The sequence below is a fragment of the Epinephelus lanceolatus genome, chromosome 1 (assembly GCF_041903045.1).
Source record: "Epinephelus lanceolatus isolate andai-2023 chromosome 1, ASM4190304v1, whole genome shotgun sequence".
NCBI classification, from domain to species: domain Eukaryota; kingdom Metazoa; phylum Chordata; class Actinopteri; order Perciformes; family Serranidae; genus Epinephelus; species Epinephelus lanceolatus.
Genome location: NC_135734.1, coordinates 48,657,698 through 48,727,238, shown reverse-complemented (window position 1 = coordinate 48,727,238; position 69,541 = coordinate 48,657,698). Strand labels below are relative to the sequence as shown.

The following is a 69,541-nucleotide window of genomic DNA, read 5'->3' as shown; positions in this document are numbered from 1 at the left end:
CAGACATCCAGGGAAAGGTTTAACTGCATGTGTAGACCGTTGAAGAGAGAGGCCAGGTTTATTTCCTCACTTTAAACAAATGTAATCAGAGCTCATTAGGTTCCACCTCACGATGTACCATCCACACAGATTACTGGACATTTCGCTTGTTGCTGTTCAACCTCATTTAAAATATGGTTCTCTTGCTGCTGTGTGTATCCTCCACCACCTGGAGCAGCCTCTATTCACCTCATCAGTCGTCAACCACCACCTCCACCAGTGCTGAGACACCATGGGGGGATTTATCTTGCTGCTGCTCAGATTAACGATCACAAAAATCTCCCTCTGGTGTCTTAGCACCAAGGCTTTTGTTAGATCTTATCAGCACAAATCATCTGTTAATCTGAATCCGAGCTGTTGTGATTCATACACACACGTCATACGTCACTCCCCATATGTCATCTACAAACACACCCTGCAAATTTGGCGGTCCATTTAAGCTGCAAAATCTTCCCAGCTCTCCCTTTGCATTATCCATGCCGCTGCTGCCCTTCATCAGTGCTGCTGTTCACTCTTTCAGGCCTACCTCTACCCCAGCATACACCTGCAGGCTCCAGCTAGGGGGCCAAACTCTAACTATGTTCTGATGCTGAAATAAACATTTAAACATGAGTTGTCTGTCTGAACTGTAAATTGGACAATTTTGGAATTTGAACTGCTGAATGGGCAAAACATGATGTTCATGATGATAATGGGTTGCAGTCTGGGAGCTGTTTATGCCTTACCTCCTCATTAGTGGAGGAGATGGCCTCCAGGATGACTCCCTGCACCTCCTTACACCCTCCCAGACTGCCACTCTTCCCCACCTCCCCCAAACACAACAGAGCCAGGACTCGAGCAGACTCTGGAGAACCAGGATTCTTCACCTGAGGAGAGGAGAGGAGAGGAGATCTAGTGAGGCTGATACAGGAGGTGTTGTACTTTACCATCGTACAAACTCCGACGCACCTCCTGCAGGAGGCTGGCTACAGTGGCTGGTGTTTCTTTGGGGCAGGCGGAGGACAGAGCGGCCACACAGCAGGCGACAGAATGGTACGACTGTCTGTGCATGATGGTGGAGTCTGCTGAGGAGCTGTGGAACGGATCTGTGAGAGACTTCAACAACTGACTGAGGAGAGGAGTAGAGAGGAGAGGAGAGGAGAGGAGAGGAGAAGAAGGTGTCAGAATATTTCATATAGTAATACTGTAATAAACTTAATCTATATTGCACATTTCATACAAAGTATTTTACACAACTAAAGAAAGAGAAGTTAGTTTAGACAATATCTGATTTAACACATATCACGACACACTCGTCATCACGATACGACAGCTGAAAGTCAATAAAAAAATTGTTTATTAGTGCATTATTGTCCAGCTCATCTCCAAATTAAATCAAGTTTGTCCTGTTGAACGACACCGTTGATGAAAGTGCGGCTTTGATTTGGTGACAAACCTTTTGAGGGCAACTTACAATATGTGCATTCAACTCAAAAGTTTGAAGTGCATCCTTCCAAATCAACAGCTAAATAACACGTTCCTTACACCTGACTCCGATCCAATGCCGTACACTGTCCTTTGCCTCTCTGCTGGCCCGACGGCCCATGCCCAGTGGCTGAGGGACATTATGTCCTGCCTTAATCTTGGAAAGATACACTAATCAATTTGTAACTCAGATAGAAATACTTCCAGAGCTGTGAGTTAAACTGAAGATTTTGTGTTCTTGGTGCTTTCTGTCAGTGTATACTCTGATGACGCCCCCCATCATTCTGAACCTGCCTTTTACACAAGCATCTCTCCCGCTCTCTTTTAATAATGAGCCTGACTTTGAGCTCGTCTGTCATTTTTGTACTATTCAGGAGATGTTAGACCGTCCTATTGATGATATTCCAGCTGTTTTTAGTGGGTTAGAGAAATGGGGAGGACTATGATTGGATTTCATGCTTTGTTCCCGTCATGTATATGCTTTCAGTTTGATACCTGTTGTAAATATATGCATTGTGTAATCCTGTTAAAATCAAATAAAAATATTCCTGATTAAGATAAATATCAGATATTCTGCAGTCATGACAAAATGGACGTTCACTCTCACATAAATTGAGAGATTAGTATCATGTATCATATGCACCTTGGACATGGAACAATCTCCAAAAAGATCTAACACTTAAATCCATCAATGAATTTAAGGGCGTCATAAAGGATGTGGTGACAGAGACGTGTGCTTGTTTTACTTTAGAGGCCACTATGTTTGATTCGTTGTTGTTTTAACATGGATTTTTGTATTACATGTTGTATTTGTTGCATTTCAGATGTGTTTTGATTGGCTGCTACCTCGGTCGGGTCGCTCTCATAAAAGGGATTTTCAATCTCAGTGAGACTTGCTGGTTAAATAAAGGTTAAACAAATACATTTTTTAAAAAGTGCACTAATTCAAAAGTGCACTTCAGTGACTAAAAATAACACAAAGTTAAAGAAGACAAAGGCTGAGAGATTCGATCTCCAGTGGGGGTCAAACTCCAAAAGTCTGGTGCCCCTCATGAAAGGCCTTGTCTTTCAAACTCCCCGCCCGCACTTTGTAACACAGACTTTCTGCTCTAAACTTGTCGTCTCTGAGCTCAAGCTGAGAAAACCTTCGATGGGATAATGAGGGTTATTTCCTCAGACCTGACAAAGCTCCTCCTGAGCTACAGAAGACGTAATATAACTGACCTTTATGTGTAAAATTGATAGAATTCGCTTTAGGGATCATTTTGTAATCAGCTGGACATTGACTCCACACACTTGAGACTTAATTATAACGGCATGTCAAAGGTTAAACATGCTGTAATATGTCTACATTGTCTTTTAATGGGCTTCTAATCACCTAAAATAATTTCAGCATTGTGAGTTTTGGAAAGTTTTCATGTCACTTGATAAGATAAGTGCTGTTTACAGGCCTGAGGGAAACACTGGATTTATGCAATCTTGCTTTTTTCGAACTTCAACAAAATGAAAATGGTCGTCTTCAAATACCGGCGAGAAGAACATGATATCTTAAATCCAAAAATATCAGATTCATATCAGCATTTAAGAAAGAAAAACAACCCATTAGCAATTATCCTCAACATTAAACAGCTTTCCCAGAAAACTGTTGACTTGGGTAAAAACTTTTCCTACTTTTCTATTGTTGTAAGGACATTTGGGCCCAAACTGATACAGCACCTACTGTAGCTCATCCACACACACACACCATCTCACCTGTAGCCCAGATTACTGGTTTTGGACAGCACCAGTGCGTGTAAGAAGTCCAGTATGGCTGTCAGCGCTCCACCCTGCAGCAGTGGAGAGTGGACGAGTCTGAAGATCCCCGGCAGCACGGAGGAGCTGATCTTCGCCAGAGAGGAGGGGCAAGCTTTGGCCATGCAGGTCAGCAAGGTGACGGATACCTGAGCAGAGACATGTAAACTTCAACATGTATCATGTGTCATGTAACAATATCTTTACACAGCACTTTGTGTTATGGAAAGCTGAATCAAGCAGCATCAAACATTTTTTGTTTGTCTGTTAATTTGCAGGATATCTAAAAAAAACTACTTAAAAGAGAACTCCACAGATTAAACATCATGCTGCTATAAAATCAAGGCTGATGCTGCAGAATTAGAGATATTCTCTATTTAATTTCACACATTCTTCTTCCATTTAATGTAAAAAACTGCTGCCTACATTACCCACAATGCAACTCAACTGCAGACAGATCTCAGCTGAGAATATTTATCAGACTTCAAACAGCTCCCTCTGGAGACACTAAACACTTTATACTATTTTTTTTCATAAAGTTGTGCTCCCCAACACCTCGAGTCACAGTTCGACATGTTGAAAGAAAAGTAAAGTCACAGTGAAACAGAAATTAAAGCATCTTCATCTTCTATAAGGTGACATATTTAAAAGTAAGAGGGAATATGTGGCTGGAGTTTAATTGTTGAAGGGATTAAAATTAAATCCTTTAGATTTTATTGTAGATTTAGGCTTTCTGTGAAAGTCCAGAACCATTAAAGGGTAACTTCGGTATTTTTCAACCTGGAACCTGTTCTCCCATGTTTTGTGCCTTTTTTTTGTGCCAACTAAAGCCGAATTTCCACCAAACAATATAGTATTACGGTATAGTATATAGTATTTTTTCGGTATGGTACCCATAGAGCTGTATCCCTTACAGACATGTATCTACAGATGGAACAGTTCTTTTGGTACAATACACAACTGTTGATGATAAAAACGCAAAAATAACCCTTCTAATGTGTAACGAACTGAAGTGAACTTAACTTAACTGAAGTGGACTGCTTATAAACAAATCTTACTGGGAACAACAATTTTGGAAATTGGTCCAATATTGAAGGCTACAGCTGGCAACCACAGGCTATGGTGATTTTGAGTCTGTTTCAGGTTAAACAAATAAAAAATCATACTCTATAACAAAAGCTCTATCTCTGTAGGGATCTTTTCCATAATGTTGTCAAACAGAATAATCTGAGCCTGTCACGGGCAAAAACAAGCACTTCTAGTGGATGCACATTGATGGTGCACAATTGTCAGAGGTGGGTAGTAACTAGTTACATTTACTCAGTTACATTTACTTGAGTAACTTTTTGGATAAATTGTACTTTTCAGAGTAGTTTTAATGCAGAATACTTTTTACTTTTACTTGAGTTATATTGTTTTACAGCAACAATACTCTTACTTGAGTACAATATATGGCTACTCTGCCCACCTCTGAGTACATAATTACATGTATATATATATATATATATATATACAGTACAGGCCAAAAGTTTGGACACACCTTCTCATTCAATGCGTTTTCTTTATTTTCATGACTATTTACATTGTAGATTCTCACTGAAGGCATCAAAACTATGAATGAACACATGTGGAGTTATGTACTTAACAAAAAAAGGTGAAATAACTGAAAACATGTTTTATATTCTAGTTTCTTCAAAATAGCCACCCTTTGCTCTGATTACTGCTTTGCACACTCTTGGCATTCTCTCCATGAGCTTCAAGAGGTAGTCACCTGAAATGGTTTCCACTTCACAGGTGTGCCTTATCAGGGTTAATTAGTGGAATTTCTTGCTTTATCAATGGGGTTGGGACCATCAGTTGTGTTGTGCAGAAGTCAGGTTAATACACAGCCGACAGCCCTATTGGACAACTGTTAAAATTCATATTATGGCAAGAACCAATCAGCTAACTAAAGAAAAACCAGTGGCCATCATTACTTTAAGAAATGAAGGTCAGTCAGTCCGGAAAATTGCAAAAACTTTAAATGTGTCCCCAAGTGGAGTCGCAAAAACCATCAAGCGCTACAACGAAACTGGCACACATGAGGACCGACCCAGGAAAGGAAGACCAAGAGTCACCTCTGCTTCTGAGGATAAGTTCATCCGAGTCACCAGCCTCAGAAATGGCAAGTTAACAGCAGCTCAGATCAGAGACCAGATGAATGCCACACAGAGTTCTAGCAGCAGACCCATCTCTAGAACAACTGTTAAGAGGAGACTGCGCCAATCAGGCCTTCATGGTCAAATAGCTGCTAGGAAACCACTGCTAAGGAGAGGCAACAAGCAGAAGAGATTTGTTTGGGCCAAGAAACACAAGGAATGGACATTAGACCAGTGGAAATCTGTGCTTTGGTCTGATGAGTCCAAATTTGAGATCTTTGGTTCCAACCGCCGTGTCTTTGTGAGACGCAGAAAAGGTGAACGGATGGATTCCACATGCCTGGTTCCCACTGTGAAGCATGGAGGAGGAGGTGTGATGGTGTGGGGGTGTTTTGCTGGTGACACTGTTGGGGATTTATTCAAAATTGAAGGCACACTGAACCAGCATGGCTACCACAGCATCCTGCAGCGACATGCCATCCCATCCGGTTTGCGTTTAGTTGGACGATCATTTATTTTTCAACAGGACAATGACCCCAAACACACCTCCAGGCTGTGTAAGGGCTATTTGACCAAGAAGGAGAGTGATGGAGTGCTGCGGCAGATGACCTGGCCTCCACAGTCACCGGACCTGAACCCAATCCAGATGGTTTGGGGTGAGCTGGACCGCAGAGTGAAGGCAAAGGGGCCAACAAGTGCTAAACACCTCTGGGAACTCCTTCAAGACTGTTGGAAAACCATTTCAGGTGACTACCTCTTGAAGCTCATGGAGAGAATGCCAAGAGTGTGCAAAGCAGTAATCAGAGCAAAGGGTGGCTATTTTGAAGAAACTAGAATATAAAACATGTTTTCAGTTATTTCACCTTTTTTTGTTAAGTACATAACTCCACATGTGTTCATTCATAGTTTTGATGCCTTCAGTGAGAATCTACAATGTAAATAGTGGTGAAAATAAAGAAAACGCATTGAATGAGAAGGTGTGTCCAAACTTTTGGCCTGTACTGTATATGTACAGTATATATATATAAGAATATATTTGTGTGTCTTGTGCCTTGATTTATGTTATGTTTGTAAAGATTTAATTTATTTTTGTTTTAGTTAAAGGGGTACCATTTAAAATACATGAATTTGCAGATTATTATTTTTGATTGATTGATTACGTTCATGTTCTTATTTTACAAATAAATCAGACGTTACTCAACAGTTACTCAGTACTTGAGTAGTTTTTTCACCAAATACTTTTTTACTCTTACTCAAGTAATTATTTGGATGACTACTTTTTACTTTTACGTGAGTAATATTGTTCTAAAGTATCAGTACTCTTACTTGAGTACAATATTTGGCTACTCTACCCACCTCTGACAATTGTCCATTAGTGATACCCCGCAGCCTGTTTTGCCACATCCGGCTGCAGTGTTCTCGCTCAATACTGGACTAATTTTAAATATTGTTGTCTCCATAAGTCACTTAGACACAAAAATGTGGGAAAATAGGGTCTAGGTTAAAAAATGCTGAAGTTGGGGCGTCGGTAGTGTAGTGGATAGTGCTGGCGCCCCATGTACAGAGGCGATGCCTCGCTGCAGTGGTTGCAGGTTCGACTCCAGCTTGCAACCCTTTGCTGCATGTCAACCCCCACTCTCTCTCTCTCTCACCCCATTTCAATCTGTCCTAACCATTAAAGGCAAAAAGCACAAAAAAATAATCTTAAAAAAAAAAAAAATGCTGAAGTTACACTAAAAGTATAAAAGCAAAATTAACCATTACTTGGATTACTTGGATCAAAACTAATCTTTAATTACAGACTTGGCTTTGTGCGCCTCAACTATTTTTAACACTGAATCATTACCATATTTGATACACAGCCCCTAATCTTTTTTATTTATCATAGGTATTCAGATTCTTCCTGGCTTTCTTCTTCTTCTTCTTCTTCATGCCTATTTGACATCAACGTACAAAACTCTTAAACACATAGTGTAATCTAGACAACAGCTGCTCATATCCACTCCAAGCAACCCTGCAAAGTTCGATGGCATACTATTCAGTTCAAGTCAATTTTGTTAATAAAGCCCGATATCACAGATCACAATTTGCCTCAGAGGGCTTTACAGCATACACTTCCCTCTGTCCTTTGGACCCTCACAGCGGATAAGGAAACACTACTACTATAGGTAGTGCTATAAAAATATGATCAATACAAATGGCTATAAGTCGTCATGATTTTAAGCCATTCGACATTTTGTACAATTTATCATTGAAAAAAAAAAAAACAGCTTCTCCCAAACCATAATTGTCATCACTGTCCATATTTCAATGCAGATCTAAACCCAAACACAGATGAACATTTGTGGTGGAAGTACATTAATGTGTGTGTGTGTTCAGTTCAGTGCAGTACCTGTGATACGTGCATGTCGCTCTCGTCCACCAGGGCAGGAAGCTCACTCAGAACGGGCTCCAGTGCTGCAGGTTTGATGTTGGCACCGTGATGCGTGACCAACGCAGTCAGACACGCCAGCGTGCCGAGCTTCAGAGCGCGCTGGTTCTTCCGCAGGAAAGATCCCAACACAGACAGAGTCTCTGAAAGGATGGACGACAGGTTGATCTGGACAAGATGGAGGAAAGAAAGACTTTTAACTTTTTAGTCACGGCTTCTTCTTTGTAAATCTTTTTGTAAGTGCATAAAAAATAAAAGTCAAATAAAGATTGTGTTGCACTGAACCTTTAACGGTGACGCAGCGATGAGGGTGATGGTCCTGACCGCTGTCAGTCTTGTGATCTCATTCTTCAACCTCTCCAGGAAGATCGCCAAAACGCCCTGCAGCTCCGCCCCCAGGTGGTCACCAAGGTGACACACCATGTGGCCCATACAGGAGATAGCCCTCTCTTTCACTTCCTGGTCAATGTCTGTTGCTTTCAGCCTCTTCAGGGTTACAGAAAACACCTTGGAGAAATAAAATATTGTGATTTTTTACAAATCTCTTCAAACAGTAAACACTGCCAACAGCTTGCTGAACGTGTTTAATTCGGCCTTCCTGCACAGCCACCTGCGACACTCAGTTAATTACCTATCTACAAACATGGAGCTAACATTTAACAAAGCACAGAGCCCCCAGAATATTATGTCCAGAGAGAATTTCAATTAGGTTTATGAGAGGACGGCTGCGTCTTCAAACACACACACCAGACCGCTGATTCAGATTTTCAAACTTTCCCCATTAGCTAAACCACCACATGGCACATTTTACAGTGTATCTGACAGAATAATGGATTTATCTGGCAAATTAATGGATTTTTGTCTGCTCATTATGTTGTAACTGGTTTGTTTCTATCTGTATACGACATGGTAAATACAGCCAGAGAAAAAAACCCCAATATTTCTATTTAATTTCCTGTTAATTCCCAGAAATTCATGTTATTTCCCATGAAAAGTTTCAACCTTGACTTTACTGGGAATTCTGTAACCCTAGTTATGACCCCTCAAACTGCACGTCAAACAACAATCAATCTGGCAGAATTCGGGGGCTAAAATCAGGCGGCATTCGTACAGTGTCTGGCCGGCTGACCTGTGTTCAGGGTGTTAAGAATGACAACAGGATATAACAACTCTACTGTGATATTACAGCCACAGGTGAAATTAACAGTCAGGAAAGGACAGAGCAGAGCAAAACAATAAGCATCACAGATCAGAGGAGAGAAAAACCCCATCAAACCCGACCCTTCACCTCTCTGACAAACGGTTTGGGGTCGAATCCTCCTGCTGTGGCGGTCTGTCCCTGTGGCCTCATCACTCTAACCAGCTGCTGGGTGACCAGCAGAGCCTCCGAGGTGATCTTATAGAAAGTGTCTTCTACACACGCCACCACCGGAGGAAGCAGCACCTGCAGGGACCACAGCACAGGGAGAGAAAATAAATCTTTATTAGCTCATCTTAAGATACTTTTTCAGTTAGTAAGGTCAATGATCTTTTAAACAATATGTATATTTTACGTATATTTCATGAGGCAAAGCTTGAGAGGATGATTAAAGAACCTGCATATGTGGCTGAAAGGCTTGAGGAGGGTGGGAGAGGAGGAGGACATGGAAGAAGGAGAGAGCATCGATCCTCATGGTGGAGGAGGTGGACTTGTCTGTCAGGGAGAAGATGATGCCTGGGGGAGGGAGGATGAGGAGGAGGAAGGAGGGAAAGAAAAAGAAAGAAGCAAAGAGAGGGAGAAGGTGGAAGAAAAGGAGAGAGCAGGGGGAGGAGAACACAAAGCAGTTAAACGAAAAGATGTAGCTGTTAGGAGGGATGAGCAAAGAACGAAAGCAAGAAAAAGGCAGTGTAAAATGAAGTGTGTGTGTGTGTGTGTGTGTGTGTACCAGGTATTAGCGCAGGTATGTGCTGCTCCAGAGCTCCAGGTACAGTGTGAGCCAGTTCAGTGAGCAGACAGAAGCAGCCCTGTCGAGACTTCAAGCTCTTCTCCTTCAGCTGTCTGTGGAGAGCCTTCACTATCACCGGCACCTGGACAGACCACACACACACACACACACACACACACACACACACACACACACACACAAGGTTACTGTGTCATTAAGTGTGTTCTGTTTGACCTGTCTGAGAGAATCGTGTTGCTGCTGATGACCAAAACAGGAGTGACAATACAGATTTACCAATCTTTGTTTGCCATAGATGTTAATTTCTGACATGTGGTGTGTAGGTGTCGTCTAAACTCAATCTTATCACCAGTTCATATTGGACAATACTGCAAAACCCCTGACTATGTCCAGTGGCTAAATCATATGAATCCAGTACAGTGTTTGAATTACTGGTGAGTCAGGGTGTCTTAGTTCACCCAGAAGAGACAAAATCTGGCAACACTCAATAAATAACCAGCAGCGTTTTAAAGCTAATTTAAAACATGTGTGCTGCTCTGATCAGATCTGCAGTTCTCATTGTGCACCTCCTAAGTAAAAGCTTTGTCCATCAGCATGCAGTCAAACCTTTCCTGTCCTTCCTGAACACACATCTGTGAATTCAGACCAGACTTGACCGGCTCTATCCACTGATAAATAACTCAGCTAATTATTTTCTGTAAGTCTTCAGGGGATGTTTCGGTAACTCAAACTGGGCTGACGCCACCTTCATGTCCTCCCCTTGAAAAAGAACGTTCCATTTTTTACATGCTGCAAATCATTGCTTCTGTACTTGAAGTAAAATCACTCTGTACCTGTTTCTTCAGCATGGTGACAGCTGGCTCCTCCTCCCTGCTCACCGCTGAGTCTGACCCGGCCGTGATGAGGCCGCGGTGACTCGATCCCACCCGTGTTTGTCTCAGCAGCGTTGAAAAGGCAGCGAAGACGTCCGCCCTCACGTTCTCCTCACGCTCCTTGAATCGGGTCAGCAGAGCGGGGCAGATGGAGGAGTAGAAGGAGAGGAGGAGGTCCCGACGAGTGTTGATCAACGCCTCCAGACACTTGATGGAGGAGCGCCGCACCTTCCAGCTCATATCGTCATCGTCACTGTACTCATCGTCTGACTCTGGGTCATGAGAAGAGATCAGAGGAAGAAGGAATGTAGGTAAGTACATTCAAAGAAAACATTTGAAGTATGTGATCGACATACCAGTTATTTCAAATTTCAGCCATGTAGTTTTTCAGCATTTAATCAGTATGCATTTTAATATTTTGTAATAAAGTGTTATCCATTTGTGTCTCTGCAGAGCATCAGTGGTCCATTAGCTGCTCTCGCTGTGGGACTGTTTTTGTTGTTTGGTTTTGTTTGCTTTGGTCGTTTTCTTTGTCTAGTCCGCCCAGGCATGTGAGCTGGTAACAGGCAAAAAGATGTGGGTGTTGACCTTGGGGCGGACTAGTTTTCTTTCTTTAACTTGTAACTTTGTTTTTGTTGTTGTCTGCCTGCTTTTCCCCCACTAATTGCTCGGGTTAAACTGAGTCAGACAGTCACGGCAGGCGTAAGGTGTGCTGTGGGTGACTGTTTGCAGTGACGATAATCACATGTGGAAACTTTGGAATTGTGTTAGCACCTCGAGTGCAAGTCGCAGTGACTGCAGTATGCTCTGGTGTGATGTTGGAACTTAAACCCTGCCTAGTAAGTGATAGCTGCGGGGCCAATCCTGAGGAGGATGAGGTGGGAGAATATAGATTGTATGTCGAACCTCTGTAATAAAAACACTCGTAATTGCAAGGGAAGAACATGAGCACAAAACATACTGATGAACCAAAAGAAGATGAAAACTGAAAACAAATAATACTGTAAAACAAACACAAACCTTCCTCTATCCCGTCTTCTATGTCCATGCTATCTTCTTCCTCCTCCTCTTCGTGATCATAGTTGTAGTTAGGGTCAAAGGTCATGAACTTAAGACAAAGCTGTGTTACAGTGGCAACATGGGGGGACATCTCCTTTGGACACCTGTCAGTAACAGGACAAAGCATGAGCAGTACAGAGAGGGGGAGAGACAGAGAGTGAGTGTGTGTGTCTGAATCAATAACTGTACATAAAGATGGACGACAGGTCTCCACTTCCTCCCAGGAAGTGCGCCAGGCATTGAAGCCAATTTTCATAGTCTCCGACTAGTGGAATTTCATCTTCTGGGTCCATCACGTGATGCCCTGCAGTCCAAAAAGACTTTGTTCCATTGACTTACATGCCGAAATACACATCTGTAAATCAGTGGATCCATTTTTTTGAGCGTCACAACAACCCGTGCAAAATGACTCATGTTACTGTCAAGATTTAATCCATTCAGTTTGATAACATTTGCAAAGTCCAGAGGAGCCGCATGATTTAATCATTTTATCCCCATTCAAGTTAATCGAGCGCTAGTCTCCATATACAGACTCTACATTCAGAGAATGACGGAGCGCTAACCAGGAAGCAGCCTGCTCAGCCGTTGGAAGTCTGTAGTGTGTCTGCTCTGTGGAGCGCACAGTGCACAAGCAGCACCAATAATCCAGGTAAAGTCATTCACAGCTTGAACCATTTTGGCTTCATGCGCCACTGAGCTACTTTCACAGGAATGAACGAGGCCGCGCCTCCAACGCTGTCAACAGGTCTCTTTATACATCCATGCTCCCACTGTATATAAAAGAAGTCAACATATTCAGGATACTCCCACTGCCGTTTTGCACTGATGACATAATATTTTAGAGCCAGAGCCTGCCCAGTAGTGATCTCTGCGGTCTTGAGTTCCTGCCCATACACCGGCCCAAACAATCACAAGCAGCACTGATCGCGAGCGCTCCGATCAGCACACACAGCTGTCAATCATGATGTCAACTCCCCTTTTCATAGCATCAGATAACTAATTAAAGCCAGACTTACCACTTAAACAAACATCAGTCTGATAAGAACTACATAAAATGGGAAAAATGTATTTGACCTGTACTTTGATCTTTTAGTGTGGCCCATGTCCCATCTGCTAACATAGAGGGCACAGGGTTTAGGAACAACACTGCAGCCAGCCACCAGGGGGCGATCGTGGTGTTTTGACTTCAGTTTTGAGCCGTCATGTCGTCCGTCTCTACTGTACAGTTTATGCTTTATGGTGTGTACCTGCGTATAAAAGCTTCAAAGGCTTGGAAACAATACTCTCTGAGCTCATCGTCCTCCACGCTGGTGAACTTCACCACCATCGGGATCAGCTTCTCTAAATGTTCACCTACAGACCACACACACACACACACACACACACACACAATGAAGAGACAAAATGAATGTACATTTATGAGTTTGTACCTAAACCTGAGCTGTCCTGGTGTGAATAAAACATTAAAACATCAACAAGCCACTGAGAGGGTGAATCAAAGTATGTGATGAGTAGCAGGTTGATAAAAACTACTTAAGGTGACTGACAAGTTTCTAATAATACAGTAGAAATTAAAAGAGTACAACAAAAACAAACTCATGAACACAAACAGACGCTTATTTCCACATTCAGCAGTTACAGCGCAACGTAGTGATTCGTTACTCATCTTTGTGTTTGTGTCACCTGATGAATGTCAGTCCAATACTGACTCTTCTTTAGCTTTGTTTTTGGTCTCCTGAGGGAACATCTGTCACTTTAGAGAGATCATAAGAACTAAAATCCACCTCACCAAAAGTCCTGAAATAAAAGACTTGAGGACCTGACTAGCTGTCCTGATTCATACACTGTGAGCATGTCAGACAAACACACTGGTGGAAGACTATGACGTGGTTCAAAAATAAATAAAAGTATATAAAAATCAACATGACAGCTGTCGGGGAACCAAAGTAACGTAGCAGCAGATCTCACCGACTCGATGGCCACCCTGCCGGCTGATGGTTGCTAGGCACTGGATGTACGTCCTCGTCATGGAAGTGGGCGGGCCCTTGGTCAGCTCCGTCAACAGGTGCTCAGTCAGCTGGGAGAAGAGGGTGGGGCTGCAGCAGGGTACCAGGTGACCCAGAGCCAAGATGGAGCGCTTCCTGACCGCCATCCTGGAGCTGGTTAACTGACAGAGCATCAGGGTGAAGAGTGAATGAATGAATACATATGTCAGTGAATGAATGACTGAATGAAAAGACAGACAGATGAGAGATGGATAAAAGAAAACATAGATGGATGAATAGAAAATGACCAAAATAAAAAAAAAAGCTGCAAGCTGCAAAATAGAAGCACATGCCACAGAAAACAATAAAAATAGTTCACTTCACACTCATTTTGAATTAGTGTTCTCATTTATTCACAAACATACAGTATATTTTATTACTTATAATATACTGTATATTAGCTATCATTGTGTATTGATAATAGATGACAATATTCCCATGCTATGAGTCTTTAAACAGTGACAGAGGTTACAAACATTTAACTTACAAATACAACGTTAATTATGTTTGTGACGTCAATACATCATTTAACAACTATAATATAATGAGACTTTCACCATTAAGTGTTACAGTTAATCAATATCTAATAGTTGCTTACAATGTTAAATATTTCTGTTTGTAAAAAATACAGATAAAAATAATTTGAATTTACTATTAGCACTGAAAAAAGTATGAATACTACTACTGTGCACCACTACTACCACAGCGAGAGGAGATAAAATATACCACACACTCACACTTGTCTTTGGTCATTTGGCGCCACAGTCTGACTGATTGTTTCTTACCTGAGGGAGCAGACTGGAGAGCAGCGAGCTGTGAAAACTGACCAGAGCGCCACTCAGCCTGGAGGATGAAAAATAAAATATAAAAAACCCCATAAAATTAAATAAAAACCTTAATTGATATTTGAACTGTTTTATGTTTGAGTGTCCAAAATTCTTAATCATATGAATCATCAATCAATCAAGAATCTATTCTGGTCTGTGCTTTCAGCTCTGTGAGGCTGTGCTGTTTGCTACATGCTAACATGTATCATCAATGACTAACATGCTAGTGTTTAACGGGTACACTGTTTACCATGTTCACAGTCTGATTTTTGCATGTCAGCATGCTAACATTTACTAATTAGCAGTAAACACAAAGTGCAGCTGAGGCTGAGGGGAACGTCATTAGCTCTGCAGGTATTTGGTCATAAACAATAAAATGTTGACATTATGATGGCACCAGGTGAAAAAGTCAAGGGATCATCAGTGTTTATCTTGAAGGGAATGTTTGTAAAACATGTCATTACAATTCATCCAGTAGAGATATTTCATTGTGAACTTCATGGTGACATTAGACACAATGTTGAGGGATCACCAGAGTCAGAGGGATTTCTCAGTACAACTTAAAGCTCGACTCGGGAGACTGCTAAATATCTGCTCTAAGATTGTAGGTCAAACACTTGAGCCAATCTTTAAAGCCGCATATACTAGAAGAATGTTGTCCTTGGCAGGCAATATTTTGTCTGACCCAACGCATATTCTATTTGAAGAGTATCAGCTGTTGCCATCCAACAGGAGATATAGAGTCCCCCAAGTTAGATTAAACAGACTGAGGGACACTTTTATTCCTCAGTCTGTTAAAATGTTGAATAGTTGTTAGTGCAGCGACTTGGAGGCACCACAGCCACCTTGATGTTGGACATAGCACATGTCACATATCTGATGGTATATTTTGTCTGATGGATGTTTAATGTTATATTTTTGTAATTTGTAATGAATTCTGTGATGAGAAACAAGTGTCTTGGATGCAAGACAAATTTCAGAATGAATTCTGATAATAAAAGTAATCAGTCAATCAATTCTCTGATGAATGTCTGTAGAAAATTTCATGTCAGTCCATTCAAAAGTTTTTGAGATATTTCAGTCCGGACCAAAGAGCACAGCTAAAACTGTTTTGTAACGTTTAGTTGTCACCTTCCCAACATGTCCGACAGGATGTCCAGAGCCTCCAACTGAACTGAGACATCTTCTTGTTTCCCCATGGCACCAATCAGCTGAGAGGTAATCTTCTTACACACACTGACTGTCAGGGTCAAACCTGGCAGCCCACAAAAAAATACAAGAACCCAGAAGGAAATTTAAAACAGCAACAGATCCGACAACTAAAAGATAAAAATATAGGAAAAGTTGGTGTCAGAAACTGGTTGTCACCATGTTTAAATTAAGGGTAAAGCGCCACTAATGAGGATATCTCAGCCCTCACCTGATGAAGACAGCGGCAGCTCAGCGATCACAGTCTTCAGTCCCATGCTGGAAATGTCTCTCAGCTGCTCTTTGTCTGACACCATGTTTGAACACAGCGTGTCCACCATTGTCTCCACCTGAGGCTCCTTCACCTTACTCACCAGAGGGGCCAGGCTGCAAAGCAAACATAACTGCAATCATTCTCTGTATCAGTTTCCATCAGTGCACTACAGACACTGTCACAGTTTACTCACTGTATAAACATTTCAAGAGTAAATACACCCTAAATTACATCACTAAACACTTTCTTACAGAGTTTTGAGTGTCTTTCGTACGGTTTCTTTGCCAGAACAGAAAGACTGATGTTCACCTAAAATATGTTGAAACTGAGAATGACAGTAATGCAACATTTACTGACTGTGCAGCATCTGAGGACACAGAAATGCAACAAAGACTGATTTTCTTGCATCAGAAAAATACGTTTAGAACGATCAACATGTCCTTCAAAAGTCTGTGGTTACTTCTGGTTTGATTTGTGTGTTGAGAATAATTTCAAACCACAACAGTTAGAGAGGGAGAACATAGAGGACACAGCACCCTGAGATGATGCACATGTATTTAAGTACTATTATTTAAGTATTGTTACAGGTGATGCAGGTATTGTGGCTTTAGTTTTACTTTTTTTTAAACTGCTTCTATGTGTTTTGTATGTCTGACCAGTGAATTTAACATTTATTTTGATTTGCACTCTGCAAAGTAATGTCAATAACATTAAATGCAAAATGCAGCATAGTCCTTGATTAACCGCCTCAAATCACCCTGAACAGAAATGAGGAGGTAAATCTCCATCTCCACAGACTGAGCAGCTTGAACATCCTCTGTGTTTTTACCATTTCACAGCCAGGTTCTGCACCTCCCCGTTCTTGTCCTCCAGCAGTTTGAGCAGCATGGTCACCACCTTCCTCTCACTGTCCTCGTCCAGTTTGATGCTGTCCTTCTGGAGCTCCAGCATCAAATCATTGGTCGCCATGAACCTGGTGTCACACACACACAAACACACCAAATACACACATCAATGGAGAAAAAGAATCAAGAAGAGTTGAACAAATTAAAATGCCTGATTTTATGTTATGACATTAAATGTCCACCCAGGAACAGGAAACAGAAGACCCAATCATAAATGAATCAATCAGTTGTGTAAAACCTGTTTTAAAATGTTGTTGACTTAATGACACTCTTATCTCCAGTGATGCAAAGTAACCAAGTACATTTACTCAAGAACTAGACTGAGGTACAAATACTAACGTTAGGTACTATACATCTACTCCACAAATATTGTGCTTTTCACTTTACATTTATTTGAACTTTAGTTGCAGATTAAGATTAACATTACAAAATATAATCAATGAATCAATTCTGATGGATTAATACAGATAAATAAAAGTGTATTGATACGATGGTGAAATTCACAGGCTGCTCAGCAGTATAGTAAGTAATTAAAATTAGCTCCATCTTTACCAGCTGCAACATTAAACTGATAAACATATTAATGCATCAATAATTAGAATCCAGTGACATTATACTGTATGTATTATTCTGTAATAGGATATTCTGCATAATGAGCACTTTAACTGTTTGTACTTTGAGTATAGGTTGCAAACTTTTGTACTTTACTTGAGTAAAGTTTTGAATGCAGGAACTTTACTTGTCACACAGTATGTTTACACTGTGGCCTTTTACTCAAAGGGATAGTTCTGATTTTTTTAAATGCGGCTGCGTGGGGCACTTATTCAGAGTCAGTGTACAATTTATATTAGGCCTACAATTTAGTTGACAGTTTGGAGACGCAGACTGGAGTACAACACAGCAGCTAAGAAATGTACTGCTGAGGATGTAGGCAGCAGTGAAATGTACTAAAAAAAAATAATATAATTTTAAGTGTATGCTAGTAGTATTTTCACTGCTTCACCTTCCAGTCAGTGTGCCCATTCTCCATCTATGCTTTCGTCTACTTCACCAGACTCCATTGACAAAAACAGTAATTTTAGCTCACTGAACACAGGAGCTGCTGGTCCACTGCTGCCTTGATAACATAGGGTTAGTTAGTGTTATTGTGTGATGTTGGTGAATCTGAAGTGACCGTTTAAAACACCAAAGTCACACAGTAACACAAACTTTTCAAGGCAGCAGTAGAGCAGCAGCTCCTGTGTTCAGCGATGTTAAATCAAGGGTTTTTTTTCAGTGGAGTCTGGCTCTGAAGAGAGAGATATAGCAGCTTCATTTTCACCTTGGAAATTGCTGTTTGACACCAAAGTAAAGCAGTGAAAACATTCTCAATACAGCACACACTTTTTTAGGTGGGAATTTTTTAAGGTGGCTAAAATACATTTTGCAGCTGCCTCTGTCCACAGCAGGTCATTGCTTAGTCTCCATACCTGCTTCTCCAAACTGGGGGTGTGCCAACTGACATCTACTGTATGTAATATGCTGACTATGAGTAAGTCCCCCACACAAAACTACTTTCCCTTTAATGAAGTGTCTGAGTAGTTCTTCCACCACTTTTTATCTCACTACATTCAGTGGCACACTCATTAAATAGTTAAACTCGGACTTTCACTGCAGTTACACACAATAAATCCATCTAAAATCAAGAAGTAAAAACAAGTAAAATGAGAGCCACATAATGAGACAGAGTGAGTCAGGACCAAAAAGTGTCATCTCACTGTGACCCACACACGAGCTCTTCACTAACTGTCTTACCTAAAATCTTTGTCAGTTGATGTCATTTTCTCCAACAGGTTGGAGATGTGGTAGGACACATTGGACATCTTGGTGTTTTGGCTGCTGTCAGCGGAGATATGAAAACTTACTCAGTGTTAACAAAGAAACAAAACTGTGACGACTGATTTAACCCGACAACATGGCGAGCGTGCAGGGGACAGGGAGCAGCAATAGCAGAGAGCGGAGCGGCGGGGAACCTGACACTCGGTCCAGATATAAATAGATGTGACGGGGAACGTGTGTCAGGTTGATGGCGCCACCGTGTGGACACATGGAGTACTGCGGAATAAACTGTTAGGAGAGGTCATTGAATATTTTGTGTTGGTTAATGAGTGTTAAAGGTCAAGTATCCGTTTGAATTGCCGTTAACAGCTGTTAGTTATATCCTAAACAGTGTTAATTTGTAGATTAAATGACTTCCTTTGTTTTTATTATACATCTATGCCCCCCCCCATATAATATTCCTCTGAGATGTGGAGTGGAAATGTAAAGTAGCATAAAATGGAAATACTAAAGTAGAAGTTCCTCAAAATTGTACTCGGTACTTGAGTAAATGTACTCACTTACAAACCATCATTGCTATAAAGTTTTTGCTTTGTGGTGTAATCTGCAGTAGCTCAGTCCATAGGGACTGAGGGTTGGGAACCAGAGGGTCGCCTGTTCAAGTCCCCGTCCGAACCAAATATGGAGCGTGGACTGGTGGCTGGAGAGGTGCCAGTTCACCTCCTGGGCACTGCTGAGATGCTCTTGAGCAAGGCACCGAACCCCCCAACCGCTTGGGGCGCCTGACCCAGGCAGCCCCCTCACTCTGACATCTCTCCACTTAGTGCATGTATAGGTCCTGTTTGTGCATGTGTGTGTTCGGACCTGTGTGTTATTGACAACAAGAGTGAAAAAATTGAATTTCCCCTCGGGGATTAATAAAGTATATAAATTAAATTAGATTTGCTCAACAGTAGCCATAACAACATAATTGTTGTTTCAAATACTTTTATTGTGAAGCATAGTAATACAGACCTCTGATATACACACAAATAGAAAAAGTACAAAATAAATGGCAGGTCTGCAAGTTAAAGTGTATATAAACAGCATTCAAGCATTCTTTGAAATACTTAGGAGTCATATGAAGCTTTTGAACATGAGGTCAACTGGAAGATCTGATTTATATAGCACATTTTAACATTTCATTACACGTAAACTCAAAGTGCAACAACAACATGTATAAATATATAGTATAAGCACGGGCCATGAACATAATCACATAGAAAATGGCCAGAAAAAGTGCAATTAAATAACTACACATTCACAAACACACAAATGGACCTCAAGTCAGCAGGTAGCTTGTTCCAGAGAGCAGGACCACATTAAGTAAAGGCACCTTCATCAGAACCAGATCTGATTCTGGGTACAGCCAGAAAACCTTTGCCTGATGACCTGAGAGGCTTGATCAAGTTTTATTCATTGAGCTAGTCAGAAATGTTCCCAAACCATTAAGTGCATGATAAGCAGGATTTTGAAGGTGATTCTATATCGTACTGGGAGCCAATGAAGTGTTTTCAGTACCGGAGTAATATATTCAATTTTTTCTGTACCTGTAAGGACTCTGGCTGCTACCTTTTGAATGAGCTGGTACCTGTTTGTTTGGATAATCCTGCAAAATGAGTGTTACAGTAGTCTAACCTGCTTGAGATGAATGCATAAACAAGTTTCTCAGAGTCAGTTTAAGATATGAATGCTTTGAGTTTTGATATATTTTTAGTGGTAAAACACTGTTCTTGTGATATTGGTAATGTGAATTTCAAAACCGATATCAGTATCCAAAATAATACCAAGGTTTCTGGCTTGGTCACTGTATTTCAGAGACAATGACTCCAAGTGTGAATGCATTTTCTGTCTCTGACTTTAAGGACCAATTACAAGTATCTCAGTCTTGTCTGTATTCAGCTAATAAAGGTTTGTGTACATCCAGCAATTAATATCATCAATACAGTTTACTAGTTTGTTAAAGGAGCAATAAGCGACATTCATCATTTCTAGATTGAAGGAAATAAAAAATTGCTATGTGAAGAACTAGAGGTGTAATTTCATCTGGAGTATAGCATGACCTCACACACCCTCTCTCTGTGTTGATCTACAGCCCCTTGTTTACAAGCCGGTCCGGCTGCGCGTTCATGTACATTCATGTGTAAATTTAATGTTACAATCGTAGCATGGGTTAATGTCCAGAGCTTGAGTTATTAGCGGCTCTGTCCCAGCAATGGGTCAGGCGTTAGGGTTGTGTTAGGTGAGCAGCCCAGCTAACATTTGCAATTAGCATTGTAAAATGTAGCCCGGCGGGCAGCCTGGTGGCTGTGTTTAGCTATTCCCCTGCTTACTTCAATGATGATGGTACCTGTAATAAATGCAATATATTTGCTGAAATGGAGGCGAGGTTCAGTGACTAGAAGAGCTGGTAGAAGCGCTCCACAGCTGTAAGTTACTCCAGTAGCCGTAGTAGCTCTAGTGCTAATTCCAGGAGCTAACGCTAACGTCCCTACTCTGCGTGAGCCGGAGCCGTGAGCCGGAGCCGTGAGCCGGAGCCATGAGCCGCAGGCTCACGGGCTCACGGAGAAGAGTAGGGACGTTAACGTGGCAGCCAACTAGTGCTAATGCTAACAGGAAAGCAGGGAAATAGCTAAAAACAGCAGAGACTGAGAGTGAGTGAATGACATCGCTAACTGCTAAACTAAGCCAAACTAAGTTGGCTGTTTAGGTTTTATTTCCTCGCCCCTGTGGCGAGTGAATCTGCCTGTAGTGAAACCGGGGCTAACCGGTGCTTCCTCCTCAGGCTCCACTTCACTCAGCTGCCAGCACAGCCAGTTAGCCTCCGCTAGCTTCCCAGCTAACGTTAGCCCCGGCTCTCCGTTTGGATCCAACCGGAGCACCGAGCCCTGGTTTGTTATTCAGGTTAAAGTGGGAAGAAGCAGCGGGTATATTGGGCAGCTGAGTGAAGTGGAGCCTGCGGAAGAAACACCGGGACCGTCTGGATGTAATAGTCCGTGGAGATGCTGCGGTGCTCGGCTACACAGATAGGTAACGAGGCGAGTGGGGTGGGGGGTGGAGAGCAGAGGTAGAGGGAGGAGTGGCTCATGACACACTTTGTTTTGGTCTACAGGCAGTGCACAACAGCAAACCTAGCGGTGAAACGATTTCGCTTTTTGCCCCTTTAACAGGACTGAGATCATTAGAGGAAAGGGAAATGTACAGCTGTGTGTCAGTGGTGCAAGAAGGGGAAGATATATTGTGTTTCTTTATGATAATACCAAATTGGACCATGCATAGGTTGAAGAGCAGTGGCCCAAGCATTGATCCTTGGGGAACCCCATGCAGAGCAAATTTTTGTTTCCGCAGATTCAAGGTTACCAGTTGAAACATAACAGCTCTTGTCCTTTACGGTGAACCTTTTTCGACAAAAAGTTAAGAATTAAGATATCACGATCCACAATATCAGGCAGCAGTGAGATCAAGCAATACTGAAATTGAGGTTCTCTGTGGGGGACTGTTGATCTTAAAGGGATAGTGCACCCAAAAATGAAAATTCAGCCATTATCTACTCACCCATATGCCGAGGGAGGCTCAGGTGAAGTTTTAGAGTCCTCACATCCCTTGTGGAGATCCAAGGGGAGAGGAGGTAGCAACACAACTCCATCTAATGGAGGCTGACGGTGCCCCAGGTTCAAACGTCAAAAAACACATAATTGAAACCACAAAATATCTCCATACTGCTCGTCCGTAGTGATCCAAGTGTCCTGAAGCCCCGACATAAAAAGTTGTTTGGAAAAACGTCATTTGAACACTGTTTTTAGCCTCATTATAGCCTGTAGCTCTAACTTTCGCTGGTCTCGTGAGCGCGGCATATGGGTGAGTAGATAATGGCTGAATTTTCATTTTTGGGTGCACTATCCCTTTAAGGTCATTATTACTTTTATGAGAGCTATTTTTGGCTCTGAAACCCGATTGGTATGTTTCATAAATATTGTGAGTTGAAGGATATCCATCCAGTTCTTTGCATACAACACTGTCAAGTATTTTACTCAGAGGAGTAAGATTGGAAATTAGTCTGTAATTATTCATCACGATGGGTCTAGATTGTTTTTCTTTAACAGAGATGAGATTACAGCATACTTGAGAGAAGCAGAGAAAAGGTGCTCTGCATGACTGGGAGGAGCGACCATGCAGCTGTCTTGTTATGGTTGGGATGTGTGGAAAGTGAAATCATTGACAACCAGAAACTACAGATTACCATAACCATCCAGAAACATGGACAATTATAATGCACCAGTCAACGATGTAAGAAGATGCAAATTACAGCGCATAAGTTAAAGGAGTGGACTGGATCATATTTCACTGCAGTTGTACCTTGTAGATTTTCAAGTAAAAAGTTCTTGAGGTGTGCCGGTGTTGAAAATCACAACCTCAGCTGTAAAGCTGTCCACTCTCATATTTAGTGCCCGGACAGTGAGGTAGTCCATGATCCATGTTTTAGTCTATTTCAGTGCGGTTGCATTGCCAGTAGTTTTTCCCTTCCTTTTCTTTTTCCTTTCCTTTTTCCTTTTCCTGATTGAGGGGGATATAGCCATGGTCTTGATGTTTTCCATTGAGGGTAGGAGTGCAGAGTCCCCTGTAGAGGTGTGAAATAGGGGTGTCAAACCACGTTCAGCTCAGTGGCAAATTCTTGGTTCCCCTGCACATCAAAGGCCACAGTTTACAAAGTGAGAATAGAAGATGATCATCAGTATCAAACAGACTCTGACTTGGCTCTTATAAACATGATACATATAGGGTCATATATTTATTAACCCCTTTGTGAGCTTTAACAACAATTTTAAGATTGGATTTAATTTCATATTATAAATTAAAAAAATAATTAAATATTTACAACAACTTTGAATTTGGTGATCTCTCATTTCTATCTGAGGACCTTTTAAAGAACAAAACCAGTGTGATTACATCTCCACCTTCTCTTTCTAATCCAGGCGACGAGGGAGGTTCAACCTTTGTTTAAGAGTCTACATTCACATTTCTAACAATCTCAAATCTGAATCTTTTGTCTCTTTCTATACTTGATTGTCACCATCTTATTCACACCGCTAATGCACAACTTTAATCACTTTAAGGGAAGAGAAAACAGTACCGACCATTATCGTCTCTTTTCACAAGCTACAAGCTCACTACATTTTAGAGGGAAATATTGTACTTTTTACTCCACTACGTTAATCTGACAGCTTTTGTTTCCTTTCAGATAAAGATTTTACATAAAATAATATATTTTTATATTCTCAGTGTTTAAATTGTCACTTTTATTTTATCTTACTTATATGTTATGCACTTTGTGTGACAAGTTTATATACAACACACTTGTATATTGCACTTTGCAGTACTTTTACTCCGAATCTACCCAAAGTATGTAAAATTGGCTCCACACTGATAAACTACACATTAGAATGCTCTCACATGTATTTGTTAATGATAAAAACAAACAGTACTGTAAGAATATAAGCTGTCAGCATGATGAGTGCTTTATTTTGCAAATATATGACTTGCATACTTTTCGAGGTTTTTCAAGGATATGAGTACCTACTGTAACAAGAAGTTTGAGTTTTATGTCATGTACTTGGGGAGAAATCCAGCTGAAGGACTGAATCATGTAAACCAGGTTTTTCTCATTATCAGATTATTGAAGAGCATGTAAACGCGTCAAATTGGATTATTACCATTACCTGATTATTCCCAGTTATCTGATTATTGTGCGCATGTAAACGTGCTCACTGTTTTGTTGAATTTCTACGCAGCTTCATCTCATTCATTTACAGTGGCTGCTATTTGTGATCTCAATAATCATGTTGAGCAACAGCAACTTGAGACATAAAAAGAATTCATAGCAAAGCCCTGCAATAAAAGTCATGTCCGAAAATATTTCATTTCTGGGATTTAGCATTTAAAACTTTTTCAACAATGTTTAGCCAGCTGGTTGGCCCATTTATGTCCATGGCAATATTCTGAGTAATTGCTCTAGATGTCAGTAGAGCCCAAGCAGACATTGGCCAGGTTTCCCAGATTGCTCTTAGCGCTAAGAGCTTCTTAAGAACGCTCTTAAGCCTCCCGTGAAAGAAAAACTTGTTTCCCAGATCGCTCTTAGCTTAAGAAGATCTTTCACTAAGAAGGAGTTGTAAGATCGAGCTGACCCACTCTTAACAGTCTTCTTAGCGACCAAACGCTCACAGATCCAGCTGCGGCAGGCAAATTAAAATTACACTAAGCAAAGAGATATTAAAACAGTATATTTTGATCTTTTTTATACTTCAGATTTATATTGTTTAGCATTAATTGGTGACAGAAAAGTATGAATTTCATTCTGCAGGGAAACGCGTGTCCTTACTGTGCACATGACAATAAACACTTTGAATCTTGAATCTATATGTTTTATGAAGACCCTGTGTGTGCTCAAAGCTGTGGCACAAGTTACACACCGAAATCTGGCGGAAGAAAAATAATAAGAAAAATAAGTATGAGGAATAACAAGTGTGTTCCTGTATGTGCTGTGCACATCAGGCACACAAATAAAATGTATCATCATGACTATCATTTATCATAACTTGTCTGCACATATCCCACATCTGCATGCACATATGAGATAGTTTACCGCTCCCAAAAAATGTGTCAGGGCACAACAGAAACACATCCACCCTCCAAACCTGCGACATTTCACAGAAATTAGGCAACTGACAGGTGTAATTGAGCTCAGCTGGAACCTCATCAAGGGACGCTCCACCTGCTACTCTATATAAAGGCGTTGCCACATCACACATGTGTGAGATACCATGGCTGCTTTACAGCATGTTCTCGCTGCTAACCAACAGCGTCGCCGTGTGCGAAGCCAGACCGTATATGTAAATGCATTTGTGTGTCAGCACTTCAGCCCACTCAGTGTGCTGTCAGACCGGGCTGTCCAAATGAAGTACCAGCTGCCCCATGCTGAGATACAATGCCTCATCAACTAGTGGTGCAATTTCGCCCTCAGCCCGGAGGTGCAGTGCCTGGCTGCGCTGCGTTTTTACGCAGTGGGGAGCTTCCTGGAGGTGCTGGGAGACAGCACCAGCCTCAGCAAGGCGTCTGTGTTTTTGGTTTAAATATAACACATTTCCTCATGATTCTCTTACCAAGACTACTTCTTATTTAGTTGCAGTTTTGTTTTCATCATGAAAATAGGTCATTAACAAATATCGTCTTAGTTTTTCATTAGAATTATTAGAGCACACATACACACGAGCAGCAGGGAATTAGTGTGTTAGGTAGCAGCACTGTGTGTGACTTATGCGCTGATTAAGTGGTGGGTCATCGATATGCCTGACATCAATTGATTTAGTTTCAGCACCGCGGTAGTGGCCAGCTCCTGTTAAGAGCTTCTTAAAGAGCAATCATAAGAGCGACCCTAAGAAGGGCATTAAGAACACATCTGGGAAACACTCTTGGCGACCCTTCTTAGCCAAGATGTTCTTAACTGTGCTCTCAAGTCTTAAGATCGTTCTTAACTGGGAAACGCGGCCATTGTCTCTTTCTGCTCACTTCTGGCCAGAGGGCTCATCCTTGAAGGACTCTTCACCTCCAACATATGGACATTGGATTAAGGATGTTATGTATCATTTACAGTTGGAGAAAATCTGTTTTATTAAAGGATCAACTGCACGCCTCTTTGCCACCTGGCAAACTTTTTTAACTTTTGTGGCAAATATGGAAGCTGAAAAATTGTAATGAAACATGGTATACTTCCCTATTGATGTCACACAAGTTAATCAATTTGTCGTCATTTTCCCTTTTTAAATTCATATAAATATATATATGTATATCTTTTTTTTTTTAATTCCTAATTTATTTTCTTACTTGTGTATTGGATTTCCTTTGGCTGGTCTGCCTTTCTCTGTTTGTTTCTGGGTTGGTGGGTGGGGTTGTCTTTTTGTCCTTGCTGGTTCTGTGTTTGTTTGTTGATGCTCTGTGCATCTTTATTGAATTACCAATAAAAATAACTTGTTTAAATAAAATTCTTTATCTATCCGTCAGGGTGATGCTCACTCACTGGCTTTAGGAAGACTGTAATGCTGTAGGTTGTAGATTAAGTGGCACCTCTGAAGGATTTTCCTCACTCTGCTTACCAGCACCTGCAGAAAGGACAAGAAAAGACAAGAAAAGAAAAGAAAAGAAAAGACAACATCATCAGTTTTGTATCATCCATCAGAAGTCTGCTTTTTAAACAGTTCACAGTGGAGTCTGAATAGTTTTAGTCAGCAAATTAATTTGTGTTTACAGATGAACCCTGAGCTCGACAATCAAACATTCTTCGTAGACTGTGAAATCTGTGTCACATTTAACAATATGTGATGATATAAAACACAGCTATGAGTCAGAGTCTACAGTTTATAAATGAATATAGCTCACTTGAGCTGCAGACGCAGAAAAATATCAACCTGCAACTATTGTTGAAGCTGGAACCACAGAAAGTTTGGCATTTTTGCTTGATGAAATAATTATTAATCAGCTCTTCAACAGTTCTACACTAGTGTTACTTGAACTGACTAGCTGCTAATGTCAGTTATCAGCTGGTAGTTTAAAGGCCCTGGCACACTGAGACAACTGTCGACCATCAGACAATGTTGGGCTGTCGGTGAGCATTCGTGGCCCTTGTCACTGTGGTGTGTCCCGCAACACTGGCCCTCATCGGTACTAGTCGCCTTTTTCTCTGCCAATTTAGCATGTTGACTTGGCGCCAGCGACTGCGAACCCATTGGTTTATGAAGTCACTCTGATTGGCAGTTCAGTGCAAAAGAAGAGAAACTTAAGTGAGGAAAGTAAACAAAGTGCTAAAGTCAAGAAGGAGTGAGACCAAAACAAACTTGTTACATAAGGTCAGATTATTTTTCTTTAGCCATTGAGCTCTTTAGCATTAACAGTTTGTGGTGGTTTGTTTTGTTTGTTTGTTATTGTTCACTAATGCTTGGTAAATACACTTTGTTCTTTCAGCATTGGATTATGTTGTTAATGTGCTAATTGACTAACTAGTATCAAGACAGTCTTCCGGTTTCCCTTACTGACGACCGCCATCTGCTGGTATGGAGAGCTATTTCCTCTCATGGACACTGTTCATGTGAGATGCAGGTTAACTGGTGATTCTAAATTGTCCGTAGGTGTGAATGTGAGTGTGAACGGTTGTCTGTCTCTATGTGTCAGCCCTGCAATAGTCTGGCGATGACCTGTCCAGGATGAACCCTGTCTCCCATGCAGTGTCAGCTGGGATAGGCTCCAGCCCCCCTGGGACCCTCAAGAGGAAAAGCGGTTACAGGAAATGAATGAATATATTCATTTTTAAACAAGAACTATAAGCCTCATGAATAAATGAAGTCTCAGTGGATTTTTTTTATGAATTTAAATACAAACCTGATATATTTCGTATCTGAGAGGACAAGAAATTATCTGTTTATGTTGACGTTTGCACATTACAGATATGTTAATACATTATATAAAACTTACCATTACTGCAGCGTGTTTTTATCCACAGTGCAAAACCATAGGCTATAGCAACAGTAAGAGCTCCCAAAATCATTCCACCAACCAACCCTCCTGTAACATTCACTTTGCAGGACATGCCCTCAAACAGTTTCTCTGAAACACATCACAAAAAAAACAAGTGTATGTAATGCAATGTAATTGTGTATAGCAGAAAACAACGCAGGTGCTATGCCTAAAATCTATGAAAATTAAAGTTACATCATATGAACATGTAGAGTAATTTGCAGATTAAAACACCACTGTAATGAATCTCACCTGACACACAGATCTCAGCTTCACTCATATGTCTGATTTCCTCCTGCTTGACTACACAATGGAAGCAGCCAGCCTTGGTCACATTCAGGGTAACGCTGTAGTTGCCTCCTCTTTCTGTGAACTGTGGGTTTTCAGCAGGAAGGCTGTTGGCATCACTGTCCTGCCACTCCACTTTAGGTTCTGGAGAAGCATCCCGTACGTCACACTGCAGCTGCACCCCGAAGTTTGTAACAGCAACTATTGTTAAGACAGGCTTTGGAGCTGCACCTGTGAACACAGAGTTAAGAATTGTTAACAGCACTATACATTTAATTTCAGTGTGCCATACAATGTGTATAATGTCTATAAGAGTAAGAAAAAAGAAACAGGCAACATGATAGGAGATAAATCTTAGAACATAATAAGGTATGTTAATAAAGTATGATAAAAAATGTTAACAGAACTAAAACTTAAGAGTATCTCTCTGCAGCAGCTAAGTAAGGAAACACTGTCTGACTGGACTTCTGACTACATTTTTGCTCAGAATGGGGACCGTGGAGTTTGTTCCCACCTCTTGCAGTGGAATTACGTCATGAAAGAATCACTTCGCAGTTTGTACGGAGAGGAACGATGATTACTCTCTCATTGTACATACTGCATGTAAACCTCTCTTTTAAGATTCTAAATCATCTAACTTACAATCCAATTTCTTGCATTGTAATAAATAAAAAAACTCATTTAATTAAAACACATACACACATGAACTATGCAGAGAGCAGAATATTCAAAATGACTTCATGGAACACAAGGAAAATACGAAAGAGGGAACGGTCACAACAACAGTAACAGTGATCAAGGAGCCACTTTGCTGCCAGCTGTGTCAGAGTCAGTGGGGCAGGCACTGCAAATCACACTTTAACCCATCATATTTTTGTTGTTTTAACTTTGACTGAAAAATCCTTCCACCAGACCAAAAAACACACATTACATAATTCTTACTGACATTCTTACTGACAGATCATGGCTCTGTTCAGCAGAGGTTGAGATACATGATCTGTTTGGAGACCATTATCAAGGAAAAAGAAAGAACATATTTAGATTTTAAAAAAAAGAACATCAGTAAGAATTATGTCATTTGTATTATTTAATCTGGTGGAAGGATTTTTCAGTCAAAGATAAATGTGATTGCAGTGCCCGCCCATTGAGAACTGGCACCAAAGTCTGGCTCCTTGATCACTGTTACTGTCATCATGATGACCATTGTTTCTTTTATATATTCCTTGAAGGAACACAGGAAGGTGGCTCTTCTTATGATGAAGCTGCTGTTAGTACAGCCATGTCATACACATCACAATTGTAGAGACCAGTGAAATCCTCACTCACCTGAGATGTCTCTCGATCGGTCTTTAAAGATGAGTTCTGAAAGAAAAACAGGAACAATAGGCTAGTTTGTGGGTGATATCATGAACTTGTCATTTTAGCTATTACTGAATACTAATATTAATGTACTACATATCAGCATGGCTGTGATTTGGTGATGGATAATCACAGGCGTGCTGTCATTCAGCACAACAGTAATAAGTGACAATAGGTTATAATATGTGGAAGATTTGTGTAAGGCAGAGGGTGCCACTGCGCAAAAGCATTTAATTGTAATTTTTTATATGACAAAACTTGAACCTGTATTTATTTAATGCATGCAAACCCTGCAAACTAGGTTGGTACTTTGTGTAGGTCTACATGTTACCACAGGCCAGCTTCTTTGCCATGTACATTTATCTGAATGTTTCCATTAACTATGCTACCAGTGAAATTCTCTGACAATACCGCCATTCTGTCTTTATTGGATAAGAAATGTGGCACATCTGATTATCTTTTAGAAATTCAGAGGTTTGTCAAATGGTGCGATGACAGCTATCTTATTGTGAACACTAGTAAAACAAAAGAGATTGTGTTCGATCCTAGGGGGATTGGTGACCACAGGCCGGTGGTTATCCATGACCAAACTATTACCCAGGTTAATTCTTATAAATATCTTGGTGTCTTCATAGACAACACATTAACCTGGAGCACACATGTTGACTGCCTCTGCAGCAGATTGCAACAAAGGTTGCACTTTTTGCGTCGCTTGAGAGCACATGGTGTTGATAAAAATATCATGTTGATATTTTATCAGGCAATCTTAGAGAGCCTTATCAGATACAGAATGACAGCATGATTTGGGAACTTTTCTGTACAGCTAAAAACCAAACTGATGCGTTTGATCCATACAGCATGGAAAAGAGAACACTCATCCATGCAGAGTATCTACGAACAGGCCTCCTTGCGACAAGCAAATAAGATTATCCATGATTAGTCTCATGTCCTACACAGAGAGTATGAGTTACTACCCTCTGGAAGAAGGTTCAGAGTTCCTCGCTGTAAACTTCATAGATTTAAAAATTCTTTTGTCCCGGTGTCTATCAAGCTCTTAAATAGTAGCATGTAAAGGCCATTGTTTTTGTTTTTGTTCTTTATTAGTGGCATTCAAGGCCGGGATGCTCTCAACTTTTGCACACTTCTGCACTTTAAAGGCTACTGTTTCCAAATTGTCTGTATATATTTATACATTTTTTCTATCTTATTCCTTTGTGATCTTTTGTGATCACGCATGTGTGAGGCACTTTTTCTAGCTTCTGATTGTCTGTTGATGTCTGTTTGTATGTTCTTATGGAATTGAATGCTTTTTGTGGCTGCAGCATGGGTGAACAAGCCCAGGACAAATTTCCCACTTGTGGGACAATAAAGTTTATCTTATCTTATCTTATCTTATCTTAAATAAGAGCCTGCTGACTCATTTTGGTGGCATACATGTAATTCCAATGAGTTAACAGCTTGAACATACAGTACCGTTGCAACATCTTTGATGTCATGACCACACCTAGAGGTCTGCAGTGCAAATTTGGAAGTATTCAGGCTTCCTACTTCCCTTCATCCTCTTCTGACAACCACTCATAATAAGAACGTGAGGATAGTCAATGAGCTTGGGGGCTGTTAATTAGCCTAATAAAGTTAAAAGGTTATTTCAAACTCCACTTTTATCAGTGCTCTGGGACTACTCGTTTATGTTAGCATTAGAACAAAACCAGCATACAGCCAGATCACTGAGAGCTGCTGCCGGTAGAACTGTCCCCCCAGGCTCCCTTACAGTAAAGATGGTGGTGAGAATAACATAAAGGGGGCTATTTCATCTTGTATCTTGCACAACTTTAGTTACATATCAGGTATTGAATTGACCTGCAGATGCACTGGTGCAAAATGAGACCAAACATTTATGTCAGTTTTTGAGCTGAAGGCCAAAATGTGGCTTGTTGTTTTTAGCCATGACACTTTCTGGGAAAACTTGCACCCCCTACCTGCTGGTTAAGAGGAGTGAGGAGTCAGCAATCAATGACTGTATAAAACAGTCAAAAAAGGTTTTTCAACAACTATGAGTCACATCACCACAACCACAAAAGGTCCATAAGCACACAGTTATTCATGTGCACACATAATATTAGGCTAATTAGTCCACAAGTATTTGACATTTAGCCTACTGCAGAGAGACAAATACACAAATTCAAACAAGCACACACAAGACCAAATGCACGTAAGCCAAGAGGAGATAACAATTGATTTGCAGGAGGAAAAAGAATTTGCAGCATGTGCATGTGCAAGAGCCCGTGGTTCAAATAGAAATAGAAACAAAACTCACTCACTCTGCGTAGCACACAAATGCAGATAGAGCAAGCGGCAGCAGGTCATAGTCATAGTTGACCTAAGAGGCAGAGCAGTAAGTAGAAGCTCAGTTCCCTCACCATAGAAGATTTTGCAGGCAGGCAACAGGACAATAGGTGTCAGTGTCATTACAGGTGCTTGCTTATAAAGAAAGATAAGACCACATAGAGGTAAACAAGGAAGAGGAGCAAAGAGAGAAAAGATATCAGGTCAATTTTTGATATGAAAAGCATCACAGGTTGAAACTATAGCAGCTAATGTGGGGTAGTTACACTGTGGAAAATGTGCTCTGCACAATTTACTGAGGTAGCTGATCTTATTAATCCATAAGAAAAACTATAGTTTTGCGTGTACACATTCACAAAATCCTTGTTTCATACCTAAAATGAAAACTGGAGAGACAATAAATTAGGAATAAACTGTTTAACTCACCAACAACAAGCTTAATGTGGAATGTTTGACGTGTCTGAAGACGTGGAAAAACACAGGTGTAGTCTCCACTGTCAGTCACCTTCGTCTTTCTGATGATAATGGAGGCGTTGCCGTACTGCAGTTCTACAGGAAAATGAAAGACTCGACCTTTGAACTCCTCACTCTGACCTGATCGCCCGTTGTTGTAATGGATGCCTGCATCATAAAAGAACACCTCCTTCTTTTTTCCATCTTTCTGAGCAACTTTAATCCAGTCAAACACATATGACTCAATGTTCTCCTTGGTGCTGAGGGAACAGGGTAACACAGCATCACTGTCTTCTTTGACGACCACTGTGACGTCACCTGACCCTGAAAGAAGTTAAAGCAGAATATCTGAAAACATTTATTTTATTTGACATACAAGGCCACAAGGAGTCTTGTTGTCATTCCATAACATGGTACACAGTACACAAAGGAACAGGTCCCAGTTAAAAAGGCAACATATAGAAACACAACAATCAAACAAAAAAATATACACAATAAATAGAAACTGTAGCTCTGAGCATAATGAATAAAATAAAATATGTGTCCCCTAAATTAACCTGGAACACAGTTTACAAGCATGTTCATTAGTAGTCATATTGTTTTGAAAGGTTTATAGTCTGGACTTGAAGCAAATAACATGTGTAATGATAATCTATAATCACTCATTATGTTTATCAATAATCATTGTAGTGACCCCTTTTGTTTATCAATCAAGGGCACCTGGTTGCTTATGGTGAAGATGCTTTGACGTGTGTAAATGACATGTCCACTCCACTGCTTTGATCAGGAATAATCATGGTGCTATTGTTCACATTCTTCAGGTCCACAGTTTCCAATACGAGCCAAACTTTCACTTTTAAGAACAACTGTCTGCTGACCAATGCAGATGCAGATTTACCAATTCAGAATACAAACAAACACCATTCACCGACACGACACCACATGGTACTACACGCTACACCACAGTCTAAATCTGCTTTCTTCCCTTCCATCAGCCACCCCTGATTGCCTCACCTGGCTGATGATATGACCTGAACAGTTCACAGCAGGGATGCCCCCAGTGGTGGGGAGCTCACAGCAACAAAAATAAACAAAAATAAAAATGGAACACATGCACAGAAATGGCTCTTACGCTCATTAATACAATTCAAATTAAGTATTGAGTTGATTCACGGGCTTTGCCTCTGCCCACAATGAAACCTACTGGAACGTAGGGTTGTCACGATACTAAAATTTCAAACTCGACATCGATACCCAGGAAAATATTCAATACTCGATACCATTTTCGTTACAGCAGCAAAAAAATTAAGAGGCATGTCATTTTTAAATAAAGATCAGAACAGTAACATCAATGATAACAACAAAAAATCCCCCCAAAATAAATAACAACCAGAAACAAGAGCTGTCCATACAAATGTATTTATCTACAGCCCTGTTTATTTTCTGTGCTTCTGGTGAATTGGCACCATATTTTCGTTGCTGATCAAATAGAGTTGGTAGTTTAGGCTCAGGATGCTCCTGTTTCTACCTCACTGTGTGATCAGAGAACCAGGGGTCACGGGAGAAACCAAACGTTTTTTCAGCTTCAATCTGTGACTTTACAGTTAACATAACTTTTCAGACACACATAATTGTGTTGTCCTGTTAAACTAACATTGTCTATTAATGTTACAGACGGGCATGACTGATAAAGTTTTCTGCTTAGCTCCCACATTAACGTTAGAAGTTATATTTTGTCACTGTTAGTATCGATACTTGTAAATTATTATTGTATCCGGATACAGCGTTTGAGTATTGATACTTTTGACAACCTTAGTCTTATGTCACTTTGGGCAGTTTTCACCGTCCGCGAATAGACACGCATTAAAAACCCGTGTCGCGGCTGGCTTGAAGACGAAATGACGGCTCACTTGACCGCAGCCTGAGTCCGTTTTTTCGTCCGAAAATGTCGCACGTCAAAAAGAAAATACGACCTCACGTTTTGTCAATCACATTCGCACGGTGAGTCCGTGAAGGGCAGGAGATCGTGGGCAGCGCACAGAATGTGGAGGAAAGAGGCGAAGGATGGTTCCGTCCCTTCGTGTACGTGACCCGGTGCACCGCGTGCAGAACAGCGAGTAAAGTGTAGTAAAGTCTGACAGGTAACTCCAGCAGAGAGAGGCACTGTCACAAACTGCGAATTGTCACAACGAACAAAGCAATGAAACACACCGGCATCAGTGGATTGCGTTAGTGTGCAAGGGTTCTGTGCGTAACATCTTAAAAAACGCATCCGACAGAAACAGATTCAGTGTGTGACATTAATTAGCCTATATGCTGATTATCTTTAGAGATAATAGAGATGGGCCTAAGTGGCAGACCGGGCGTTTTAATGACCCCTGATGAACTACTGAGTTATATTAGTTTAACGTGCTTACCTTGTTCATGTCCAAATACTATCGCAGTTAGAGTCAGCAGACAGAAACACACAGACAGAAGCTCCAAAGCTGTCCCCTGAAGTCTGGAGACTAACATGTTGTCCCGAAGTAATGTCCGTTGAATGTGCTGGAAGGTGGTTGGATGTGTTTGTAGTCACGCCGTAGCGGCAAACTTTAACTTCAACAGCTTTCATCCAAACTAGAGGCGATATGTTTTTCGTCGGATGGTAGCTAGCGCTTTCTCCGCCTCTAGTTAGCTAGCTAGCCAATCAGAGGCTAACTAGCTAGCCCCGAACCTCCCTATGGCCAGCCCGCCCCTGAGTTTCACTTATTAGCGGTGACTGTGGGCTTGTTTTATTCATGTGTAGCCGGTAGTCTCCTCCCCTGCCACTATTCGGCACGGTGCCAGCTTTCCGTGCAACGGGGTTGTTGGGCAGTGTCATATGCACCCTTATATTCATATGTGTGTGGTCGCACCCTACTCCTTGCAGTGCAGCTGACTGCTGGGAGCCGGGGGAGACGAGGTGATCCGCTGAGCCCTGCTGGGTGTAGTCAAATGCCCGCTCTGGTACGTCAGCCTGCACATTGTCTGCTTTTTCAATCTGTCTGTCACTCAGCTCCCAGCTGACTAACATCTGCACATAATTCTCAGGCTGTGTGTGTTTGAGCCGCGTCCTGAGGCTCACATCCTCCGGTTGCCTGGGGTTTGCTGTGCCTGGTATGTGTCAATTTGATTTTGTTAAACGGTTAGTTTTGATTTATTTAATTAAATGACTAAATATTAGGTTTTTGTGTTTCTTTTAGCGGCCCTCTGTAACGGTTTGGCCCGCTACTGACCACCACTCCCTGGGCTGCGCTGCTGTTTTGGCTCTTCATTTTGACTTTGTTTTGGTTCTTTTCGTTTATTTTCTTTGATCCCGTTTCTTTGATTTGGTTCTCTTTTGTAATCTTGTTCCTTTGTTTTGTTCTGTCTTGGCTGCTTGGGGCGGACTCAGTTTTGGTCCGGAGCGGCTGATCGCCGCCTGGGCCTGCATGTCAGGGTTCTGGCTATCACACGGGCTGTTCTGGGGCTTACATGATTGCCCACGCCTCGTGACCATGACACGAATGTTTTAAGCCCTCATTTATTCGTTTGTTCTTTTGGTTTGTGTAATGAAGAAATTAGTTTAGTAATTTTCCTTTTGTATTTTGGTTTCATTTATTGTGATAAATTAGTTTAGTTATATATATATTTTCGTGTAGGCCTATTTAGTTTCAGTTATTGTAGTTTTTGAATCAGTTTATTAAACCGTAGGCCTATTGCCTATTTTTTATTTCTTTAGTTATGTTCACTTAATTTATGTAAACATTTATGTAGTCCACACCAGTTTGTCTATTTATCTTTTGGGCATGTTTTATTTGTGTGTGTGTGTGTGTGTGTGTGCGTGCGCAGTGTCACCATGTGATGGAATGCAAGGAGTCTTATATCTAATGGACAAGAATTTAAAAACTTTGTATCAAACTTATCAGATAAACCTCATGTATTCAACAGACATGACCACAATGGGATTTTGTTATGTGTTTTGTTTTGTTATGGGCTGATACAAGGAAAAGTAGTATGGTGTGGGGACTTTGATGCTCACATTACATTATGGGGGAGCAATAATACAGATGCAAATGAGTCAGTAATAAAGGAGTTTATAGATAATATGGGTTTGGTGTGTATAAATGATGGAAAGGGCACAAGGTATAATAGTTCACAGAACACAGAGAGTGTGATTGATCTGACACTCACATATTATAATCTAATATTAAGTGAAGCCAGGTGTGGTAAATTACTGGAAAAGAATGTAACAAATGTAGAGGAAATGAACGGGAAATTGATAACAGCGTTGATACAGACAGCAGAAGAAACTATTCTGAAGAGTAGAGGAAGTAAACGAGGAAAGAGTGTGCCGTGGTGGAATGACAAGTGTAGAAAAGCAATAAAAATGAGAAATAGAACATTTAGAAAATTGAAAGTTCACCACACACTAGACACATTGATCCAATACAAAAGAGCACAAGCATTAGCTCGAAAAACATCAAGATCAGAAACGGACATACTGGAGACATTACTGCAATAAAATTGGGAGAGAAACACAGTTGGCAGATGTATGGGGAATGATTAGGAAATGAATGTCATAAAGAGTAACTCTGAAATACCAGTGATGCATTGCAATAACATGACAGCAATAAGTACTGCAGAAAAGGTAGAGCTCCTAGCGAAGATGTTTGTGAAGGTTCACAGCTCATTTAAGTTATCTATAAAAGCTAAGCAGTGTGGAGATAATGCCCTTACACAAAATATAGGAATTACAGAAAGAAGGGCATCATCAGGAGAAGACCTAGATTTAACGTTAACTCGATTTGAAATGAGGAGAGCAATATTAAATGCACGACAAACGTCACCAGGGAAAGATGGTGTATGCTACAGTATGTTAGCTCATATGACAGACAGTGCATGCGCTTGAAGCAGGGTTAAGACTGCTTAATAAGATATGGGACACAGATAAACTCCCATCAATATGGAAGAAATCAGTTATAGTACCTACACTAAAACCAGGTAAGACTCATCAAATCCCTCTAGTTACAGACCCATCGCAGTTAGGGAAAATTTTGGAACGGATGGTGATAGAGAGACTAACACACTTTTTAGAGAATAAAAAGCTATTGTCAAATTATCAATGTGGATTTTATAGGGGAAGAGGGACGATGGATAGTGTCTTATGTCTAGAATCAGAAATAAGGAAAGCTCAGACCAACAGAAATGGTGATTGCTGTAATTTTTGATATTGAGAAAGCGTATGATATGTTATGGAAAGAGGGACTACTCATCAAACTCAATAAATTAAGTGTAAATGGAAAACTGCACAACTGGGTATTAGATTTCATGTTTGGGAGAACAACAGAAGTTAAAGTGGGTACAGAATATTCTAAAATATATCAAGTTCAGAATGGAACACCACAGGGAAGTGTCTGCAGTCCAATCCTGTTTAACATCATGATCAATGAAATTTTTGAGCAAATTGAGCAAGGTATAGGGAAGTCACTGTATGCTGACGACGGGGCCTTATGGATAAGGGGGCGGAATCTGGAATTCATACAGAAGAAACTGCAGGCGGCAATTGAGAAGGTGGAGCATTGGACAGATGTATGGGGCTTCAAACTACTGGTTGCAAAGACATCACAAAGAGATCTCCTTGAGCAGGTCAGGGTCATTAGATTACTAGGTATGTGGCTGGATAAAAAGTTGACTTGGAAGCATCACATTGATAAAGCAACCAGAGCATCACTGTTAAATATATATCAGACTATTATGAGAACAACACTAGGGTGTATAGGGTATTTATCAGCAGCAGAAAGTCATCTTAAAAAGCTGGATGTACAGCAGGCACAGGGACTGAGGATATCTAAATCCTCTCCAGTAGCAGCCATACAAGTGGAAATGGGGGAACAGCCTTTACGGATCAGAAGAATTAAACATATGTTAGCATACTGGGTCAATCTTCAAGGGCATAGCACTTCACACCCTGCTAAAGCCATCCTGGAGGACTGCTGGGAGCATACTGACTCTAATTTTATGAGCTTTGGATTGATAGGGAACATAAAAGCAGAACAAGTAGGTTTAGGTCATATACAATTCAGTCCGACAATCCCATATTCAAGTACTCCTCCCTGGCTATTTGTAGAACCATCAGTAAACTTTGAAATACAGCAACAACTGAAGAGAAGGAGTAAGCAAGTGTCTGCTGGGAGGGTAGCTCAGAGTTACCTGGAACAACACTTCTCAGACAAAACAATGATTTTCACTGATGGGTCAAAGGACCCTGATACTGGATGAATGGGAGCTGCAGTTTTCATTCCACACCACAAAGTACATATCAAGAAAAGAATCACAGAACATTTATCAGTAAATGCAGTGGAGCTTTCAGCTATTATATTAGGTTTGGAGTGGATATAAGAAAACAACCATAACAATACACTAATAGCTTCAGACAGCTGGGCAGCACTTACAAGTATCAAAACCATGAAGTCATGTAGGCAAGATCTCATAATTGAAATACACAATCTACTGTACAGAATACACAAGAGGGGTCTGATGGTCTGCTTTATTTGGGTTCCTGCCCATGTAGGAATAGAAGGTAATGAAGGGGTTGATATTCTGGCCAAACAATCACTTAAATCACACGCTGTAAATGCAGAAATTGCGTTAAGTAGGGCAGAGGGTAAATCAATAATTAAGAAACATGTGGAAAAAGTGTGGCAAGAACACTGGGACATCCAAGACACGGGAAGACACCAAAATAATATACAGAAACAGGTTGGGTTGGGAAGAAGGATGGGCAGGAGCCTGAGGGAAGAGGCAGTCGTCACACGACTTAGGATAGGGCACACAGGACTGAATAATACACTACATAAAATAGGTAAACATCCTGATGGCAAATGTAATCACTATGGTCAGTCTGACTCATGCATGTTCTGTTGGAGTGTAGAGCATATGAGTAGGGAAAGGAGGGCACTGATAACAGCAGCAGAGAAGGCCAAGATATGTTTAAGTAGCGTATAGGGAACCTGCTCAGAGGAGAGTCAAATAATATACTCAAACATCTAATCATATCTAAAAGATACAAGGCTGATGGAGAGGATTTAATTTCCCTTTTTTTTTGTCTACAAATCTACTGTCCCACACTCCGGTCCAGGAGGTGGCGGTAAGGCACCTTCAAGTTGGTTGCCAACCTCCAATAAACTCCATAGAAGAAGAAAAAGAAGCAGAAGAAGAAGAAGAAGACGACGAAGAAGAAGAAGAAGGAGTAAACATGACAAAGGCGTCAGCCGCGTTTCCCAAATGACTGAGTTAACTTAGGGAGATTAATCTATGAGTTAAACCTCGAGCCACATTTACTGTAGCCTACATTAGACAACAATGTGTTCAGTTGAGTTTTTGAGAGAGTTTGTCAACGAGCGACTAACTGCTGCTGCTGAAGAAATATTGGGAGTTTTTAAAAGAAGCATCGTCGAGTACGAGGAAGAGATCGATCGTCAGCGCAGACTATTGGATATCGTTTTGAAGCCTGAAATAAAGTTACACAGGACAGGTGTGTAAAGTTGAATTAGGACATATTTACTGTGGCGTGTGTATATTTGCTGTAGCATGACATAAGTATGCTGTTGGTGGTGTTGTGTGTCCCTCCAGAGCTCCCACAGCAACATGTGTGTAAGGAGGAGGAGGTTGTCCCTGAGCAGCAGCTCTGTATTGAGGAGAGGAAGTCCAGTGTGGACCAAGAGGAGCCAGAGCCTCCACAGATTAAAGAGGAAGAGGAGGAAGTGTGCAGCAGTCAGGAGGGAGAGCAGCTTGTAGTGAAGCAGGAGACTGATGGCTTCATGTTGACTCCTGCTGATGAGGAAAGTGAGCAGAGTGAAGATCAGACTCTGGACTTCATTCATGATGACACTCAAAGTGCAGCAGAGAAAGAGTCTGTTGTCATTATACCAGTTATAAGTTCTGTGATACCAACCAGTGAGCACCAGCTGCTCTGTCACAACTCTGATGTAGCTGAGAGCCAAGATGAGGAAGAATACCAGCATGGAGACTCAGGATCAACTAGAAACACAGAGCTTCAAGCAGAGAAAAGACATCATGAAAGTGAAATGAACAGTAACAGTCCACACACCTCTGCTGTGATAAACTTAAATACAGGTAAAAAACCTTTAAAATGTGAAATAAGTGGTAAAGTTTTTGAGTGCAAGTCAAAATTGCAGAGACACCTGAACAGCCACACAGGTGAGAAGCCGTTTTCTTGCAAAACATGTGGGAAAAGACTCAGTAGTAAGTCAGGATTGGAAAGTCACATTAGAATCCACACAGGTGAGAAGCCCTATACTTGTCAAGTATGTGGGAGAGCTTTCAGACGTTATGGTGACGTGAAAGTCCACATGAGAACCCACACAGGTGAGAGGCCGTATACTTGCAAAACATGTGGGAAAAGATTCAGGGATGTGTCCACATTGACGAGGCACATGACAATCCACACAGGTGAGAAGCCGTATACTTGTAAAGTATGTGGGAGAGCTTTCGGACGTAACGGTGACGTAAAAATCCACATGAGGACTCACACTGGGGAGAAGCCGTATACTTGCAAAACATGTGGGAGACACTTCAGATTTAGATGTAACTTGACACTCCACATGAGAACGCACACAGGTGTAAAGGTCCATCACTTGAGCACAGAGGTTCCAGTTGAAGTCACACATATACAGGAGAGAGACTGTTTACATGCAAAACATGTGGCAGAGCTTTCAGAGGCCTGTTCCATAAAGCATGCTAAGAAAAGTGGGGAGTGAAGTCCAAATCCTGAATTTTAATTGAAATTGCAGGTCTGGAAAAGTTAAACTAGTGAGATAAAGAACAAAAGGAGGAGACTGCTTTAAAGTCTGAATGAATTTTATACTTGAAAGAGTCATGGAAAACCTGGGAAAGTCATAGAATTAGTCAAAATCATTATAAGTCACAGAACTTGTTTGTGTATAGTGAAATTATTAGAATCATCTTCAGTGGGTAACCCTCCATTTCACTAGCAAGGACCACACCACAACGATATGCAGTTTAAAGATTTAATAAGGATGTGACTGTCAGAAAATGGTTATGAATGGGGTGGTGATGAATGGGGGAGTGCAGATTGGCAGGTGAATGAACGGGATGGAGATGACGTCATCGGACGGTCGGACTGGGTGAGGTGTAGATGTGGGCGGAGGGACTCAGTGTGGGGGTTCCGTCTCGAGTTCTGATGAGCCCGTGCTGTTAGGAAGCCCCCCAGTCGATGCCTAGAATGAGATGAGGAGAGGTACACAGCAGATTGACAAGAGAGAGGAACAGAAGGGGAGGGAGGGTGGGTTCGAGAGATCTGAGAGGCCTGTGGTAGAGCTGTGCTGGTATATATATGTTAGTCAGGTGATTAGAGGAGTGGTTGAGGCTTGGTCCTGCTCCTGAACCTAAGTTAAACAATTAACTCCATATAATGTAACATAATGGCAAATTCATTTTCTGAAGCTGGTGTCTTAATGTAGCTTTAATATGTGTCGATGTGTGACAGTGTTTGTTTACTATCAGGTGTGTTTTGTTATTTTCTCCCTCAGTTTGTCTCTCCCTTCCTGTGTGCCAATTATGTTTACACAGTTTGAATCTGATGTTTGAAAAACGCTGGGCAAGTGGGGAAAGAAAAAGAAAATTCTTCATTATGAGTCCTTGAAAAGTCATGAAAAAGTTTGGAAATATTGTCCATGAAAATGTGAGCGGAACCTGTGATTCAAAGTATGACTGATTTTGCAGTGAGCACAGTAATAAACTGATCCCAGAAGATTTGTCCTGTTGCTGTGATCTTTTGTCAGGGTGTCTACAGCTCCTTTAAAATGTCTTAAAATGTCTGAAATTAAGTTTTCTTAATATAAGGCCTTAAAAGGTCTTAAATTGTCTTAAATTCAGATTCAATAGGTTTTAAATATTTTTGGTTACATTACTGTGAAAATTTCTCCAGCCTGACAGACCCAATGACAGTTTACAATCATCGTACAGACCAAAGAAAAATAATTTGTTTCCTTGTTGTATTTTTCTGAATATTACAATAATAAGTATCATTTATGAAATTCCATATAAGGTGGGATTAAAAAGGTCTTAAAAAGTCTGAAATTGACCTTGGTTATATCTGCAGACACCGTGTTGTAGGTGTAGATGCACACAGAAGCCACCGTCATCAGAATGCAGGTTGGCCAGAGCTCAGTTTGGCCGGACCACATTTAGAGGAGGTACACTACAGCAGCTGACTTTAGAAAATGAAACCTTAATGATTTTATTAAAATAAAAAATAAAAAACGATAACATTGTTAGCACAGGATTTCTTTTGTCACACTGACGATCAGAGTAACATTTCAAACATCACACACAATCCACACAGGTGAGAAGCCATTTACTTGCACAACATGTGAGAAAGCTTTGAGATGTAAAAGTAGCCTGACGACCCACATGAGAATCCACACAGGTGAGAAGTCATAACTCTCCAAGACCTGCAGGAAAAGAGACTTTGATGTGTCTCAAGTAAAAAGGCATATAAGATCTCACACAGTCAAGTGGCCTTGTGTTTTAAAAACAAGTAGGAGACATGTCAGTTCTGGTTCATGGTCAAAACACACAAGAACTCTGGAAGTGAGGAGTCACATGTTTGCAGCATGTGGGGAAAATTTTACCCAAATCACACCTGAAGATCGATAAACACAGCTGAAACTTCTGTGGAGATGCGTTCATGAAATGAATGAAGAACAATGTCTCATTATGAGGAGACTGAAGAAGTACATTTTATTAAAATGCCATCAAGACCTGATAAAACTGACCAATCAAAGCAGACTGGGCTTTTTCAGGAGAAGAGCTTAAAGAGACGGGTGGTCAAACTGAGCGTTTCAGACTTTGGGTGAATACCAGTACATTCAGGTTGACAGTATGAGGAAAATAATATATATTTATTTAATTAAAGAGTGAAAACAGGTTCTAGTAGAAACCCCAAGTACAAGTATGAACCTATGAATAAGCATTATATGGGACCTTTAAACACCAAAATAAAAGACATCCGTGTAGTTATTGCTGCCTTTTTATGAGCCACCAATGATACTGAGACGACTTGTTACAGCCCGGACACTGATATTAGAAATTATAATTGCCAACCATTGGAAGCGGAACACGTGAAAACCTCATGTATTTCACTGTCAGAACTTAATAGTTTAACATCCAAAAGAAGGAATTCCATATGGGAGAGTGCTTACTAACCATAGTACTGACTTAGAGGTTGTAATGACATAGATTTGGCTGAATAAAAGAAAGATAGTTATTATTAATCTATATAAACCATATAAGAAACTCAAGATTGAAGAGTTAGAGAATCTTGATCAAGGAAATCAAGCAATATGGTGTGGTGATTTTAGTGGCCACAATGCTTTGTGGGGAGGGAAGTCAACGGACTGTAACGGACAGATTGTAGAGGAGCTAATAGAGACAAAGGGATTGGTGTGTTTAAATAATGGGCAAGGCACTAGGCTTAACTTCAGCAATGGAGTGGAGTCGGCTATTGATCTTACTTTAGTATCTAGTGATTTAGCTGGGGCAAGTTGCTGGGAAGTACTGAATGATAACATCATTGGCAGTGATCATTATCCTATTGGTATAACATTTGAAATGAATAATTCAGTTCAGTTAGACGGGATCAGGAGATGGAGTGTCAGTAAGGCAGATTGGGGAAAGTTTACTAGTTGTTGTGATGAAGAGTTTAGTAAGATAGTCATGTCAGAACAAATAGATGAAGTTAATACAAGTATCACTACAGCTATAGTGAAGGGAGCATCACAAGCGATTGGGAAGAGTACTAGTAAGAAGAAAATTAAGATGGTTCCATGGTGGAACAAAGAATGCTCTGAAGCAATTAAACAAAGAAACAGGACATTGAGAGCTAAAAAGAAGTCACTCATTTTATAATCTGCTAGAGTATAAAAAGGCTCAAGCAATAGTACGGAAAACGGTTAAAAGAGCTAAAAAATCATGTTGGAGAGGATAGTGTTCAACTATCGGAAGAACAACACCATTAGGTAAAGTATGGGGAATGATTAAAAAGATGAGAGGAGTCAGACAGGAGATAAGTCTTCCGGTATTAAAGAAAGGGGAAGAGAGTGCTTGTGACAACTTGGAGAAGGCAGAAATGTTAGCCAGGAATTTTGTCAAAGTCCACAGCTCAGATAATTTATCAGAAGAAGGCAAGACCAGAAGGCAGCAAACATTAGATAGGCATCCCAATGTTTATGAGGAAAGAAAGTTGTTCCAGAGCACTTTAGATAGACCGTTTTCTATTCATGAGTTGAAAAGAGCTTTAAGTAAATGTAAAAAGATAACTCCTGGGAAAGATAGTGTGTGTTTTTCAGTGTTAACTGAATTAAGTGATTTTGCGCTAGTAAAAGTGCTAGAGCTTTATAATAAGGTATGGGAGGAAGGCAAGCTTCCAACAGAGTGGAAAGAATCTGTCATTGTTCCCATCAGTAAACCTGGGAAAGAGCCCATCAGTCCAGAAAGTTATAGGCCTATAGCCTTAACATCACATATATGCAAGACCATAGAAAGAATGATAACAGAAAGATTAGCATATTATATAGAAAAAAATGACTTATTCTCATCATGCCAGAGTGGGTTCAGAAGAGGGTGCAGTACATTAGACCCCTTAGTATGCCTGGAATCTGATATCAGGAAAGCTCAAGCAAATAAAGAGTGTATGGTAGCTGTTTTCTTTGATGTAGAGAAAGCATACGATATTTTGTGGAAGAAAGGTCTTTTAATAAAGCTAGATAATATGGGCATTAGTGGTAAAGTGTATAATTGGGTAAAGGACTTCTTATTTGGCAGATCTATTCAGGTTCGAGTTGGGAATTCACTTTCAGAGAAATATCCAGTAGAAAATGGAACCCCTCAAGGCAGTGTAATTAGTCCTTTATTATTTTCAATTATGATAAATGATGTATACAAGCAAGTTAGTCCAGATATTGGAAGGTCACTTTTTGCAGATGATGGGGCAATTTGGAAAAGAGGAAGGAACATGGAACACACTGTAAGGAAAATACAAGAAGCTATTAATGAAGTTGAAAACTGGGCTATTACATGGGGTTTTAAACTATCTGTTGAAAAGTCTCAGACTGTCTTTTTTACAAGGAAACAGATCAGTGATAGCATTTGCCTAAAACTGTATAATCAAAAGTTAGAGGAAGTGACAGCTTTCAAGTTTTTGGGAGTATGGTTTGATGTGTCACTTACATAGAAAAATCATATTGATAAAATTGAAGAGAAATGCAAGAAAGTACTGAATGTCATGAGATGCTTAGTGGGCACTGTATGGGAAGCTGATAGACTTGCAATGAAAAATATTTATATTGCATTAATTAGATCAGTTTTGGATTATGGCTGCATTGTTTTTGGATCAGCTGCTTATACAACCCTTAAAAGGTTGGATAGAATTAAAGCTCAAGCGTTGCGGTTATGTTGTGGGGCAGTCAAATCAACACCTTTGTCAGCATTTCAGGTAGAAGGTGGAGAGATGCCTCTTCAACTAAGAAGGAAACAATTAATGGCCAATTAGTGGGCAAATTTAAAGAGTATGAAGGATCTGCATCCAACAAAGAGAGTATTGAATGAGTGTTGGGAGAGTAATAAAATCAAAAAAGAGAGTTTTTGTACTGTAATATCAAATATAACAAAGGACATTGCAATGAGTGATTGGATTTTCAACCAGTCAGTCATTTGGCCAATGGTTCCACCATGGTTACTGCACAAACCAATAGTAGATCTTTCTATACTGAAGCAAGTGAACTCAAAGGGAAAGGCATTCAGTATGCATGCTTATGTGAACACTGTACTCTATGAAAGATATGGGCAATATATACATGTATTTACTGATGGGTCTAAAAATCCAGAGAATGGAAGAACAAGCTGTGCATTTTATGTCCCAGAGTTGAAAGTAAAAGTAGCCAAGAGAACTACTGACCATCTATCAGTATATACAGTGGAAATGACTGCAATTTTGCTTGCTATACAGTGGATTGAAGAAATAAAACCTATGAGAATTCTGACATGTTCAGATTCAAGTGCAGCTCTGGCAAATCTAAAGAACCTTTCCTCAAGATGCAGACAGGACATGCTATTTGAAATCTTAATATCTTTGTATAGAGTTATTAAGATAGGAACTGATGTACAGTTTTTATGGGTGCCAGCTCACACAGGAGTTCAAGGAAATGAGATAGTTGATCAACTTGCAAAAAATGGACTTAAAATAAATCAAGTAGAACTAACAATACCAGTAAGTAAGGCGGAAGCTAAAACAGTCATATGGAACAAAATCAAGATACAGTGGCAGAAATAATGGGATAAAGACAATAAAGGAAGACATCTGTATCAGATTGAGCAACCTCAGGAGAGGGAAGGTCACTGGGGAGAAGTAGGACGCAAGAAGGCTTGATTAGTAGGATAAGACTGGGACACACAAGATTAAATTCATCATTACATCTCATTGGGAAGCATCAAAGTGGATCATGTGATGTATGCAATCAAATGGAGACTGTGGATCATGTTATTCTTCATTGTCCAAAATACGCTAATGAGAGACAGTTATTAAGGAATGGACATATAAACACATGGAAATAAAAACTATTTTTGCAAGTAACTCTGGAAAACTGGTTCTAAGACACGTTTTCAAATTCCTACAAACTACAGGACTGATGACAAGGATATAAAATAATATAAATCAGAACAGTTGGTGGCGATAATGCTCCGCACGGGTGCAATTCGCCACTGAAAAGAAGAAGAAGAATAAGAAGTGTAACATTCAGCGGAAGTAAATAAAACAAAGGCGCCACGGGAGGTTAATCTATGAGTTAAACCTCGAGCCACATTTACTGTAGCCTACATTAGACAACAATGTGTTCAGTTGAGTCTTTGAGAGAGTTTGTCAACGAGCGACTAACTGCTGCTGCTGAAGAAATATTGGGAGTTTTTAAAAGAAGCATCGTCGAGTACGAGGAAGAGATCGATCGTCAGCGCAGACTGTTGGATATCGTTTTGAAGCCTGAAATAAAGTTACACAGGACAGGTGTGTAAAGTTGAATTAGGACATATTTACTGTGGTGTGTGTATATTTGCTGTAGCATGACATTAGTATGCTGTTGGTGTTGTTGTGTGTCCCTCCAGAGCTCCCACAGCAACATGTGTGTAAGGAGGAGGAGGTTGTCCCTGAGCAGCAGCTCTGTATTGAGGAGAGGAAGTCCAGTGTGGACCAAGAGGAGCCAGAGCCTCCACAGATTAAAGAGGAAGAGGAGGAACTGTGCAGCAGTCAGGAGGGAGAGCAGCTTGTAGTGAAGCAGGAGACTGATGGCTTCATGTTGACTCCTGCTGATGAGGAAAGTGAGCAGAGTGAAGATCAGACTCTGGACTTCATTCATGATGACACTCAAAGTGCAGCAGAGAAAGAGTCTGTTGTCATTATACCAGTTATAAGCTCTGTGATATCAGAAGCAACCAGTGAGCACCAGCTGCTCTGTCACAACTCTGATGTAGCTGAGAGCCAAGATGAGGAAGAATACCAGCATGGAGACTCAGGATCAACTAGAAACACAGAGCTTCAAGCAGAGAAAAGACATCATGAAAGTGAAATGAACAGTAACAGTCCACACACCTCTGCTGTGATAAACTTAAATACAGGTAAAAAACCTTTAAAATGTGACGTATGTGGGAAAGGTTTTGAGTACAAGTCAATGTTGCAGAGACACCTGAACAGCCACACAGGTGAGAAGCCGTTTTCTTGCAAAACATGTGGGAAAAGCTACAGTGACACATCAGCATTGAACACTCATATAAGAACCCACACAGGTGAGAAGCCGTACCTTTGCAAGACCTGCGGGAAAAGATTCAGTGAGAAGTCAGTTTTCAAAAGGCATTGTAGAATCCACACAGGTGAGAAGCCGTATACTTGTAACGTATGTGGGAGAGCTTTTGGACGTAATGGTTACTTGTTAGTCCACATGAGGACTCACACAGGTGAGAAGCCGTATACTTGCAAAACATGTGGGAAACACTTCAGATCTATCGGTAACTTGACAGTCCACATGAGAACGCACACAGGTGTAAAGGTGCATCAGTTGAGCACATGTTCCAGTTGAAGTCACACATATACAGGAGAGAGACTGTTTACATGCTAAACATGTGGCAGAGCTTTCAGAGGCCTGTTCCATAAAGCATGCTAAGAAAAGTGGGGAGTGAAGTCCAAATCCTGAATTTTAATTGAAATTGCAGGTCTGGAAAAGTTAAACTAGTGAGATAAAGAACAAAAGGAGGAGACTGCTTTAAAGTCTGAATGAATTTTATACTTGCAAGAGTCATGGAAAACCTGGAAAAGTCATGGAATTAGTCAAAATCATTATAAGTCACAGAACTTGTTTGTGTATAATGAAATTATTAGAATCATCTTCAGTGGATAACTCTCCATATAATGTAACATAATGGCAAATTCATCTTCTGAAGCTGGCGTCTTAATGTAGCTTTAATATGCGTCGATGTGTGACAGTGTTTGTTTACCATCAGGTGTGTTTTGTCATTTTCTCCCTCAGTTTGTCTTTCCCTTCCTGTGTGCCAATTATGTTTACATAGAGTTTGAATCTGATGTTTGAAAAACGCTGGGCAAGTGGGGAAAGAAAAAGAAAATTCTTCATTATGAGTCCTTGAAAAGTCATGAAAAAGTTTGGAAATATTGTCCATGAAAATGTGAGCGGAACCTGTAATTCAAAGTATGAGTGATTTTGCAGTGAGCACAGTAATAAACTGATCCCAGAAGATTTGTCCTGTTGCTGTGATCTTTTGTCAGGGTGTCTACAGCTCCTTTAAAATGTCTTAAAATGTCTGAAATTCAGATTCAGTGGGTCTTAAATATTTTTGGTCACATTACTGTGAAAATTTCTCCAGTCTGACAGACCCAATAACAGTTTACAATCATCGCACAGACCGAAGAAAAATATTTTTGTTCCTTGTTGTATTTGTCTGAATATTGCAATAATAAGTACCATTTATGACAGCCATGAGATGGTTTTAAATTCCATATAAGGTGGGATTAAAAAGGACTTAAAAAGTCTGAAATTGACCTTGGTTATATCTGCAGACACCGTGTTCTTTGGTGCATATGAGCAACTTGTCAACAGTGACACCAGAATGTGGGAAAAACTGTTTTGACTTTGTGCCTGTTACATCTGTGATCTGTGCCTGTAGACTGAATGAAGAAAAATGCAATGTTACTGCAGGTGTAGATGCACGCAGAAGCCACCGCCATCAGAATGCAGGTTGGCCAGAGCTCAGTTTGGCCGGACCACATTTAGAGGAGGTACACTACAGCAGCTGACTTTAGAAAATGAAACCTTAATGATTTTAGAACATCACACACAATCCACACAGGTTAGAAGCCATTTACTTGCACAACATGTTTGTTTGTTTATTTGTTTGTTTATTTCTGGGATCCCCATTAGCTGATGTCATGACATCAGCTATTCTTCCTGGGGTCCTCAATGCAATTAAAAAAAGACATAGTACATACTCACATTCATCACTGTTACATTTCACTGTAACACATCATTACATACACAAACAGCAAACAGTCTAGTCTAAAACTACATGATTAGGTACAAAGAATACACCAGACATCACATTACATTACCAGAACAGTTCAACCCACAAATAATTCCTACAATAATTATTCTGCATTATATTTCTCATTCATTAAATTTACAATTTATTTAAATAGTCTATTACTACCTTTTTAAAAATTTGTTTTGCATTAATATTTTTGGTGTTATTGGGTAATGTGTTCCATCCTATAATGGCTCTGTACATTACAGTATGTTTTAAAAAGTTTGTTCTTGGTTTAGGTGTAAGTAAGTTATCATATCTTGATTGTCTGGTTGCATATTTGTTTACATTTCTGGTGAACACTATCTGATCTAAGAGACATTGTGGTTTTTTATCGTTAATCAAATTTCTAATAAAAGTTAGAAGATTTAATTTTAGTCTGTTTTCAACCAGAAGCCACAATAAATTCCGGTGCATTTTTAAGATATTTACATGCAGTGAACAATTGAGAGCAACTCTAGCTGCTTTGTTCTGTGTAATTTGAAGTTTTCTAATATCTTTAGTGGCTGCAGATGACCAAGTAATAGGGCAATAATCCAGATGGGACAACACTAAGGCCTTGATTACTCTGATTCGACACACTTAGAACATTTTCTTGTCACGGCAATACTTTTACCCATTTTCTTCATAATGTGATCAATATGTTCTGACCATGAAAGTTTATTATCCAAGACTATTCCAAGTAACTTGGTCTTGTTTACTTGTTCAATTTGTGTTCTATCAACAGACAGCTGTAGTTGAAGATCATTTACCAATGCATGTCTGGAACCAAATATCATACTTTTTGTTTTAGAGATATTTAACACACATTATTTTTGTGCACCAGTCGACCACTTTCTTGAGTTCAATGCTCAGGATATCAGAGAGCTCAAAATTTGTCATTGCTGCACTGTATGTGGTAGAATCATCCGCATACATAACAACTTTTGCATTATTCAACACTAATGGAAGGTCATTTGTAAAAACTGAATATAAAATAGGACCTAAGCAGCTCCCCTGTCAGTACAGCTCTTTGCTGTCAGACAGGCTGCCATTAAAAAACACTCTTTGCCTTCTGCAGGTCAAGTAACTCCTCATCCAGGACAAGGCAGTAGATTCAAAACCATAACCGCTGAGTTTTTCTAGCAAAAGACAATGATCAATAATGTCAAAAGCAGCACTAAAGTCTAGTAATACTGCCCCCACTAATCTTTTGTCCTCCATGCATCTCAGCCAATCATCAGTCATTTGAGCCAGTGCTGTACTGGTTGAATGCCCTTCTTTGTATGCATGCTGGTTACTCATGAATAATGAGTTGCATGTAAAATAATCTTGAATTTGAGCATAAACAATTTTCTCCAATAACTTGCTCAATACAGGCAGCAGACTGATTGGGCGACTGTTGGGACCTGTGAGGGCAGATTTACCATCCTTCGGCAGTGGAATAACTTTGGCCTCTTTCCAAATTTCCGGGCACACACCATGCTTTAGACATTTATTAAATATATGGCATACTGGGTTGGATATATGTCTTGCTGCAATTTTTAGCAATTTACCATCCAGATTATCTGTGCCTGGAGATTTGTCATCAGCGAGGGAAAATAAACACATTTCAACATATTGTTTTTCAACGTATTGGAACGAACACCTCTTTCCAATCATAATACAGTCCTTTATGATTGTCTGTGGCCCTATGACCTCAGCAGTACTCATGGCATTTCTCAATTTCTGTATCTTCGATGTGAAATAGTTATTGAAATGATTTGCTATGTCTTGTGGTTTAGTAATAAACTTTCCATGTGTTTCATTGAAGGAGGCAGTTGCATTCGTGCTCCTGTCCATGATATTGTTTAGAATCTTTCACAATTTCTTGCTGTTGTTCTTGGCCTCGTGAATTCTGTTCTTGTAATAGCCCCTTTTTTTTTTACATCTATTAAGTTTAACCACAGTATTTCTTAGTTTACAATAGTTTTGTCTATCAGTTAGAGCATGAGTTCCATTTACAATCCTTTTTGCATTATCACGCTTGGTCATCAATTCCATCAGCTCATTGTCAATCCATGGTGCACCCTTAGACCTAGAAGTCCATTTTCTTAATGGTGCATGTTTATCTGCAACACCCATAAATAATTTCATAAACACACTTAGTGCAGTTTCAGGGTCATCCTCTTCGCATACATTAAACCAATTAACCTCACTAATCTCTTTTACAAATAACTCTGTATTAAAACCTCTAAAAGACCATTTATACTTAATTGTTGAGGGGGTGTTAGGAATTTTTGTTATTCTTTTGGTTGCAACGAGATTGTGATCACTAAAGCCTACTGATATGGATACAGCTTTAGAGCATTTTTCAGGAATATTAGTAAAAATGTGGTCAATGCAGGTTGATGTATTGTTACCATACGTAAATATTCTGGTTGGCTCTGACACTACATGAGTTATGTTACATGTTTTGGCTATTGAAGAAAGCCTATTCCACATTGGAATTACCAGTTGGTCGTGCCTCAGAAAGGCAATTTCACCTCTCGCCCGAGCCTTCCTCAACTTAGGGTGTAGTTCTTTCCTTTTCATACGCACGGCATCAGTGTAGTTCTCATTAATGTAGATCTTGGACCCCTTCAGATTTTTGGCTCCCTCCTGAACCTTTGATCTGTCCTTGAACTTAGAGAACTCAACCACAATGGGTCTAGGTCTTCTGCCCCCTATTAACAACATGTGAGAAAGCTTTGAGATGTAAAAGTAGCCTGACGATCCACATGAGAATCCACACAGGTGAGAAGTCATAACTCTCCAAGACCTGCAGGAAAAGGGACTTTGATGTGTCTCAAGTAAAAAGGCATATAAGATCTCACACAGTCAAGTGGCCTTGTGTTTTAAAAACAAGTAGGAGACATGTCAGTTCTGGTTCATGGTCAAAACACACAAGAACTCTGGAAGTGAGGAGTCACATGTTTGCAGCATGTGGGGAAAATTTTACTCAAATCAAACCTGAAGGTCGATAAACACAGCTGAAACTTCTGTGGAGATGCGTTCATGAAATGAATGAAGAACAATGTCTCATTATGAGGAGACTGAAGAAGTACATTTTATTAAAATGCCACCAAGACCTGATAAAACTGACCAATCAAAGCAGACTGGGCTTTTTCAGGAGAAGAGCTTAAAGAGACGGGTGGTCAAACTGAGCGTTTCAGACTTTGGGTGAATACCAGTACATTCAGGTTGACAGTATGAGGAAAATAATATATATTTATTTAATTAAAGAGTGAAAACAGGTTCTAGTAGAAACCCCAAATACAAGTATGAACCTATGAATAAGCATTATATGGGACCTTTAAACACCAAAATAAAAGACAAACGTGTAGTTATTGCTGCCTTTTTATGAGCCACCAATGATACTGAGACGACTTGTTACAGCCCGGACACTGATATTAGAAATTATGATTGCCAACCATTGGAAGCGGAACACGTGAAAACCTCATGTATTTCCCCGTCGGAACTTAATAGTGTAACATCCAGCGGAAGTAAATAAAACAAAGGCGCCACGGGAGGTTAATCTATGAGTTAAACCTCGAGCCACATTTACTGTAGCCTACATTAGACAACAATGTGTTCAGTTGAGTCTTTGAGAGAGTTTGTCAACGAGCGACTAACTGCTGCTGCTGAAGAAATATTGGGAGTTTTTAAAAGAAGCATCGTCGAGTACGAGGAAGAGATCGATCGTCAGCGCAGACTGTTGGATATCGTTTTGAAGCCTGAAATAAAGTTACACAGGACAGGTGTGTAAAGTTGAATTAGGACATATTTACTGTGGTGTGTGTATATTTGCTGTAGCATGACATTAGTATGCTGTTGGTGTTGTTGTGTGTCCCTCCAGAGCTCCCACAGCAACATGTGTACAAGGAGGAGGACGTGTGCAGCAGTCAGGAGGGAGAGCAGCTTGTAGTGAAGCAGGAGACTGATGGCTTCATGTTGATTCCTGCTGATGAGGAAAGTGAGCAGAGTGAAGATCAGACTCTGGACTTCATTCATGATGACACTCAAAGTGCAGCAAAGAAAGAGTCTGTATTTAAAATGCCAGTTATAAGCTCTGTGATATCAGAAGCAACCAGTGAGCACCAGCTGCTCTGTCACAACTCTGATGTAGCTGAGAGCCAAGATGAGGAAGAATACCAGCATGGAGACTCAGGATCAACTAGAAACACAGAGCTTCAAGCAGAGAAAAGACATCATGAAAGTGAAATGAACAGTAACAGTCCACACACCTCTGCTGTGATAAACTTAAATACAGGTAAAAAGCCTTTAAAATGTGAAATATGTGGGAAAGGTTTTGAGCGCAAGTCAAAATTGCAGAGACACCTGAACAGCCACACAGGTGAGAAGCCGTTTTCTTGCAAAACATGTGGGAAAAGATTCAGTGACACATCAGCATTGAACACTCATATAAGAACCCACACAGGTGAGAGGCCCTACCTTTGCAAGACCTGCGGGAAAAGATTCAGTGAGAAGTCAGTTTTCAAAAGGCATTGTAGAATCCACACAGGTGAGAAGCCGTATACTTGTAACATATGTGGGAGAGCTTTTGGACGTAATGGTTACTTGTTAGTCCACATGAGGACTCATTCAGGTGAGAAGCCGTATACTTGTAACGTATGTGGGAGAGCTTTCGGACGTAATGGTGACTTGTTAGTCCACATGAGGACTCATTCAGGGGAGAAGCCGTATACTTGCAAAACATGTGGGAGACACTTCAGATCTAGCAGTAACTTGACAGGCCACATGAGAACACACACAGGTGTAAAGGTGCATCACTTGAGCACAGAGGTTCCAGTTGAAGTCACACATATACAGGAGAGAGACTGTTTACATGCAAAACATGTGGCAGAACTTTCAGAGGCCTGTTCCATAAAGCATGCTAAGAAAAGTGGGGAGTGAAGTCCAAATCCTGAATTTTAATTGAAATTGCAGGTCTGGAAAAGTTAAACTAGTGAGATAAAGAACAAAAGGAGGAGACTGCTTTAAAGGGGCAATAAGCGAAATCGTTTCACCGCTAGGTTCGCTGTTGTGCACTGCCTGTAGACCAAAACAAAGTGTGTCATGAGCCACTCCTCCCTCTACCTCTGCTCTCCAACACCCCCCACTCGCCTCGTCTGTGCCGGCGAGTACCACAGCATCTCCATGGACCATCACATCCAGACGGTCCCGGTGTTTCTTCCGCAGGCTCCGCTTCACTCAGCTGCCCGATATACCCACTGCTGCTTCCCACATTAACCTGAATAACAAACCAGGGCTTGGTGCTCTGGTTGGATCCAAACGGAGAGCCGCTAGCTGGGAAGCTAGCGGAGGCTAACTGGCTGTGTTGGCAACTGAGTGAAGTGGAGCATGAAAAGGAAGCACCGGTTAGCCCCGCTTTCACTGGAGGTGGATTCACTCGCCACAGGGGCGAGGAAGTAAAACCTAAACAGCCAACTTAGTTTGGCTTAGTTTAGCAGTTAGCGATGTCTTTCACTCACTCTCAGTCTCTGCTGTGTTTAGCTATTTCCCTGCTTTCCTGTTAGCGTTAGCACTACTTGGCTGCCACGCTAACGCTCCAACTCCAACTGAGCCAGGAGCCGGTCTCACGGAGAAGAGTTGGAACGTTAGCATGGCAGCCAACTAGTGCTAACATCCCTACGCTTGTCCGCCAGGCTCATTGAGTCGGAGCCGAGAAGGGTGGGGACGTTAGCGTTAGCACTAGTCGGCTGCCATGCTAACGTTGCTGGAGCCTGCTTAAGCGTGGGGACGTTAGTGTTAGCACTAGTCGGCTGCCATGCTAACGTTCCAACTCTTCTCCGTGAGACCGTGAGCCTGGCGGGCCCCGAAGAGAGGAATGTTAGCGTTAGCTCCTGGAGTTAGCACTAGAGCTACTACGGCTACTGGAGTAACTTACAGCTATGGAGCGCTTCTACCAGCTCTTCTAGTCACTGAACCTCGCCTCCATTTCAGCAAATATATTACATTTATTACAGGTACCATCATCATTGAAGTAAGCAGGGGAATAGCTAAACACAGCCACCAGGCTGCCCGCCGGGCTACATTTTACAATGCTAATTGCAAATGTTAGCTGGGCTGTCGGGCTACTCACCTAACACAACTGTAACGCCTGACCCATTGCTGGGACCGAGCCGCTAATAACTCAAGCTCCGGACGTTAACCCATGCTGCAATTGTAACATTGAATTTAATTGAAGCGACATAGCAACGTGCGCCTAACGTTACTGTAACACTAATTAAAACAGACATTTGACTTTATGTTGTACCTGTCCAGGAGAAGAAGAGCTAGCTCTGACTCAGATTGTAGCCCCTTTAGCTCTCGCAGTGCTCTCCACCTTGGAAATGCAAGGCCAATGTTAATCCGGGTTCTGTCCCTTTCTTTATCCGACAACTTCTTTGCCAACAACCGTTGTTTCTTTAGAGGTGATGTCAGATCCTGGTCGTCTTCAGGTGGACGTTCCACTTTCTGCCATTTCATTTCGAAAATACGCGCTGCCATTGCTCACTGGCTGTAGCCTTTTATAGCGAGGGAGGGCCCCCCCCCCCTCCTCCACATGAACGTACATGACCACGCAGCCGGACTGGCTTGTAAACAATGGGCTGGAGATCAACACAGAGAGAGGGTGTGTGAGGTCATGCTATACTCCCGATGAAATTACACCTCTAGTTCTTCACATAGCGATTTTTTAATTCCTTCAATCTAGAAATGATGAATTTCGATAATTGCTCCTTTAAAGTTTGAATGAATTTTATACTTGCAAGAGTCCTGGAAAACCTGGAAAAGTCATGGAATTAGTCAAAATCATTATAAGTCACAGAACTTGTTTGTGTATAATGAAATTATTAGAATCATCTTCAGTGGATAACCCTCCATATAATGTAACATAATGGCAAATTCATTTTCTGAAGCTGGCGTCTTAATGTAGCTTTAATATGCGTCGATGTGTGACAATGTTTGTTTACCATCAGGTGTGTTTTGTCATTTTCTCCCTCAGTTTGTCTCTCCCTTCCTGTGTGCCAATTATGTTTACACAGAGTTTGAATCTGATGTTTGAAAAACGCCGGGCAAGTGGGGAAAGAAAAAGAAAATTCTTCATTATGAGTCCTTGAAAAGTCATGAAAAAGTTTGAAAATATTGTCCATGAAAATGTGAGCAGAACGTGTGATTAAAAGTATGACTGATTTTGCAGTGAGCACAGTAATAAACTGATCCCAGAAGATTTGTCCTGTTGCTGTGATCTTTTGTCAGGGTGTCTACAGCTCCTTTGAAATGTCTTAAAATGTCTGAAATTAAGTTTTCTTAATATAAGGCCTTAAAAGGTCTTAAACTGTCTTAAATTCTGATTCAATAGGTCTTAAATGTTTTTGGTCACATTACTGTGAAAATTTCTCCAGCCTGACAGACCCAATGACAGTTCAATCAATCATCGTACAGACCGAAGAAAAATCTTTTTTTTCCATGCTGTATTTCTCTGAATATTAGTAGCATTTATGACAGCCATGAGATGGTTTTAAATTCCATATAAGGTGGGATTAAAAAAGTCTTAAAAGTCTAAAATTTACCTTGGTTATATCTGCAGACACCGTGTTCTTTGGTGCATATGAGCAACTTGTCAACAGTGACACCAGAATGTGGGAGAAACTGTTTTTACCTTGTGCCTGTTACATCTGTGATCTGTGCCTGTAGACTGAATGAAGAAAAATGCAATGTTACTGCAGGTGTAGATGCACGCAGAAGCCACCGCCATCAGAATGCAGGTTGGCCAGAGCCAGTTTGGCCAGACCACATTTAGAGGAGGTACACTACAGCAGCTGACTTTAGAAAATGAAACCTTAATGATTTTAGAACATCACACACAATCCACACAGGTGAGAAGCCATTTACTTGCACAACATGTGAGAAAGCTTTGAGATGTAAAAGTAGCCTGACGACCCACATGAGAATCCACACAGGTGAGAAGTCATAACTCTCCAAGACCTGCAGGAAAAGGGACTTTGATGTGTCTCAAGTAAAAAGGCATATAAGATCTCACACAGTCAAGTGGCCTTGTGTTTTAAAAACAAGTAGGAGACATGTCAGTTCTGGTTCATGGTCAAAACACACAAGAACTCTGGAAGTGAGGAGTCACATGTTTGCAGCATGTGGGGAAAATTTTACTCAAATCACACCTGAAGATCAATAAACACAGCTGAAACTTCTGTGGAGATGCGTTCATGAAATGAATGAAGAACAATGTCTCATTATGAGGAGACTGAAGAAGTACATTTTATTAAAATGCCATCAAGACCTGATAAAACTGACCAATCAAAGCAGACTGGGCTTTTTCAGGAGAAGAGCTTAAAGAGACGGGTGGTCAAACTGAGCGTTTCAGACTTTGGGTGAATACCAGTACATTCAGGTTGACAGTATGAGGAAAATAATATATATTTATTTAATTAAAGAGTGAAAACAGGTTCTAGTAGAAACCCCAAGTACAAGTATGAACCTATGAATAAGCATTATATGGGACCTTTAAACACCAAAATAAAAGACATCCGTGTAGTTATTGCTGCCTTTTTATGAGCCACCAATGATACTGAGACGACTTGTTACAGCCCGGACACTGATATTAGAAATTATAATTGCCAACCATTGGAAGCAGAACATGTGAAAACCTCATGTATTTCACTGTCAGAACTTAATAGTGTAACATCCAGCGGAAGTAAACAAGACACACTCCGGTACAGCAGGTGGCGGTATACACTTGAAAAAGTTGGTTGTAATCCGACTTTAAATGAAAGAAGAAGAAGAAAGACAAAAAAAGAAGAAGTAAACAAGAAAAAGGCGCCAGTCGCGTTTCCCAGATGACTGAGTTCACTTCGGGAGATTAATCAATGAGTTAAACCTCGAGCCACATTTACTGTAGCCTACATTAGACAACAATGTGTTCAGTTGAGTCTCTGAGAGAGTTTGTCAACGAGCGACTAACTGCTGCTGCTGAAGAAATATTGGGAGTTTTTAAAAGAAGCATCGTCGAGTACGAGGAAGAGATCGATCGTCAGCGCAGACTGTTGGATATCGTTTTGAAGCCTGAAATAAAGTTACACAGGACAGGTGTGTAAAGTTGAATTAGGACATATTTACTGTGGTGTGTGTATATTTGCTGTAGCATGACATTAGTATGCTGTTGGTGTTGTTGTGTGTCCCTCCAGAGCTCCCACAGCAACATGTGTGTAAGGAGGAGGAGGTTGTCCCTGAGCAGCAGCTCTGTATTGAGGAGAGGAAGTCCAGTGTGGACCAAGAGGAGCCAGAGCCTCCACAGATTAAAGAGGAAGAGGAGGAAGTGTGCAGCAGTCAGGAGGGAGAGCAGCTTGTAGTGAAGCAAGAGACTGATGGCTTCATGTTGACTCCTGCTGATGAGGAAAGTGAGCAGAGTGAAGATCAGACTCTGGACTTCATTCATGATGACACTCAAAGTGCAGCAGAGAAAGAGTCTGTTGTCATTATACCAGTTATAAGCTCTGTGATATCAGAAGCAACCAGTGAGCACCAGCTGCTCTGTCACAACTCTGATGTAGCTGAGAGCCAAGATGAGGAAGAATACCAGCATGGAGACTCAGGATCAACTAGAAACACAGAGCTTCAAGCAGAGAAAAGACATCATGAAAGTGAAATGAACAATAACAGTCCACACACCTCTGCTGTGATAAACTTAAATACAGGTAAAAAACCTTTAAAATGTGAAATAAGTGGGAAAGTTTTTGAGCGCAAGTCAAAATTGCAGAGACACCTGAACAGCCACACAGGTGAGAAGCTGTTTTCTTGCAAAACATGTGGGAAAAGATTCAGTGACAGATCAGCACTGCGCACTCATATAAGAACCCACACAGGTGAGAAGACATACCTTTGCAAGACCTGCGGGAAAAAATGCAGGAATAAGTCAGGACTGAAAAGGCATTGTATAATCCACACAGATGAGAAGCTGTATACTTGTAAAATATGTGGGAGAGCTTTCAGACGTTGTTGTGACTTGAAAGTCCACATGAGAATCCACACAGGTGAGAGGCCTTATCCTTGCAAAACATGTGAGAAAAGATTCAGGGATGTGTCATCATTGACAAGGCACATGACAATCCACACAGGTGAGAAGCCGTATATTTGTCAAGTATGTGGGAAAGCTTCCGGACGTAACAGTGATTTAAAAATCCACATGAGAATCCACACCGGTGAGAGGCCGTATACTTGCAAAACATGTGGGAGACACTTCAGATTTAGCAGTAACTTGACACTCCACATGAGAACGCACACAGGTGTAAAGGTGCATCATGTGAGCACATGTTCCAGTTGAAGTCACACATATACAGGAGAGAGACTGTTTACATGCAAAACATGTGGCAGAACTTTCAGAGGCCTGTTCCATAAAGCATGCTAAGAAAAGTCCAATCCTGAATTTTAATTGAAATTGCAGGTCTGGAAAAGTTAAACTAGTGAGATAAAGAACAAAAGGAGGAGACTGCTTTAAAGTCTGAATGAATTTTATACTTGCAAGAGTCCTGGAAAACCTGGAAAAGTCATGGAATTAGTCAAAATCATTATAAGTCACAGAACTTGTTTGTGTATAATGAAATTATTAGAATCATCTTCAGTGGATAAACCTCCATATAATGTAACATAATGGCAAATTCATTTTCTGAAGCTGGCGTCTTAATGTAGCTTTAATATGCGTCGATGTGTGACAATGTTTGTTTACCATCAGGTGTGTTTTGTCATGTTCTCCCTCAGTTTGTCTCTCCCTTCCTGTGTGCCAATTATGTTTACACAGAGTTTGAATCTGATGTTTGAAAAACGCCGGGCAAGTGGGGAAAGAAAAAGAAAATTCTTCATTATGAGTCCTTGAAAAGTCATGAAAAAGTTTGAAAATATTGTCCATGAAAATGTGAGCAGAACGTGTGATTAAAAGTATGACTGATTTTGCAGTGAGCACAGTAATAAACTGATCCCAGAAGATTTGTCCTGTTGCTGTGATCTTTTGTCAGGGTGTCTACAGCTCCTTTAAAATGTCTTAAAATGTCTGAAATTAAGTTTTCTTAATATAAGGCCTTAAAAGGTCTTAAACTGTCTTAAATTCTGATTCAATAGGTCTTAAATGTTTTTGGTCACATTACTGTGAAAATTTCTCCAGCCTGACAGACCCAATGACAGTTTACAATCATCGCACAGACCGAAGAAAAATCTTTTTTTTCCATGCTGTATTTCTCTGAATATTAGTAGCATTCATGACAGCCATGAGATGGTTTTAAATTCCATATAAGGTGGGATTAAAAAAGTCTAAAATTTACTTTGGTTATATCTGCAGACACCGTGTTTTTTGGTGCATATGAGCAACTTATCCACAGTGACACCAGAATCTGTGCCTGTAGACTGAATGAGGAAAAATGCAATGTTACTGCAGGTGTAGATGCACGCAGATCAGAATGCAGGTTGGCCAGAGCTCAGTTTGGCCGGACCACATTTAGAGGAGGTACACTACAGCAGCTGACTTTAGAAAATGAAACCTTAATGATTTTATTAAAATAAAAAATAAAAAACGATAACTTTGTTAGCACAGGATTTCTTTTGTCACACTGACGATCAGAGTAACATTTCAAACATCACACACAATCCACACAGGTGAGAAGCCATTTACTTGCACAACATGTGAGAAAGCTTTGAGATGTAAAAGTAGCCGACCCACGACCCACATGAGAATCCACACAGGTGAGAAGTCATAACTCTCCAAGACCTGCAGGAAAAGAAACTTTGATGTGTCTCAAGTAAAAAGGCATATAAGATCTCACACAGTCAAGTGGCCTTGTGTTTTAAAAACAAGTAGGAGACATGTCAGTTCTGGTTCATGGTCAAAACACACAACAACTCTGGAAGTGAGGAGTCACATGTTTGCAGCATGTGGGGAAAATTTTACCCAAATCACACCTGAAGGTCGATAAACACAGCTGCACATCTGTGGAGATGCGTTCATGAAATGAATGAAGAACAATGTCTCATTATGAGGAGACTGAAGAAGTACATTTTATTAAAATGCCATCAAGACCTGATAAAACTGACCAATAAAAGCAGACTGGGCTTTTTCAGGAGAAGAGCTTAAAGAGACGGGTGGTCAAACTGAGCGTTTCAGACTTTGGGTGAATACCAGTACATTCAGGTTGACAGTATGAGGAAAATAATATATATTTATTTAATTAAAGAGTGAAAACAGGTTCTAGTAGAAACCCCAAATACAAGTATGAACCTATGAATAAGCATTATATGGGACCTTTAAACACCAAAATAAAAGACATCCGTGTAGTTATTGCTGCCTTTTTATGAGCCACCAATGATACTGAGATGACTTGTTACAGCCCGGACACTGATATTAGAAATTATAATTGCCAACCATTGGAAGCGGAACACGTGAAAACCTCATGTATTTCACCGTCATAACTTAATAGTGTAACATCCAGGAGAGCTTCAGCGGATTCAAACGGTGGCGGGGAGAGAACAGTGACAGCGATACATGGTTAAAACTTTGCGGAAAAACAATCAGAGCAATCTGACAGATGATCCTGGGATCAAGAAGACACGTTTGCCTGTTGGAAGAAGCAAGCGGGCAGAGCTTATTACAATGGGGGAAACCCAATGAGATGAAGAAAGCAGTGGCAGGTCGGCACAACTATGTTGTGAATGAACCAGAGTGGGGAGACTCTGACATTGTTGAAAGTGATGACAGTATGGAGGTAAGTCAGGGTAGTGAGAGAATGAGAGAGAAAAGAGGGAATGAGTTGTTATTATATATATATATATACTGTGATTTGGCGAGGAGAGGGGAATCTCTTCAATGAGTCCGGTGAAATTAACAACTGTATTGAGAAACCAGGTTGGGGATATACACTTGGCTCAGGTTTTGAGAGATGGAAATCTGTTGATTGTTTGCAGGAATGAAGAACAGAGGGATCGGGCTGGAAGGATGAAAGAAGTGGGGCGGTTTAAAGTGGAAAGTATAAGTCATGTTGCAGGAGGAAGTAAGTGGAGCTAAGGAGTGATTTGAGGGGTGCCAGTTGGACTCACAATGGAGGAAATTAAATCAAATTTAAAAGGAAGAACCCTGAAAGGTGCTCGGCGGTTGCAGGTAACTTGAGAGGGAGTGAGGAAAGACAGTGAGCATGTTGTATTAGATTTTGAAGACAAAGTGCTCCCAAAGAAAGTGACTCTGGGCTTTTTAAGCTGCACTGTAAGAGAGTATGTGCCAAAGCCAATGAGGTGTTACAACTGTCAAAGGTTTGGTCATACAGCCAAGACATGCAAAGGCAGAAGAAGATGTGCCAGATGTGGGGAAAATCACAAGTATAGGTCATGTGATCATGAACAACCAAAGTGCTGTAACTGTGGTGGCAATCACAGTGTGTCTTATGGGGGATGTGAAGTGGTGAAAAGGGAAGGAGAAATACATCAGGTAAGAGTTCAGAATTTGGTTCCCTGGTGGACAGATGAATGTCGTAAAATAGTGAGAGAGAGGAACAGAGCCCTCAGGTTATTAAGACGAACTCATAATGTGCAGAATTTAATCAGATACAAGCAAGCACAAGCAAGGGTTAGGAAAATTATACATAAAGCAAAAAGACAAAGCTGGCAGACCTTGTGCAAAAAAACTGCAAGATCAACACCTGTGGGGGAGGTTTGGGGCATGATTAGGATCATGAGAGAAACCAGAAAGGAACGGCAGTATCCAGTACTGAAGATGGGGGAGGAAGCAGCAGCGTCCAATGAAGAGAAAACAGAGATGTTAACGAAGGCACTTACTCAAATGCATAGTTCTGATAATTTGACTGAGGAGGTAGAGAGGAAGGGAAATGACAAGATCAGCTCATCCTGGAAGTCTTGAGAGAAGGGACAATACTAACAGTACAATGGATGCTCCATTTACAATGGAAGAAATGAAGAGAGCAGTAGCAAGGTCTGGACTAACATCTCCTGGGAAGGATCAAATCTGCTATGTTATGTTAGAACATTTAGGAGATTTAGCATCCATGAAACTGCTAGCTCTCTATAACAAAGTATGGGAAGTGGGAAAATTGCCAACTAGTTGGAAAGAGGCAGTGATTATTCCTGTCAGGAAACCAGGGAAGGATCCATCAAATCCAAAAAACTATAGACCAATAGCACTCACATCACACATAGGTAAGATAATGGAAAGAATGATTACAGAAAGATTAGGGTTTTTATGGAAAGCAGAGGAATTCTTTCCCCTCATCAGAGTGGATTTAGGAGGGGTAGAGAAACTATGGATCCTCTTATATGTTTGAAAACAGATTAAGAAAGCACAAGTTAATAAAGAATCTGTAGTGGCAGTCTTTTTTGATGTAGAAAATGCATATCATACGGTTTGGAAGGAGGGGTTAATGATCAAGTTAAATATGATGGGAATAGTGGGAAGAGCATGTAATTGGATTAAAGACTTTTTATTTGATAGATTTATTCAAGTCAGAATTGGGACAGCCTTATCAGAAAGATATATGGTAGATAATGGTACCCCTCAGGGCAGTGTTATTAGCCCAATACTCTTTTCCATCATGATGAATGATGATGGAGCTTTGTGGAAAAGAGTAAAGAATATAAGTCATATTATAGATAAAATGCAACAGGCAGTTAACATTGTAGAAAAATGGTCATATTCTTGGGGATTTAAGTTTTCAGTTGAAAAAAACAAAACATTAATGTTCACTAGAAAGAGAGGTGCTGGCACACAGATAAACATATATGGGCAAAGAATAGAGCAGGTCAAAGTCTTTAGATTTTTGGATGTGTGGTTTGACGAAGAGTTAACATGAAAGGAACACATTCATAAGATAACAGCCAAGTGTAAAAATATATTAAATGTGATGAGATGTTTAACAGGATCAGAATGGGGAGCAAGCAGATCTGCAATCAAAAATATTTATGTAGCGCTGATTAGAGCAGTATTAGATTATGGATATATTGCCTGCGGTTCAGCAGCAAAAACCTCATTAAAGAAGTTGGAGGTGGTGCAAGCGCAAGCTTTAAGACTTTGTTGTGGTGCTTTAAAAACAACACTTGTGTCCGCTCTTCAGGTTGAGATGGGTGAAATGCCGCTGCACATCAGACACAAGCAGTTAATGATGAACTACTGGACAAATCTTCAAGGGCATTCCGAAGATCGACATCGACACAAGGGTAGGACACACCAGGCTAAATAAAACACTGCATTTAATAAACAAACATCTCTCAGGATTATGTGACCTATGTCAAATAGAGGAACCAGTGGAACATATCATTTTGCAAACATGTGACTCCTCACTTCCAGAGTTGTTGTGTGTTTTGACCATGAACCAGAACTGACATGTCTCCTACTTGTTTTTAAAACACAAGGCCACTTGACTGTGTGAGATCTTATATGCCTTTTTACTTGAGACACATCAAAATCTCTTTTCCTGCAGGTCTTGGAGAGTTATGACCTCTCACCTGTGTGGATTCTCATGTGGGTCGTCAGGCTACTTTTACATCTCAAAGCTTTCTCACATGTTGTGCAAGTAAATGGCTTCTCACCTGTGTGGATTGTGTGTGATGTTCTAAAATTATTAAGGTTTCATTTTCTAAAGTCAGCTGCTGTAGTGTACCTCCTCTAAATGTGGTCCGGCCAAACTGAGCTCTGGCCAGCCTGCATTCTGATGGCGGTGGCTTCTGCGTGCATCTACACCTGCAGTAACATTGCATTTTTCCTCATTCAGTCTACAGGCACAGATCACAGATGTAACAGACACAAGGTCAAAACAGTTTCTCCCACATTCTGGTGTCACTGTTGACAAGTTGCTCATATGCACCAAAGAACACGATGTCTGCAGATATAACCAAGGTAAATTTTAGACTTTTAAGACCTTTTTAATCCCACCTTATATGGAATTTAAAACCATCTCATGGCTGTCATAAATGGTACTTATTATTGTAATATTCAGAGATATACAGCAAGGAAACAACGTATTTTTCTTCGGTCTGTGCGATGATTGTAAACTGTCATTGGGTCTGTCAGGCTGGAGAAATTTTCACAGTAATGTGACCAAAAATATTTAAAACCCACTGACTCTGAATTTAAGACAGTTTAAGACTTTTTAAGGCCTTATATTAAGAAAACTTAATTTCAGACGTTTAAGACATTTTAAAAGGAGCTGTAGACACCCTGACAAAAGATCACAGCAACAGGACAAATCTTCTGGGATCAGTTTATTACTGTGCTCACTGCAAAATCAGTCATACTTTTAATTACAGGTTCCGCTCACATTTTCATGGACAATATTTTCAAACTTTTTCATGACTTTTCAAGGACTCATAATGAAGAATTTTCTTTTTCTTTCCCCACTTGCCCGGCGTTTTTCAAACATCAGATTCAAACTCTATGTAAACATAATTGGCACACAGGAAGGGAGAGACAAACTGAGGGAGAACATGACAAAACACACCTGATGGTAAACAAACATTGTCACACATCGACGCATATTAAAGCTACATTAAGACGCCAGCTTCAGAAGATGAATTTGCCATTATGTTACATTATATGGAGGGTTATCCACTGAAGATGATTCTAATAATTTCATTATACACAAACAAGTTCTGTGACTTTTAATGATTTTGACTAATTCCATGACTTTTCCAGGTTTTCCATGACTCTTGCAAGTATAAAATTCATTCAGACTTTAAAGCAGTCTCCTCCTTTTGTTCTTTATCTCACTAGTTTAACTTTTCCAGACCTGCAATTTCAATTAAAATTCAGGATTTGGACTTCACTCCCCACTTTTCTTAGCATGCTTTATGGAACAGGCCTCTGAAAGCTCTGCCACATGTTTTGCATGTAAACAGTCTCTCTCCTGTATATGTGTGACTTCAACTGGAACCTCTGTGCTCAAGTGATGCACCTTTACACCTGTGTGTGTTCTCATGTGGATTGTCAAGTTACTGCTAGATCTGAAATGTCTCCCACATGTTTTGCAAGTATACGGCTTCTCCCCTGAATGAGTCCTCATGTGGACTAACAAGACATCACTACGTCCGAAAGCTCTCCCACAAACTTTACAAGTATACGGCTTCTCACCTGTGTGGTTTCTCATGTGGCTAATCAGGCAATGTTTCCCTGTAAAACCTCTCCCACGCGTTTTGCATGTATACAGCTTCTCTCCTGTGTGGACTCTCATGTGCTTTGTCAATGTGGACACATCCCTGAATCTTTTCCCGCAGGTCTTGCAAAGGCATGGCCTCTCACCTGTGTGGATTCTCATGTGGACTTTCAAGTCACCATTACGTCTGAAAGCTCTCCCACATACTTTACAAGTATACGGCTTCTCCCCTGAATGAGTCCTCATGTGGCCTAACAAGACATCATTACGTCCGAAAGCTCTCCCACATACTTTACATGTATACGGTTTCTCACCTGTGTGGATTGTCATGTGCCTTTCCAGTCCTGACTTCTGACTGAATCTTGTCCCGCAGGTCTTGCAAAGGTAGGGCTTTTCACCTGTGTGGGTTCTTATATGAGCGCTCAATGCTGATGTGTCACTGAATCTTTTCCCACATGTTTTGCAAGAAAACGGCTTCTCACCTGTGTGGATTGTCATGTGCCTTTCCAATCCTGACTTCTGACTGAATCTTTTCCCGCATGTTTTGCAAGAAAACGGCTTCTCACCTGTGTGGGTTCTTATATGAGTGCTCAATGCTGATGTGTCACTGTAGCTTTTCCCACATGTTTTGCAAGAAAACGGCTTCTCACCTGTGTGGCTGTTCAGGTGTCTCTGCAATTTTGACTTGCGCTCAAAACCTTTCCCACATATGTCACATTTTAAAGGCTTTTTACCTGTATTTAAGTTTATCACAGCAGAGGTGTGTGGACTGTTACTGTTCATTTCACTTTCATGATGTCTTTTCTCTGCTTGAAGCTCTGTGTTTCTAGTTGATCCTGAGTCTCCATGCTGGTATTCTTCCTCATCTTGGCTCTCAGCTACATCAGAGTTGTGACAGAGCAGCTGGTGCTCACTGGTTGGTATCACAGAGCTTATAACTGGTATAATGACAACAGACTCTTTCTCTGCTGCACTTTGAGTGTCATCATGAATGAAGTCCAGAGTCTGATCTTCACTCTGCTCACTTTCCTCATCAGCAGGAGTCAACATGAAGCCATCAGTCTCCTGCTTCACTACAAGCTGCTCTCCCTCCTGACTGCTGCACACTTCCTCCTCTTCCTCCTTAATCTGTGGAGGCTCTGGCTCCTCTTGGTCCACACTGGACTTCCTCTCCTCAATACAGAGCTGCTGCTCAGGGACAACCTCCTCCTCCTTACACACATGTTGCTGTGGGAGCTCTGGAGGGACACACAACAACACCAACAGCATACTAATGTCATGCTACAGCAAATATACACACACCACAGTAAATATGTCCTAATTCAACTTTACACACCTGTCCTGTGTAACTTTATTTCAGGCTTCAAAACGATATCCAACAGTCTGCGCTGACGATCGATCTCTTCCTCGTACTCGACGATGCTTCTTTTAAAAACTCCCAATATTTCTTCAGCAGCAGCAGTTAGTCGCTCGTTGACAAACTCTCTCAAAGACTCAACTGAACACATTGTTGTCTAATGTAGGCTACAGTAAATGTGGCTCGAGGTTTAACTCATAGATTAACCTCCCGGAGTGAACTCAGTCATTTGGGGAACGCGAGTGGCGCCTTTTTCTTGTTTACTTCTTCTTCTTCTTCTTCTCCTTTTTTAACGGCAGTAGCAAACTATGATAGTGCATTACCGCCACCCTTCGGTGTGTGTGATTACTGTATAGGCTTACAGACTACATTTTGCACAATAAAAGGGAAAAAAACAAAACAAAAAACAAACAAACACTCATACCCGTTTATCTAGTCCTGTACTTCTAAGATACCCAAATACTCTACTCATTATTCTATCTGTCGAGGGCTTATCTAATATTTCTTTTATGCTA

General features: G+C 40.7%; 7 protein-coding genes and 1 long non-coding RNA gene across 10 annotated transcripts in view; 5 read left to right on the top strand and 3 right to left on the bottom strand.

Moving 5' to 3' along the window:
- The window catches only part of cand2 (cullin-associated and neddylation-dissociated 2 (putative)), a 26,732-nt gene extending 7,772 nt beyond the window's left edge, over window positions 1–18,960 (bottom strand). The window contains exons 1-17 of the mRNA XM_033626232.2: window positions 18,771–18,960; window positions 16,901–17,044; window positions 16,030–16,184; window positions 15,741–15,864; window positions 14,568–14,625; window positions 13,706–13,904; window positions 12,985–13,090; window positions 11,699–11,841; window positions 10,640–10,950; window positions 9,789–9,930; window positions 9,459–9,577; window positions 9,152–9,307; window positions 8,149–8,370; window positions 7,825–8,031; window positions 3,256–3,443; window positions 988–1,147; window positions 765–905 (exon numbers count right to left, since the gene is read on the bottom strand). Of these exons, the coding sequence (XP_033482123.1) occupies window positions 765–905; window positions 988–1,147; window positions 3,256–3,443; window positions 7,825–8,031; window positions 8,149–8,370; window positions 9,152–9,307; window positions 9,459–9,577; window positions 9,789–9,930; window positions 10,640–10,950; window positions 11,699–11,841; window positions 12,985–13,090; window positions 13,706–13,904; window positions 14,568–14,625; window positions 15,741–15,864; window positions 16,030–16,184; window positions 16,901–17,044; window positions 18,771–18,838 (2,643 nt within the window). The 5' untranslated portion in view covers window positions 18,839–18,960. The remainder of the gene's footprint in view (window positions 1–764; window positions 906–987; window positions 1,148–3,255; window positions 3,444–7,824; window positions 8,032–8,148; window positions 8,371–9,151; window positions 9,308–9,458; window positions 9,578–9,788; window positions 9,931–10,639; window positions 10,951–11,698; window positions 11,842–12,984; window positions 13,091–13,705; window positions 13,905–14,567; window positions 14,626–15,740; window positions 15,865–16,029; window positions 16,185–16,900; window positions 17,045–18,770) is intronic.
- An 813-nt stretch (window positions 18,961–19,773) lies between these two features.
- Window positions 19,774–35,547, bottom strand: LOC117256689 (V-set and immunoglobulin domain-containing protein 1-like). Of its 2 annotated transcripts, none has more exons than XM_033626259.2 (7): window positions 35,258–35,547; window positions 32,814–33,164; window positions 30,009–30,044; window positions 28,647–28,913; window positions 28,353–28,484; window positions 26,905–26,986; window positions 19,774–23,514 (listed from the first exon to the last, which is right to left on the bottom strand). In XM_033626259.2, exons 1-6 carry the CDS (start codon window positions 35,352–35,354, stop codon window positions 26,910–26,912), a joined length of 960 nt encoding a protein of 319 aa, XP_033482150.2. In that variant the 5' UTR covers window positions 35,355–35,547; the 3' UTR covers window positions 19,774–23,514; window positions 26,905–26,909. The 2 variants fall into 2 exon arrangements, with proteins under 2 accessions (XP_033482150.2, XP_033482149.2); XM_033626258.2 differs by having other exon boundaries at window positions 19,774–23,451.
- Window positions 35,548–35,667: 120 nt separating this feature from the next.
- LOC117256698 (uncharacterized) lies at window positions 35,668–36,910 on the top strand. The gene is made up of 3 exons (XR_004501657.2): window positions 35,668–35,825; window positions 35,910–35,975; window positions 36,062–36,910. It is a non-coding gene; the product is annotated as an uncharacterized LOC117256698 (long non-coding RNA).
- Window positions 36,911–40,052: 3,142 nt separating this feature from the next.
- LOC144464493 (uncharacterized) lies at window positions 40,053–42,635 on the top strand. Its single transcript, XM_078171681.1, has 2 exons — window positions 40,053–40,374; window positions 40,473–42,635. The coding sequence occupies exons 1-2, from the start codon at window positions 40,203–40,205 to the stop codon at window positions 41,618–41,620; spliced, it is 1,320 nt and encodes a 439-aa protein (XP_078027807.1). The 5' UTR covers window positions 40,053–40,202; the 3' UTR covers window positions 41,621–42,635.
- A 5,038-nt stretch (window positions 42,636–47,673) lies between these two features.
- Window positions 47,674–49,679, top strand: LOC117256901 (uncharacterized). The gene is made up of 2 exons (XM_078171697.1): window positions 47,674–47,940; window positions 48,039–49,679. The coding sequence occupies exons 1-2, from the start codon at window positions 47,769–47,771 to the stop codon at window positions 49,004–49,006; spliced, it is 1,140 nt and encodes a 379-aa protein (XP_078027823.1). The 5' UTR covers window positions 47,674–47,768; the 3' UTR covers window positions 49,007–49,679.
- Window positions 49,680–54,014: 4,335 nt separating this feature from the next.
- On the top strand, window positions 54,015–61,386 carry LOC144464495 (uncharacterized). Of its 2 annotated transcripts, XM_078171688.1 has the most exons (3): window positions 54,015–54,277; window positions 54,376–55,466; window positions 60,979–61,386. In XM_078171688.1, the coding sequence occupies exons 1-2, from the start codon at window positions 54,106–54,108 to the stop codon at window positions 55,431–55,433; spliced, it is 1,230 nt and encodes a 409-aa protein (XP_078027814.1). In that variant the 5' UTR covers window positions 54,015–54,105; the 3' UTR covers window positions 55,434–55,466; window positions 60,979–61,386. The 2 variants fall into 2 exon arrangements, with proteins under 2 accessions (XP_078027814.1, XP_078027811.1); XM_078171685.1 differs by lacking the exon at window positions 60,979–61,386 and having other exon boundaries at window positions 54,376–57,747.
- On the top strand, window positions 59,332–61,386 carry LOC144464494 (uncharacterized). Its single transcript, XM_078171682.1, has 2 exons — window positions 59,332–59,624; window positions 59,723–61,386. The coding sequence occupies exons 1-2, from the start codon at window positions 59,453–59,455 to the stop codon at window positions 60,856–60,858; spliced, it is 1,308 nt and encodes a 435-aa protein (XP_078027808.1). The 5' UTR covers window positions 59,332–59,452; the 3' UTR covers window positions 60,859–61,386.
- Window positions 61,387–66,769: 5,383 nt separating this feature from the next.
- On the bottom strand, window positions 66,770–69,296 carry LOC117256675 (uncharacterized). The gene is made up of 2 exons (XM_033626243.2): window positions 69,006–69,296; window positions 66,770–68,907 (listed from the first exon to the last, which is right to left on the bottom strand). Exons 1-2 carry the CDS (start codon window positions 69,175–69,177, stop codon window positions 67,340–67,342), a joined length of 1,740 nt encoding a protein of 579 aa, XP_033482134.2. The 5' UTR covers window positions 69,178–69,296; the 3' UTR covers window positions 66,770–67,339.
- Between the last annotated feature and the right edge of the window lie 245 nt (window positions 69,297–69,541).

Excerpts from the sequence above, each read along its gene's own strand:
- LOC117256675 (XM_033626243.2), bottom strand. The coding sequence starts at position 69,177 with ATGTGTTCAGTTGAGTCTTTGAGAGAGTTTGTCAACGAGCGACTAACT. Across the intron at positions 68,908-69,005 it reads AATAAAGTTACACAGGACAG|AGCTCCCACAGCAACATGTG; the intron begins GTGTGTAAAGTT and ends GTGTCCCTCCAG.
- LOC144464494 (XM_078171682.1), top strand. The coding sequence starts at position 59,453 with ATGTGTTCAGTTGAGTCTCTGAGAGAGTTTGTCAACGAGCGACTAACT. Across the intron at positions 59,625-59,722 it reads AATAAAGTTACACAGGACAG|AGCTCCCACAGCAACATGTG; the intron begins GTGTGTAAAGTT and ends GTGTCCCTCCAG.
- LOC117256689 (XM_033626259.2), bottom strand. The coding sequence starts at position 35,354 with ATGTTAGTCTCCAGACTTCAGGGGACAGCTTTGGAGCTTCTGTCTGTG. Across the intron at positions 28,485-28,646 it reads AGCTGAGATCTGTGTGTCAG|AGAAACTGTTTGAGGGCATG; the intron begins GTGAGATTCATT and ends GATGTGTTTCAG. Across the intron at positions 26,987-28,352 it reads AAAAACACGCTGCAGTAATG|GTGCTGGTAAGCAGAGTGAG; the intron begins GTAAGTTTTATA and ends TCCTTTCTGCAG.
- LOC117256901 (XM_078171697.1), top strand. The coding sequence starts at position 47,769 with ATGTGTTCAGTTGAGTCTTTGAGAGAGTTTGTCAACGAGCGACTAACT. Across the intron at positions 47,941-48,038 it reads AATAAAGTTACACAGGACAG|AGCTCCCACAGCAACATGTG; the intron begins GTGTGTAAAGTT and ends GTGTCCCTCCAG.
- LOC144464495 (XM_078171688.1), top strand. The coding sequence starts at position 54,106 with ATGTGTTCAGTTGAGTCTTTGAGAGAGTTTGTCAACGAGCGACTAACT. Across the intron at positions 54,278-54,375 it reads AATAAAGTTACACAGGACAG|AGCTCCCACAGCAACATGTG; the intron begins GTGTGTAAAGTT and ends GTGTCCCTCCAG.
- LOC144464493 (XM_078171681.1), top strand. The coding sequence starts at position 40,203 with ATGTGTTCAGTTGAGTTTTTGAGAGAGTTTGTCAACGAGCGACTAACT. Across the intron at positions 40,375-40,472 it reads AATAAAGTTACACAGGACAG|AGCTCCCACAGCAACATGTG; the intron begins GTGTGTAAAGTT and ends GTGTCCCTCCAG.